General features: G+C 40.2%; 1 protein-coding gene and 1 long non-coding RNA gene across 2 annotated transcripts; both read right to left on the reverse strand.

Annotated features, from left to right (window-relative positions):
* Positions 1 to 8,013: 8,013 nt before the first annotated feature.
* LOC306886205 lies at positions 8,014 to 10,995 on the reverse strand. The gene is made up of 7 exons (XR_013785611.1): positions 10,528 to 10,995; positions 9,468 to 10,186; positions 9,302 to 9,351; positions 9,110 to 9,161; positions 8,852 to 8,902; positions 8,462 to 8,540; positions 8,014 to 8,381 (listed from the first exon to the last, which is right to left on the reverse strand). It is a non-coding gene; the product is annotated as an uncharacterized lncRNA (long non-coding RNA).
* Positions 10,996 to 28,090: 17,095 nt separating this feature from the next.
* Positions 28,091 to 32,696, reverse strand: LOC306886246 (potassium channel subfamily K member 17-like). The gene is made up of 5 exons (XM_079443198.1): positions 32,388 to 32,696; positions 31,672 to 31,786; positions 31,402 to 31,568; positions 31,061 to 31,229; positions 28,091 to 30,414 (listed from the first exon to the last, which is right to left on the reverse strand). The coding sequence occupies exons 1-5, from the start codon at positions 32,619 to 32,621 to the stop codon at positions 30,200 to 30,202; spliced, it is 900 nt and encodes a 299-aa protein (XP_079299324.1). The 5' UTR covers positions 32,622 to 32,696; the 3' UTR covers positions 28,091 to 30,199.
* Positions 32,697 to 72,089: the final 39,393 nt, after the last annotated feature.

Below are 72,089 nucleotides of genomic sequence, written 5' to 3' on the forward strand. Positions count from 1 at the left end.
GAAGTTTGCCAAGGATTACTGAAGATTCTGATGAGTGAGTTGCTGACACTGCGTGTGTATCACCGTGGACTTGAACAAGCCTGATGCGCAGTTTCTTTATAACAAACAAAACGTAGGATACCGGAGATATTTTATTATTTTAGTATTTAGTTTTATTGTGCATGCAGATCAAATTTTTAGTTGTTTAACTTAAATCAAAGAGTTATCAGACTGGTTTATTTTTTCTTTATACTTAGGATATGTAGAACATATCCACGTTTGTGCATCAGTGTCTGTAATGTGTGCTGTAGGTGCGAAACCTTTAGGAATCCTATCGTAGGCTAATCAATATTAGTCAGTCGTATCTGCCATAAAGGATCAGCGAATGAAACTGGGACCACAAAGGCAATAATCAGCAATATGCGTTCACAAAAAATAAATTTTTATTTTAATGTTTCCATATGTGTTGACACAAATGACTTTATTCGAATGTTTCATTGATGCAACATGGAACATAGTTGTTAAAAAATAAACGCGTAGTGACATCATTGCTTGATAATGTTAGGAGCCGATAAATCGGCTTTTTGAACCGGTTCAATGAGCCGAACTGTCCGAAAAGAACTGGTTCGCAGAAATTAATCGGACTTTGCATCACTATCTTGAAGTGGCTGCAGTATTCTGTCACAAAAAACAAGACGATCCAATTGCAGCTTTTATTGAAGAGGCCAAAAACAGTAATCCACATCCGGGCAAAAGCAGAATAACATGGAAAAACAGAGCTCAATATTGCAGCAACAAAAGACACACAGAACACGGTATATATAGAGGAACTAACAAGACTAATCACACACAGCTAGAAACAATGAGATCTGATTGAGAAAGCAAAGGGTGATGGGAAATGAAGTCCAGTACAAAACAAACAATAATCCAGAAGAATGCCCTCTGGTGGCTGTCAAGGCATACCAGCTGCTGGCTGTGACAATATTGTGTTACAATATATGGAATAATAAGTAAGGAATTGCAGCTTTTCATATATTGACAAATTTAATATATTGAAAAATACATTTACTTATATATTGTAATATTAATGTAATATTTTATTCATAATACAATATAATATTCATAATATATAGATGTACTTTTTTTTTTATATATAGGGTACTCTGTGTATAAATACAATTGTAAGGTTCATCCAATTGGTTCAACCATGGAATCCAGTGGTGTAGGCAAAGGTTCACTGTACAAGGTGCAATATAGTGTTGTGCCGATAGACGATAGTATCATCTATCGACGATAGTCAGCCATATGGACGATAGCTAATAAAAATGATGATAATACGGCTTATTTTCTAGTTGTTGTTTTTTTTTAAATTATTATTAGGCAATTATTATTATCAAAGTACAATTCATTGGCCCTTGCATAGTTTCACACTGTCATTGTCGCGTAACCTTCACCCACCAGACACCAGAGGAATATATTAAAAAAATCATACATAAATTTATGTTAATATACAAAATTATGTAATAATAGCGGCATCTATTTTCTTTCCACCAGTCCAGTGGCTTGTCATCACCATCAATTACTTCCTCTTGTAAGTAAGACGTGATTTCAGATTTTGCTCGCTGGTCTACAGGTGTGGATGTGGACATAGACGGCTTTGCTCTGCCAAGAAGACGACCCAGTGTTTTGATCCTCTTAGCCGGCTGTTTCTCACCTGATGACGTACCTGCCGCATCTTTTTCTCCTTCCTCCTCCACTCTGATGGGTACAGGTGGCATATTTTTTTCATTCCAGTATGCCACCATCTCAACCTCAAGCTGTGATTTGATCACATCAAGTTGTGCGGCATCGATGTGGTCGCCCTTATAGCGTGGGTCAAGGAGGGTAGCTTTGCGCATTAGTTGGAGGGTACTGTCGTCATATTTCGAGTCGAGTTTCTCCAAAATCCTCCGTTTAATTCCTGCCGTCATCTCCACATCAGTCTCCTCCTCCTTCAGGATATCCTTTATTAGCTGCAGCATGGGCAGCAGAGATGAGACTGTCACGTAATTTTCAGCTGATAATATATCAGTAAATTCTGCGACAGGCTTCAACCCATCCCTGACAGCCTCTAGTACAGCAATGTCCTGCCAGGTCACGTTTGGGAGTGTTCGACGGCTCTTGTCATCAGCAAAAACCCTTTTGATGGCAGGAAGCTGTTCCAGAATTTTTACTAACATGGCATATGTTGATCCCCAACGCGTTGTACAATCCTACAATAACAACATATTAAATGACAATTATGCATCGATCGTTAATGTTGTGATCATTTATTATAATTAAATAATATTATATTTGATTTACAAGTATTATTATTACATAGCATAGTATTATGTATTATTACATAGTATGGCCGCAACAATATTGGCCCCGTTGTCAGTTGTAATGCATGAAATTTTACTCTGTTCTATGTCCCAGTCTTGCATGGCATCTGACAGCGCCTCAGCCAGTATCTCTGCAGTGTGATTCTCCGGAATAAATGTTGTTTCCAGGCATTTTGCTTCTAGCTTCCAATCCTCTGAAATATAATGGACTGTCACAGACATATAGGGGGTCATGTTTATGCTTGACCACATGTCTGTGGTCAAAGCAACAAAGTTAGCAGCTTTCAGATCTTTAGCAATGATGTCCCTAGTTTCATTGTACAAGTTTGGGATAGCTGTTTCGGTGAAATACTTGCGCCCCGGCAGCTCGTACTGTTTATCAAAGGTTTGGAGCAGGTCTTTAAAGCTTGCTTTCTCGACTGTATGATAGGAGACCATTTCCTTCGCAATGTACTTCAATACAGCTGCAGTGCACTGAGCCCACCTTTCACTGTTTCTTTTGTACTTTGTGCTTTTTGCAAAAGCTCCGATGATTGATGGCTGACTTCGATCTTTGCTAATCGCGCCTTCTCTTGGCGCTAGTTGAGCTGCCTCAGCAGGGTGGTGGCCACGCAAATGTACATACGTGAGTTTGTGGTTTGTGATTCTTTTACCGGCACAACCTTCGAGCAAAGTCTGCAAACTGCCTGTGTGACATCAGCGGGCTCATCTTTTTCATCTGGTGTAAACCCAAAATATTGCCAAATAGGCGATGTGGCATTTTTCTTTCCCACCAACTCCATCCTCCTTGTCAGAATGATAGACTGTCCTCATTTCCCATGTGTCATTCCGCGTGATAATTAATAATTACGTTAATATTTAAATAAAAGTTTAAATAAAAAAAAGTAGACTAATAAGTAAATAAATGATCTTATAAATAAGCAAACAAATACATAAATAATCAAAAAATTGCCCCTCCCCCCGATACTATCGTGTATCGGCGATCTTACAGGCTGACGATAGGACGATATCATACGCATTATCGTGCAACCCTCGTGCAATATTCTTCAGAATGTTCCCATATATTTTTGTTTTATAATGGATGCATAAAATATGAAGAAGGCAAGGAATGCAAAAGGAATCTTTGGTGAAAAGATGTGACAAGCATGTTCTTTATGACAGACCTTGTACAGAAAATGTTCCCTCCTTTGAGAAGACAATGTCCTCTTGCCACATCATCCTTTTAAATAAAAATCTTGTTAAGTGACTTGAGTGATTAAAGTTGAAAAAGAATCTAAACACATCCCTGTTTTTACTGCAAAATATTGGACATTTCCTCAAAACATATGTTAAAAACAGTGTATGTATGTAATTTGTTACCCTCTTTCTTGTGTTTTTCCAAGAAACCAAGTCAAGCCAAACCATAAAGTTTTACTTGACTTGGTTTCTTGGAAAAACACAAGAAAGAGGGTAACAAATTGCCCCATAGGTCAGGTCACTGACATATTGTTCAGGCCCTCCAATTGTGTGTGTTGTGACATTTTCTTCTTGTGGTCTCACCTGTCTAGTCAAACAACAATGTGTCATGCAAAGTTCATTTCCACTGTACAAATGGAAAGGTGTCCAATCATCCACCAATCAGAGGGTCCTTTTCATCATCAAAACAATTTTTCTGAGAAAAAAAGCAACCTCTTCTGTTTTGACAACACTTTGAAAACAGTTTTTCTACTGGCTAAAATACTATTCTTTTGTTATTCTGATGACTCAAAGTGTCAAGATTTTTTATTTTTTTATTTTAAATGCAAAGGCCTAAACTTACACTTACAGAGGTGCATCCTGAGTGTGGAACTGCATTTAATGATTAGAGAATTTAGTATTCATTTGGAAGTCATTTTTATTTTATTTTATAATTGTTTTATCATATTTAACAATGGGAGAACTGTTTATTCCATCAGAACATTGCATTCATTTCATTCCAATGTTGTTGCGGACATATGTTTTCAAATTCTTATTCTGCCTAAGGCATGCTGAATTGTCACTTAGAGTGTCTCTAACTGTGTGATTTTATGTGGAATTCTTCTAGATTATTAATCACTGTTCCTGTGTCATCGCCAGGAAATGGTAGGAGTAAAAGAGAGAGAGAATATGAGAAAGAACAGCAAAGAGCTTGATAAAATGCTCTGCTCGGACTATTAGGTCATTAGGAATCATGGTCTATTATAAATGAATTGTGTATATAACAGATGACTAAATCACCACTAAGAGATGTGTACCATGAGACTGACTTAAAACCCTGCTGTAAAGCCTTTCCCTAACTTTCAATGAAGAGTTATCAGAATGTGTTTGTTTTTCACAGTTTCAGTGGCTGGCTATGCATGTCTATCTTTTATTTACACACATTTCTCATGTTCTCAAGCACACATCACACACTTATTCTACCTTTTATTACAGGTAGAAAGCAAAGAGAGAAATTCCTGACATTGCTAAAAGAAAGAAAGAAAGAATCAAACACACACACACACACACACACACACACACGTTGTGTTTTCATGTTTATGGAGAGATTTCATAAGCATAATGATTTTCTACTGTAAAAAATGGTTTCTGTCGTCTACACCAACCCTACACCTAAACCTACCCCTCACAGGAAACTTTCTGCATTTTTAGATTTTCAAAAAACTTCATTCTGTATTATTTATAAGCTTGTTTCCTCATGGGGACCTAAAAATGTCCCCACCAGGTCCAAATTTACTGGTATTGCTATAACGTGATAAATACCAGGTACACACTTGCATTACTACTGTGTACCTAACCGTACTCCTTTATAATATTAAACCAGGGGAGATAACAAAAAAAAAAACAAAAAAAAAAACACCCTGATTGAGCACTTCTCAGCTGTTGAGACAAAACCTTTTTATTTGAAACTGGATGTTAATCCATTCAAATGTTTAAACTAAATTTATTACATTATGTGTAATAACAACGTCCTTCCAGCAACTATTACAGAAGGACTGAATTTAACAGATATATGTAGCTGTTGTTCATTTAATTCTTACTCAGGACAATATATCCCTTATGTTGTTTCTTAAAGCTCAATTCAGACAGTAATTATTTTTCATGGGGACTATTTTAAACTATTTTCAATATTTACAGGGGTTAGGCGGTGATATTTTATTGCAGTCCGAATTGTCCGAGTTCTTTGACAAAAACCAAGGTTGTGTGGTAATTTAACTGCCGTCTGAATTCACATCTCTGAGCTTACATGAAGAAATTGATTTAAAATTCACAGTTTAAATGCTTTTTGACCACTGCCGAACACCGTAAGGTAACTGTAGCACTTCAATGTAATTTGCATGCATGTTTATTACTGAAATGCTGTAAAGTATACACATGAATAATATTTTATAACTGCTCCACCACAGTGACTGGGAGCAGTTAAGAACAACAAGAAGAAAGAGAAGAAAAGTCAAGTCAAGTCACCTTTATTTACAGTATATAGCGCTTTTAACAATACAGATTTTGCCAAAGCAGCTTTACAGTATCAAAAAGGACACACAAAATAGTGTGTCGGTAATGCAAAAGGACAATAGTAAACACTCAATTTTCAGTTAAAGGCAGTTCAATCATGACAACTCAGAAGATTTTAGCATGGTGCTGCATATGACAATGTTAATGTATTTGGTCTTGGCGGAATAGATCCCCTACGCTGCTGCTGAATTGCTGCTGCTGTTTGTTACTGCTGTAGTTGTAGATTATTGCTGCTGCTGCAAGCAAGTACAGGAATTTGCTACTGCCAATGCAGATGGCGATACAGTGCTGTGAGTATTTAAGACATACTGCTGCTGCACAAATAGCATATAAAATCACCCCCCAACAAAGCTGGATTAAGAAAGCAAAACAAATAAACTAAATATGTATGCTGCTGCTATACAATAATATGCTTAAAATCATCCCTATGAGACAGAAGGAATATAAAAGATAAAACCCCCCAGAACATGCCGATCTATTGCCAAGACATATGTACTGCTGCTGCTCCACAGAACCGTGAGACCGTGTGTTTGTTATCTATGTGAGCCTGGGCCGGCTTTGCCGAATGGCTTAACGCTAGTGAACTATTGCTGTGTGTACCTGATCGGTTGACCAGATAGCTTAAACTAGTGACCTGAGTTAAATGTGTTTCTGGGCTAATGGAGCTCAGATAAATTAACTAGTGGCTTAACAATGTGAACCTGGGTGCTGTACCCTTAGGTTTATTTAACTAATGACCTAAATAACTATGTGTGTCTGAGCCAATAGCTCAAACTTGCCTAAGTAGAAAAACGAACTATGTGTGACATTAACAAACAGGAATCACAACCCAGGCTGATAGGTGAAGTAATCCACAGGAAACCCCTGACTCAGGCTCGTGCGGCCTGAGCAAATTGTTTGAAATTTGTCATTCAAGAGTTCAAATTTTTTAATTTTTCATTAACGTTCATCAACGTTACTGCAATGGAAATACTTAACTTTAACTTATTAATAAGCTAACAAAATATTTGGCGAAAGAATAAATCACTGTACACCCTGTACTTGTGGTGTCATATGCCCAGGACTAATTCTGCCTCAAAAGCAGCTGCTCATTTATTTTGATAATTTAAAATATTTATATTGCATATTAAGAACAATAATGTTTGAGCAATAGGCCTATTTCACAATATGGCGGCCGAGAACGGAAGTAGGGAAGCGGTAGTTCCGGTCGCGCCGCTGCCCGTTACGATCATAGACATAATAGAGATTATGTCTATGGTTACGATCGTTTCATTCATTCATTCATTCATTCATTGCCACAATGGAGTGCGAACTCGTTTTCTCAGTCATTAATCAGTTTACCAACACTAAGAATTGCAGATGTTGTCCGTTTTGTTGGTAGATTGCAGGAAGATGTGAGGCGATCAAAACTGGACAAAGGTTATACATTTTTTTTATGAACAATTTGTTTTTTATTACCAAGGTATGTATTATGTTAGACAGCCATGGTAGCTAATTTCCGAATTATCAATGTTTTTTTATGAATTAATTGGTTTATTATTAATAAAAAAAAAACGTCCTGTTAATAACTGTTTGTGTGTTTGGACACTTCAGTGTCAAACATTATTTTAGGATAAGTAGTAATTAGGGGCAGGTGCTATAGATCGTTAAGAAAGCATGAGAAACCCCATCGGCTTGAGGTAAATACATTCAGGATTTAGCTAATAATTGTTTATAATGCATTAAGTGTCTCACTATCAATAGATCAAGTCTAGCACAGCACCTGCAGTTAGGATTAAGTTTACATAGAATGTGATACTGTATATAGTACTGCATACATACGTGTGTGTGTGTGTATACACACGCACTCACACACACATTATACACAAAAAGTGTTATACTGAGCAAAGTGTACACCCTAAATATGTGTTAAATATATGAAATACAAGTCTTTCACTTTTTTATAGATCACACTTGAAACCAGCACACCACCTCAACTGACTGCATATACATGCTCGTGTGCTGCTGGAAGATGTTTGTGCAACCATCTGGTTGCACTACTCTACCAGACAGCACATTTTAGTGCGCTAGGCACCAAGAATGTTCCAGCTGCCCTTGTATCCACAAGCAAGCAGCAGGCCTGGCATAGGCCCCGCACCCAGGTAAAATGAATAAGAAAACTACTGATAATTAAAAAAGTTTTTATTTGACAACAGATAACAATAAATAAAGCAGTAATAAGTCAGCATTACTAAATAAATATTATATATACATACATATATAAATTTTAAGTGCATAATGTGCAAATCAGACTACAATCCGAAACACTTGCTGGCCGGATCATTAAAGGTGCGCCCCAGACCAAAGCAATGCGTAGAGGAGTTGAACTTGAGCCAGAGGTTCTTCGCCGCTATGCTGAGACTTTCAGTGTTAATGTACTTCCATGCGGTCTCATCATCCACCCTGAAGCTCCACACCTTGGTGCTAGTCCAGATGGCAAGGTGGTTGACCCAAATGAAGACCCTCCCTATGGCCTGGTAGAAGTAAAGTGCCCTGATGTGAAAGACATAGGAGCAGCATCACACACTGAGTTTGTTGGGGGCCAAGCCAAACTAAGGAAATCACACACCTACCGCTGGCAAGTCCAGGGTCAGCTGATGGTCACTGACTTAGCTTGGTGTGATCTGGTGACAAATACCAGGGGTGACTTCACTGTGGAGAGAGTATGGAGAGATGATGATCTTATCAAAGAAATCAAGGCTAAAGCTGATTAATTCTACTTTGGCACATACATTCACGTTTTGCTAGGGAGAAAATAGGCAGGAAGTGCTGCTTAACCAATGATGTTTCTATTATTCACCGTTATATAGTTATTTAGTTTGCAAGAAAAAAAAAAAATTGTCATTCATAGTTCATTTAAGGTTTAACAGCAGTAGACTTTAGGATTTTTTTATAACATTAAATTTAGAGTAAGATTTATGATAAAGATTGAAGAACATTGAAAATATGTGGTTGAAACTTACTTTTCCCAAGTCAATGACAGTCCAGCTCAATGTGTTGAACACGGAAAGATTCTGTTGCAAGAGAGTTAGGTTAAAGGAGAGTTAGTTTGTGTTAAAATTGAATGAAATCATTTTGTTTTTCCAAAAAAACAAACAAAATAAATCTTAATTTCCAACATTTAATGCAGCAAAAAATTATTGACCTTTTTCTGTTTCAAATGACATAAACAATGTAACTTAAAATCCTGTCTGAAATGGGTAACAAAACATCCAACTTACCAGACGATAGACCACAGTGTCACAAAGTAGGCTAGGTTAGGAGAACCTGCTTCTGTTATATGAAACAAAGATAATGTCTGTTATCAAATGTGTGTAGGTGATCTATTAATGCTACTTAATACTTGGCCATAATAAATAAGACTGACAAAAATACAAGATAAACAGAAAATGAAAATTAGAGAAATTACTTACCCTTGCTAGGGATGAGGTTGACTTAAGATTCTTAAGATACATTTTTTTCACTGTTGATGAGATCAGAAAAGTTACTACAGTTACACATTTTATATTTATTTTGTTTAAAGTACAGAAGTACATTAAGGTACTAAACTGCTGAAATTATGTAGTGAAGAGTCTGTACCTGATCTTGTGATGATCGATGTTACTGGCTGGTGAGCAGGAGGAGGTGATGGCCGATGTTACTGGCTGGTGAGCAGGAGGAGGTGATGGCCAATGTTACTGGCTGGTGAGCAGGAGGAGGTGATGGCCAATGCTACTGGCTGGTGAGCAGGAGGAGGTGATGGGCGATGTTACTGGCTGGTGAGCAGGAGGAGGTGATGGCCAATGTTACTGGCTGGTGAGCAGGAGGAGGTGATGGCCAATGTTACTGGCTGGTGAGCAGGAGGAGGTGATGGCCAATGTTACTGGCTGGTGAGCAGGAGGAGGTGATGGGCTGATGTTACTGGCTGGTGAGCAGGAGGAGGTGATGGCCTGATGTTACTGGCTGGTGAGCAGGAGGAGGTGATGGCCTGATGTTACTGGCTGGTGAGCAGGAGGAGGTGATGGCCAATGTTACTGGCTGGTGAGCAGGAGGAGGTGATGGCCTGATGTTACTGGCTGGTGAGCAGGAGGAGGTGATGGCCTGATGTTACTGGCTGGTGAGCAGGAGGAGGTGATGGCCAATGTTACTGGCTGGTGTTATGAGTCAGAAAGTTGTGAGAAGAGAAGACACAGGACACCTGATTTGGCTGCAATGAGCGAAAGACACACACCATCTATCCAGCAAAGCTCGAGAGATGGTAAGGCTTGACACCAGTTCCTCCAACTCCTTTATTTTTTCCAATGCCTCATCAAGAGCACCTAATTAAAATGAAACAACATATATTTTTAATATTATGTCATGACAATTCATTATCAGAGTACATTTGTGATAAAAAAAAACAACAACAACTCTATCTAGTAATTAACCATTACAGGTTTATGCAATTATATTTAATGTAATACGTTTAACATCACTGTAAATTCTTTATTCACCCCAGTATTCTCACATGCCGTTATTATAGAGAACCAATGAGCTAATCCATAGAGAGCAGTATAAACAGGGGCTGACAAGAATAAAAATAACAATTTTAACTAGCAGCACACTGCGTAAATAATTATACAACACATTCACTAACTAGCTAACAACATGCTACACTCACCCCGAGGAGGGCGGCTGTTGTAATCATGCTCCTTCACCGGCGCCGTAGCAACATTCTCCATTTCAGCATTTTCTTCCTCCTGCTCACCAATGACACCTCTTTTTGTCGTCCGTGTCTGGCGTGATTTAACGTCTCCCCAGTCGTTCCACGAAAACCTGGAAGGCACAGCCTGCGAAGATATTTACGCCCGGACTGTGGATGGACGCGGACTTCATCCTCCGTGAAGTGCATAGCACACACGAAAGTCACTGTAAATGCCGCCCTCCCCCGTCTCTTCGTATTGCCCAAATCCAGCAGTTTTTCATATTTTCATCATTGGGAAAACTATGAAACGATAAATACGGTTGTTTATTCTTCGAGTTGAAACACAAAGGTACGCTACAAGATTTACTACTTTTAGTCTCCGCCATTGTTCTGGAAGCGGTTTTACCGGAAAAGAGTTTTCCCTACTTCCGGCTTGCTGACGTCACGTTGTGAAATAGGCCTATAATGATCATAGCTATGATCATTGCTAAATGCATGGCTCGTTCCAAGATGGTCTTGACTAAGACACTACAGTGACTTTATATAAATGCAGTTGCCTGCTTTTATATTAATTGTGTCCAAATTAAAATTTGCAACATAGAAATGCTGTGCATGCTGCTGCTGAGAAATATTTTGATGACTGAATGCCTATGGAAGCTGCCGCTACTGCACAAAGAGTCTGACTGCTGTGAGCTCCATTAATTAGGCATATAAGTAGCTAGGCGAATGCCTATTTTGCTCTAACACGGTGTCTACACCAGACGCGAGCGGCACAACATGACAAAGTAAATAGACCTGTTACGTGCCACAAATTCGGTCTATGAACTTCCATTCACTCACCACAAGAGGTCACTCGCTCATCACATTGACTACACTAACTGTTGCACATCACCCCCGGACTACAATTCCCATCATCCATTGCACTGACGACACACAGCTGATTCCCATCACATGCCTTACTTAGGCCATGGACTTCCTCAATCAGATCACTGAGTATTCTAGCATTTAGCACTCTCCTAGTGTTAGCTGCCTTACCGAGCCATTCTGTGTTTCTGTTTAGTCTCAAGTATTTTTCTGCGTTTATCACTTACCTAGTGATAGCTGCTTTACTGAGTCTAGTTTCCAGTTCTAGTTAGTCTTGTCTTTTCGTGTTGCCTTGTTTCCTGATTCCTGCCTTTTCTTGCCGTTCAGACTCTGTTTGTACCTCATTTGGATTATTGCTCATGTTATTGGACTACCCCTCTTCTCAAGCCCTCTGGATATTGTTCACCGCTCAAAGACCCACGCTTGCCCTAGGATTACTCTTTGTCTTGCCTGTGTTATACCTGTTTGCTGATGTTCTGACCCTGCCTGTATTTTTGACAATGTCTTGGAATAAAGCATGCAAATTGATCCTCACGTCTCGTTCGTCCCGCAACATTACGATAGGTAAAACTCCGCAATGTATGCAGTGTGATACGGCCAACGAAACAAACTTCTGCTACTGCTTTTATTGATAATATTCAGTAACATTTCAATACTGAGTTGAAGTGCATACTGTTGCTGTTAATGATATTGACAATGTTGTAATAGGAATTTACTGTGCGAGCGGTTGCAGTTGTAATATTTAATCAGCGTTTGCGAAAACATAATCTAATGCTGCTGCAGGAAAACGCTTAATGAGAAACTTTGCACATTTGGATTCATATTCTGCTGTTCTGTAGCCAAGGATTTGCAGGTCTTGTCTTTTTCTCCTACAAATGACTTGCAGGCCCCTGTTCGTCATTGTACTAAATTAGTTTTAATCGTTTAACCACCACAGCGTCTTGTCTCCATTGGCAACGCACACGATTCGTGTCGAATGCAAGTGACGTCGCAGGTAGCGGAAAGTGCAAGCGGCGATTGCAAGTGACATTGTAATTTAGTTTCTTGTCTTCACCACCTGGCTACAGTTATAAAATGTTGAGAGATTCAAACAAAAAAATAGTAAATAGAACAAAATAAAAAAATAAAAAAGACTGCAAGTGACGTCACTCGCGGAAGCGCAAGTGTCTGAGAGTGCAAGTCTGCAGCCAGACCCTATTGACAATAATACGTTTATAATGTATGATCGCTCTTTGGTTCATATTTAAGAAACTACTTTTAAAAAGTCGTTATTATTACAGCAAAAATTAGTTTTTGTTCCATTAATACTTTTGTGAGGCTGAATTCAGTGAGGTTGAAAAATAAACAGTGCTTATCATCGGTGCTATAGTTTTGCTGTAAGCTATTCAACAAAAGCTGCATCAAAAAGCAGCGTGCTCACTGGCAGTCCAGGGCCGTTTTTCCCAATAACGATTGATCTTAGTGCTTAAGAGCGTTTTCTGAGTCATTTTATGAACATTCCTTATTGTTACACGTACGTTTCCCAAAAAATGCACTTTAACACAATCGCACGTAGCCGTGCTTTAAATGCTACTTAGGAGTCGCTATCCGTTGGTCAAGTGCTGAAATGTCAATTTATAGAATGGCTCGTATTTGAAGTAAATGCTAGTTTATTGAAATGTTAACCTAATGCTGCGTTCCAGACAGCTCGGATAATATAATATAATATAATATAATATAATTTACATTTAGTCATTTAACAGACACTTTAATCCTAAACGATTTACAAATGAGGACAATAGAAGAAATCAAAACCAACAAAAGAGCTTAACATGCAAGTGATATGACAAGTCTAGGTTAGCCTAACGCAGTACACATAGCAAGGTTTTATTTTATTTATTTTTTAAAGAAAACGAGTAAATAGAATATAGAAAAAAGTAACCTAGTGTTTTTTTTATTTATTATTATTGTTTTTTTTATTTATTTATAAGAAACAAGTAGATAGATTATAAAAAAGAAAGCCAGTGTTAGTTTTTCAAGAAAAGCTAGCAGTTAGAGAATAAATATGCAATTGATAGAGGGTCTAGTGTGTGTGTGTATGTGTGTGTGTGTGTGTGTGTGTGAGTTTGTGTGTGTTTTTGTTTGTTTGTTTGTTTGCTTTTTATAAAAAGAAGACAGATAGATCAAATGGAATTAGAATAGAGTGCTAGAGTATATAATATAATATAAGTATAATAAGTATATAAGTGATAAGTAAAATATTAATCTACTATATATAATAATATTATATAATATATTATATACATATAGTACATTAATATTATATTTGTAGATTAATATTATTCTATATAGTAGCCTATATAATACGTTATTTCCGGGTCCAATACATGGCTGGTTTTCGTCATTGATAGATTTTTTATTTTTAGTTTATCCCTATTTTTCCCAGTCTTTGAAGCGTATTTCCTACATTATTTCTTTTATTCGTTTTTTTTCAGTCATTTAATTTATAAATGACTGAAAATGATTAAAGCTATTTTTAATTATTTCATTTATAAATTCATTTAAAAAAAAAAAAAGAGTAATAAAGTGCAATAAAGTACTGTCAAAAGTTTTAATTATAATCACATTGCACTTGAATAAACTTAAAGGTGTAATCTGCCGACTGTCCTGCAGGTGACCTCATAACTCTTCTTACGATGCACATAGGGATTTAGGATTACTCCAGAGCATTTTCAAGTACTACTTAAGTTACGATGCTTTTGAGATACAGTCCGCAAATCTAAGATGATTCGTGCAATCGTTTTTAAGATCAATTTAAGATTACGATGCTTTTGGGAAACGCAGCCCAGTTCATTATGAAATACAATGAAAAAAAAAAAAAAGTAAATATATGTAATACAATATTGTGGCAATACGAAAACCCCTATTTTCTGTTTTAAACTTTCACATAGCACCTTTAGGTTATAATATCATTAAAAATTTTATGATTTCCAGATTTAGATTTTCAAAGATTTATTATAAAAACTGATAATTTTCCCCCAAAATGCAATAAATCCATGTTTTTTTTTAAAGAGCAACAAATCCATTGAATTAATATAAAAGTTATTTTTCGTATTGAAACTGTTGAAAATACACAACAAAGTTGATCCACATATGACAGCCTCTGAACTTGGTCATTAGCCTACTAATCTTATCCTACAGGCACTGGACTAAAAATAAGTAGGCTACATTCAATCAGTCGCTCCCTAAATGAATTCAACGAGTCATCTTGTTAATGCTATAAATTAATTACAACAATAAAAGAAAATCATGAACAAAAACATGAACAACAATATCACATAGACCACTGAAATTCCAAAATGACATTTCCCTTACATTCAACTTCCAAAAGTGCATTCATCTTTGCCATATTACATTCATTTGACTATACGCTGTGTTAACAAAAACATTAATGGCATTAATAAAAACACTTACACTGACAAGCTACGCAGTATCGCATTCCTAATCGAATGCGATTCATCTGCGATTATGAACTTGATATTGCATAGCTTCTCAGATGGCTACGGCTGTGTATTAAATGCCGCTCCACCTGAAAGTACGTGAAGGAGATTTACTGCTGATTACAGAACCTGACAAGATGCGCACGACAATCACATGCAATTTATCGGATGCAACACGCAATGGAAAAGGAAAGTTGGATTATCAAATTAATCCATCCATAGCCGAGTGATGGATAGCCATGATTTCAGCAACAGTTCAAATCCCGGATTGTTTTTTTATTTTTTTTATTAATACAAATAATATATAAAATGATTAATGCAGATGTGTGCATTCTGCAGTTTGCTGGTTTATGTTACCATTTTATTTCCTTTTTTCCAGATAAAGCATGTCCATTTTACATTGAGCAAGTGTGACTGAATTCAGTCCAGCTGGAGGAGGTTGGGGTTCGGGGGTAGTTAGCTTCATCATGGGGGGTTGACATAAATGTGTGAATCACTTGCTCGTTCATATGGAGTGTGTCTGATGAGCGTTTCAATCTTGCAGGCAAAGTGTCTGTTTTAGGATAAATGCCTCGTTTGGTTTGGCTTTTGCATGCAATGGCATACAGAGTATTGTATACAATATAATATGCAGTGTTGCTTGTTTTGTTTTGTTTTTTTCTCAGGAGATGTGGCGCCTCTGCGAGAGAGACACGCGTCTGACAGAGAGACAAAAACTTTTGTTCTTAATTTATATGCTACATTGTACTATTTTCACTTTTGCACTGTTTTAGTTGTACGCAGCAACGCTGCAGTCGTTTTGGCAATACAAATGTAAAAATATTGCAGCTATAAGAAACTGTCATGAGGCTTCATGTAGGCCTAATCATTTTTAGTTTCATTACTGGGCAATTCCAGCGTTATGGACTGACATTCGCAGTCAAAACCTGAAATATAAATTCTCACAGAAGGTGTATTAAAGGCTCCTGCAAGAGGGACTTTTAATTTGAAACTTTAGTTGTCGTAGTATTACGGAAGAGGTCAGCGTAGTTCATTGAGTTGCCGTTGTTTGCTGTGTTCGTGTGATCTGTCCGAGCCACTGGCTGAAAGCTAATTTGTTCGTGGTGATTGCTGCAGATTTAACATCAAGGTGTTAGTCACTGACCGCAAAGTGAGCCGATTTTATTTATATTTGTGTTAACAGTGATCGGAACAGTGTTATATGCATCTGTATCAGACAAACCTGCCCAGACATGTCCTGTAACAATCGTTCTGTATTATTCAGCCTGGTAATGTTACTTAACGTGTGATTATTCTTTAATTATCTGTATGTAAATCAGTGTTATGTGTTACAGTGTTTCTTAAAGATGTTTGAATGACGCAATGTTGTTCTGTTGAGCTGTTAAATTACCGAATGAGTGATGAGCGTTATGTTTATTTAAATGCTCATATGCGCCACCATTCTATCCATATATGGGAGCTGTATGTTAAGTGACAAATTATCACTCATGGCTTGTAGTTCTCTGTGAAAGACCTTCTTTCCCTTCATTTAACCGTATGTTTCGTAGAGAAATATCACTGATGTGAATTGGGAATACTTTGGCTTCATTATGTAACAGTGAATGTTTACTGTTGTTTATATAATTTAGTTTATTAATTTTCTTTATTGTACGTAGATTTGCAGATTATCTTCACCTTTTATTGTACATCTGTGGCCCTACCTGGTGGGAAGTCGTGGCCTAATGGTTAGAGAGTCAGACTTGTAATCCGAAGGTTGCGGGTTCGAGTCTATGGCCGGCAGGAATTGTAGGTGGGGGGAGTGAATGTCCAGCGCTCTCTCCACCCTCAATACCACGACTGAGGTGCCCTTGAGCAAGGCACCGAACCCCCAACTGCTCCCCGGGTGCCGCAGCATAAATGGCTGCCCACTGCTCCGGGTGTGTGTTCACGGTGTGTGTGTGTTCACTGCTGTGTGTGTGCACTATGGATGGGTTAAATGCAGAGCACAAATTCCGAGTATGGGTCACCATACTTGGCTGAATGTCACTTCACTTCACTTTTTTTTACCTTTCTCTGCCAATACACCATCTAAAGATGATCACCTGTCTCCTCATTATTGGTGCTCTGACCGGCACCCAGGGGGGTTTACTCATCAACTACCCAATCAGAACCTAACTCTCTCCAACAACGTGGTCCTTCGAGCCAGATGAGTATTCCCTTCTGACATAATGGATCCTGATGAGGAGTTGGTTCGAGGGGCTCGCCTAAACGCCATACTCGTCCTCCTGCTTACCTACAGCAGTATGAAGTACAGTATACCCGAGCGAGATCTGTTGCTGAGTGTGATGTCCCTCACTCTTGGGAGGCACCTGTCCTCCGAACTCCTCCCCCATCCTTCCAGCCATACACCACTCCCCCCTGGTGGTGACCTGGTCTGTTCTAATGGCTCACGGATCATGTCCTCAGGTTATCAGCCTTCACAGCATGCTGAATGCCATCAGCCATCATTCCCCTCACCTCAAGTAGCTGGTTTCATTACCTCTGCACACGACAGCGAGCTACAGCACCTGCGTCATGAACATGCACAACTAATGCAGACTCATCAGGCTTTCCAGGCAGACCTGAAGGAGCTGAGAGAAGTCCGTGCTGAAGTCAGAGAATGGCTCAGTTCCTTCGAGCTGACTTTAGTCAAGCCAGAGGCCAGAATCTCTCACCAGCCCAGCGTTGCAGTTATCCAATCCTCCTGTGAGGCGGTATGAATCCACACCTTTAGCGGATGATGGAAAATTTGCTCAACTTCCTACACCGCCATGGCCTCAGCCTGACCTTGACTTGAGGAACCAGGTGGGTGACCTTGCACTGTCGGACATGCGTGCCACTATCTACCAACCTGTGGTGTCAGAGACTAGAAAGTATTCCTTTGTGTTCCCGGCTAGTGAAACACGCCCTCCTCCGCCTTATGCTCCTGACACTTGTGGGCTCCTCCCACCTCCTACCCCTAAAAAGCTTCGAGAATTACTCACATCTGCGGCCATCCCCTTACCTACCAACAGCACGACCGTACCTGTTTCTCCACGATTCAGTTCGGTATCGGCTCATTCGAATCCTACAGTCTTTGCACCGAAGGCAGAGCCCGGCCTACGTCCTGTAGCACCTTATTCTGGATCTTAAAATGTATACAGGGGACCTTCTCCTTCTATTCCTAAATTCAGCCGGCCTGATCCTGGTGAGTTTGCTCATCTCCGGATAGCTCTGAAGAACCTGCTTCCTCCCGACGGTACTGAACTTTTAAAATATCAGATCTTAGTGGATCACCTTAAGTTTGAGGAGGCTAGAATGATAGCGGATGCTTACCTGAACTCACCTACCCCATTCACTGATACGATGGCAGCGCTTCATGATAAATTTGGCCAACAGAATCAGCTAGCCTTAAGGAAGATTGTCAGTGTCCTTGAGAGCCCTGACATAAAATGAGGTGATATCCCAGGCATTGCCGTGAGGTAGGAGGATCCTAGGCATGTGTGAACTGCAGCTGGCGTGCCCCGGCCACCCCATCGAACAGGCTCGGTTGGGGTTATGAGATGGGGCTGATCAGAGCCGGTGAGAAGTAAAGTGAGAGGTGGTTCTATGTCGATAATTGCCTGCAGAGGCCGCCTACTGCAGATGAGGCTCTTGATTGATCGACTACGGAATATCCTTTCTGGAGCTGGATTCGACATTCTCCAGTGGGCCTGCTATGATCCTACTGTGCTAAGTCATCTACCATCCGATGCCCGAGCTGCGAGTGTGGAGCTGTGGTTGACATGAGAAATCAGACGTCCCTTAATCGACGCTAGATCTGAGCTGGAACTGGCAGACAGACACTTTGTCCTACAAACACCGACCTGTGATTTACAGATCACACAACACCTTTAAACAGATGAGAATTGACAAAATAACTGAGGATAACTAAGGGTTTAAAGTCAAGTCAAGCCACCTTTATTTATATAGTGCTTTTAACAATACAGATTGTGTAAAAGCAACTTTCCAATATCAAATATGTATATAAATACATAGGGGGATGATTACCAGAAGAGAAACAGGTGCATGGAACTAATTAGAAATCAAGGAGACGAAATAGAGCAAAACAGAACATATAAACTCAACCAAAGAACATAATCAAACAATCCAAACAAATAATGTATTTATTATAATTTTTTTCTTTTTTCAAATCAGATCTCAACAGTAACAATGATCAGACCTGTGTTCCTGTCTTGTGTTGTGTTTTGTTCCCCATGTGCTCCCGTGACGCAGTTTCTCCCTCCATGTCCTTATTTGGTCCTTCCTGTTTCCTGTTCCAATTTAGTTCCATTTGTTTCAGCTGTGTTTGAGTAATTAGCTAGTTTACTCCCCAGTACTTAAGCCCTGTGATTCCAGCATCCGGTGTTAAATGTCATATTGTGTCTCCTGCGTTCTCCATGTTTCCTGGTTTTGATTTCCATTAAAGACTGTGTGAATTGTATCTCCAGAGTCTCCTCATCTCCTCGTTCCCGTGCTCCTTGTGAATATCGTGACAGAGCACTGGACCGAAAAAGTAAGTGGCGCCCCTTCTCCCCATTTGTGTTTTCCTCTCTTTTTTTAAGTCTTTTTGTCTTCCACTGTTTTTCCTCTTGCAGCATGGAATTCGCCTCTCGCTTCTCCGACCTAGCTAGCAGAGATATGCCATTGGCTCCTGTCTGCCGTTCTGCTGAGAGGTTTGCGATTTGTAGCTTTGCTTTTCTGCTGAATTTTACTATATATCTCTGTTGTTTAAAGTTATAAAATATAACTTAATTCCCTCCATATTTCTGATATTATCTATCAAACTAATCTGACTAATTTGATAATTTGCTTTTAAGCTAAAACCGTGTGTGCAACGCGTGTGCCATGTGTTCGCATTCGTTAGCCGGTTAGCTTGTCACTCCGTTTCATCTCTCTCTCGCTCCGTTTGAACTCACGAGTTCATCAAACAACAGTGGTAAGTAAATTACTCCCCTATCACAGTGAGTAATGGCTTCTCCTTCTCTTGTGATTTGCACTTCATGTCACATGTACAGTTTATCTCTCTCTGTTGGCAACGAGGGATTGCCATGTGATAAATGCAGGGATCTAGTTAGGCTGATAGAAGATTTTAGATCTAGAGACACGCATCCAAACTTTAGTTGAGGACAGTAAGAATGTGAGGGCTGTAGATACTGCTTTGGATGCGACTAGCTCAGGGAGTCCTGTACATTGTTTAGTTCCGGTAGAGCCCGTGCAGCAGGGCAACTGGGTGACAGCCTAGTCGCAGGCCAAAACATCATTCTTCTGTTCCGATCAAAACATCAAACCGGTTCTCCCCACTCAGTGACGCACCCATTGAGAAACCTGATGAAAGTGCTCTAGTTATTGGCGATTCTTCTATTGTACGGAACGTGAAAATGGCGACACCAGCCACCATAATCCATTGTTACATCAAATTGAGCCAGAGCACCTGACATCTTGGCAAATTTAAAAATGCTGGCTAATGCTAAACATAACTTCAGTAAGATTGTTATTCACGTCAGCGCTAAAGATGTTCGACTTCGCCAGTTGGAGATCACTAAAAATAACGTTAAAGAGGTGTGTGTGACCCTGGAAGTACGATGTCAGACACTGTAATATGCTCTGGTTCGCTCCCTGCTTACCGGGGTGACGAGATTCATAGCAGACTGCTGTCACTCAATGGCTGGATGTCTAAGTGGTGCCCGCAGAATAACATAGGTTTCATAGACAATTGGACAAGTTTTTGGGGCAGACCTGACTTGTTGAAAAGAGATGGTTTTCATCCCTCCTGGGGTGGTGCCACTCTTCTCTCTAGAAATATGGCACATAGTCTTAGAGTTCGTACTTGACTAACTGGGGCCCAGGTCAGGAAGCAGACAGACTGGCTAAACCGACCGTCTGCTAGCCGCTTCACGTCACAGAAGTCAGTTAATTTTCTGCACATAGAGACTCCTTCACCTAGATATGTTTAGCACATTTGCCGTTGCTAGGAAACGCTTTTTGTTTACTGTGTTGAGAGTTGCTGAAGTCGCGTTTGGTCTCGTACTGTATCGCGTATCTTGTCCGTGTGTGCACTTGGTTGGCCATTTTTAGTTGATTAACAGGAAAGTGGGTTCAAGCGCCAGCAGAAGGCAGTGTAATGAAATAGTCTTTAAGGGAAGCAGTCTGTCAGCCGAAGTTTAAAATCAGCTCGTAAGTGTATTTACTTGTCTCAGTGTTTAGCGCATTTGCCGCTGCTAGGAAACGCTTTTTGTTTACTGTGTTGAAAGTTGCTGAAATCGCGTTTGGTCTCGTACTGTATCGCGTATCCATTTTTAGTTGATTAACAGGAAAGTGGGTCCAGCTGAATTGAAATGGTGATTTGTTGGATTGGTATAAAAAAGGTTATTATACCGCGTCAGCGGTCGCTGGCAGTCGTCGTGTGAAGCCCTCTTAGTGTGAAGACCGAAGAGTGTAAAGACCATCAACTCTACCGTGCGACTCCACTGGGCAGGGACACCGGCAAGGGATAGAAGATACTTTTTATTTTAGTTTTTCCATTTATTTGTATGGATGGATGTTATATGCATGTCAATTTTATTTAATTTCTTTATTTTCTTAAATATGTAGGTATTAGTATTGCAGATAAAGTCTTAACTGTTGGCTTTTTTTTTTTTTTTTTTTTTATATCCATGTCGATAATGAAAAAGATGCATTAGGATCAGCATTCATAGACATTCTGAACTCTATTGGGGTTCATGTTTCAACAACACGTTTCTGGACCTACTCATTGTCGAAATCATACTCTAGATTTAATACTGTCACATGGAATTGATGTTAATGGTGTTGAAATTCTACAGCAAAGCGATGACATCTCAGATCATTATCTAGTCTTGTGTAAACTCCATGTAACAAGGAGTAGAATTTACAATTTTAGCTATAAGTATGGTAGAACCATCACTTCTACCACAAAAGACTGCTTTGTAGATAATCTTCCTGATTTATCTAAATTCCTCAGCATATCCAACAGAGCAGAAAAACTTGATGTAACAGAAACTATGGACTCTCTCTTTTCTAGCACTTTAGATCCAGTTGCTCCTCTACGCTTAAGGAAGATCAAAGAAAACAGTCCAACACCGTGGTATAATGAGCACACTCGCACCCTAAAGAGAGCAGCCTGGAAAATGGAGCGCAGCTGGACGAAAACTAAACTAGAGGTATTCCGTCTAAACTACTAAAAGAGCTGCTTCCAGCAGTCATAGATCCTCTTTTGGCTATTATTAATTCATCATTGTCATTAGGATATGTCCCCAAAACCTTCAAATTGGCTGTAATTAAGCCTCTCATTAAACCATGATCCCAAAGATCTAGTTAATTACAGACCGATCTCAAATCTACCTTTTCTGTCAAAGATACTAGAAAAGGTAGTATCCTCACAATTATATTCCTTAGAGAAAAATGGTATGTGTGAGGAATTCCAGTCAGGATTTAGACCGTATCATATTACTGAGACTGCTCTCATTAGAGTTACAAAGGACCTGCTTCTATCATCTGGTCGTGGTTGTATCTCTTTATTAATGCTACTGGATCTTATCGATGCATTCGACACTATCGGCCACAACATTCTTTTGAATAGACTAGAACACTTTGTTGGCATCAGTGGAAGTGCCTTAGCATGGTTCAAATCGTTCTTATCAGACCGCCATCAATTTCTAGCAGGGAATGAAGAGGCATCATATCGATTACAAGTGCAGTATGGAGTACCTCAAGGCTCAGTACTAGGGCCATTACTTTTCACGCTTTACATGTTACCCTTGGGAGATATTTTCAGAAGACATGGTGTTAGCTTTCACTGTTGTGCTGATGATACTCTGCTCTATATTTCTTCGCGGCACGGTGAAACACCAAATTGAGAAACTAACGGAATGCGTAGTCGATATAATAAACTGGATGACGAGTAACTTCTTACTGCTAAATTCTGAAAAAAGAGGTGTTAATTATCGGACCTAAAAACCCCACATGTAATAACCTAGAACACTATCTAACACTTGACGGCTGCTCTGTCATTTCTTCTTCATCAGTTAGGATCCTACGTGTGCTGTTTGATGGCAATCTTTAATTTGAAAGCCATGTTTCTAGCATCTGTAAAACTGTTTTTTCCATCTCAAAAACATATCTAAATTGTGACCTATGCTCTCAACGTCAAATGCAGAAATGCTAATTCATGCGTTCATGACCTCAAGGTTAGACTATTGTAATGCTTTATTGGGTGGTTGTTCTGCACGATTGATCAACAAACTACAGCTGGTCCAAAATGCGGCAGCTAGAGTTCTTACTAGAACCAGGAAGTATGACCATATTAGCCCGGTTGTGTCAACACTGCGTTGGCTCCCTATCAAACAATGTATAGATTTTAAAATCTTAACTACTTATAAAGCCCTGAATGGCTTGGCTCCTCAGTAGGAGCTCTTATCACTTAATTTCCAGTGATATCGTCGACTTGATTGCAAAGACACTATTTGAACTGAGCTGGACGATGACATCACTGAATTCAATAATAAAATGCCTTTAACTGAAAATCTTTTTTTAATCTTTTCATTTTACATTATTGACACGATTTTCTTTTTTTTTATTTATTTTTTTTATTTTTATATATTTTGCAGTTGCTTTGACGCAATTTACATTGTTAAAAGTGCTATATAAATAAAGGTGACTTGACATTATAGTGCTTCATGTCCGCTGCATTCTCAAAACTCTGGCCATTTGATAATACCTATAATATCAAAATCAACTGCAGGTGGCAGATCCTTTTCCTATTTGGCACCCAAACTCTGGAACAATCTACCAAACACTGTCCGGGAAGCAGACACTCTCTGTCAGTTTAAATCTAGATTAAAGACACATTTCTTTAACCTGGTTTACACACAACACACTAATACACTTCTATTATTCAAATCCGTTAAAGGATTGTTAGGCTGCATTAATTAGATCAACCGGGAACACTCCCCATAACACTCGTTACATCATAAGAAGAATGGCATCTACATTAATATTTGTGTCACGAACTCAGCCTCTGTGGCTCCCTCTGATCACCACCAGAGGGAACCCTCACCTGAGTATTATCATTTGGACTTCATTTCCCATCACACCCCGTACCTGAGACTGATTACCTGCACAGGTGTTCGCCATTGACTGGTCTATTTAATCTGCTCCACCCTTGCTCTCATTGCAAAGTCTTGTTCTTGCCATGCAGACATTTCTGAGCGTTCATCCCTTGTTTGATTTCCTGTTGCCGACCTGGACTGTTTACCCGTTTATGAAAGAAGTCTGCCTGCCTAATCTGACTCTGCCTGCCTTGCTGATCTGTTTTGTTGGCTGTCTGCCGCCTGCCCAGATCTCTAGCCCGAACTCTGTTTATGATTCTGCTCTGCCTACGTGGTACCTGACGCCTGTGATTGACTTATGCTTTTATGACCATTCTTGTGTGATAAAGCTGCACATGGATCTTAAAGACACTGCCTCCTTGTTACAATTTGTCTTTCTTTCTTATTCTGTTTCTCTGTCCGTGTCCGGATCAGATGGTGGATCGGTGCTGGGAGATGATGTCTCCCTGATCGTCGGCGGAGGCTAGGACACCTGGATGAGCCCCGGGGTCATATCCCCAGTGATGACCTCGACTTAACCTGTTAACCTTCGCCCCCATTGTGGGCCTCACACACACATATATAAAAAATGTAGAAGAAAAAAGTTTTTTTTATGGATAAAGCAGATCGCTAAATTACGCCCCGCTCAGATGACAGCTGTGTCATAGCCTGCGTCACGCTTTCAGGAGGGAGCGCCAAATTCAAATCTATATTCCGCTTTTCTGAGACTTTTTTTTTTTTTTTTTTTTTTCTCATTCTGTTTGTAAAACCGTATGCTATAGCACCGTGTTTTTTTTACCACCAAGACGCTGTTTTTGAGCATAATTTATTCCATAACGGACGCGAACGATAACTCTCCCGAAGAAATGAAACGTAAACAGAGGAATATTCATCCTTATTACAACGTTATTGTTTCGCTGGACTAAAAGTGCTCGCTGGATGTTCTGTGGACCCTTACATCTCTAACTAAACTGTAATAATGAGCCACAAACGCGTCCACTGCTGAAATCCCAATGAATCTGGTACGTACGGCTTTCTTATTCTGCCTGTTTTGATGTGTACTGCTTACACAAATGTAGCAAATACATTCATTATAAGCTTTCCATCGGAAAACAGCGATCTGTTGTCGATGCTTGAGGCTTAGACCTTCAGAATGATATATAGTTTGTCAAGATTAATGATATTCTTTCACGTTAAATTCATTCATAAACATTAAACTAGTGGGGAAAAAAACGCTTCAGTGCGCTGTCGCTCTGGTAAACGTTAACCGGTTAAATGCAATAAAAATAAAAGAAAATGACAAAATATAAAATACCAAACTACATAATACTATTATTGTTAGAAATTACAACAATATAAAATAGAAATATAATACATTTAAAAGTTTAATTAAAACAATAAATAATTAAATAAACAATCTCCTGGCCAGAGGAGAACTGGCCCCCCCAACTGAGCCTGGTTTCTCCCAAGGTTTTTTTTTTTTTTTTTTTTTTTTCTCCATTCTATCACAGAGTGAGTTTTGGTTCCTTGCCGCTGTCGCCTCTGGCTTGCTCAGTTGGGGACACTTAATTTCTAGTGATTTATCGTCAATTTGTTTTCGCAGATACTAAACTGAGCTAGACAATGACATCTCTGAATTCAGTAATGAAATGCCTTGTATAGAAATAAGATTAAACACTCAATCAGTCATTATTGACACTCTATCCTCCAATTTGATACTGTTAAGTGCTTTGACACAATCTGTATTGTTAAAAGCTCTATATAAATAAAGGTGACTTGACTTGTGGAGTATGCCTGGGAGTTCTGCGGGCTGGCCAAGATGACAGCGTTGGATGACGTCCCATCAATTCTCTGTTCTGGATCGGGGCCAATTACCATTGCCCCATGGACCTCCCAGACACCACTGGACTGTGTTGGAGGGAAGGTATCTTCCGGTGCCTGGCCCGATCCAGGACCAGCCCGCCGGCCGTTTCCCGGGCAAGCCCGCCAGCTGCGCCGTTGTCAAGCCCTAAGCCAACAGCAGCTATATCCCTCACCACGAACCAAAAGAGGATCCTGAGGAGGTAAAGGCTGTTGGCTCCAGGCCCAGAGTTCGCTCCAGTGTCGGCTCTAGCCCCTGAACCGAGTCGAGAGAGGACTCTAGACCCCAAGTTTAACCCTGAGTGGGCACCAGTTCCTGAGTTAAGCCCAGAGAGGGCTCCGGTCCCCGGATCCAGCCCAGACAGGGCTCCTGCCCCCATACCAAGCCCAGAGAGGGTTCCTGCTCCGACGCCTGGCCCATGGAGGGCCTCTAAACCTGAGATTTCCTCCAAGTATTTTTTTTTTCTTGGGGGGCTATATGGCTCTGGCCGGAGAGGCCGGGCCGTTAGCCAAGACGACGGAGGCTGCTCTGCCATGGCTCCCTAGTCTGCCTGCTCTGCCATGGCCCCCCGGACTACCTGCTCCGCCATGGCTCCCCGGTCTGTCTGCTTCACCTTGGGTCCTGCCCTAGAGCGCCCACATTGGTAATGTCAGACCTGTGTTCCTGTCTTGTTGTGTTTTGCTCCCCGTGACCCAGTTTCTCCCTCCATGTCCTTATTTGGTCCTTCCTATTTCTTGTTCCCATTTAGTTCCATTTGTTTCAGCTGTGTTTGAGTAATTATCTAGTTTACTCCCCAGTACTAAGCCCTGTGTTTCCTTGTCTCCGGTGTTAAACTTCATATCGTGTTTCTCCATGTTCCCTGGTATTGATGTTCATTAAAGACTGTGTGAATTGTATCTCCTCATTCCCATGCTCCTTGTGAAAGTCGTAACCCATACGAATTAAGGAGTTTACTTTAAATAGTTTTATTATTAGAGGGTCATCTTTCTGGCCCTAGAAGAGGGGAATGATCAACTAATAATCAGATAACAAGAAGGACAAGGTCAAAACATTAGACAGGGAAGCACATGGAACTTAGAAATAAATATAATAGAAGCTATGTGCTGATACCTAACAAGAGCACATGACCAATGAAACAAGATCATCAGCCATATGCTCACAACAAAAGATCAAACATGGGCCCTGGCACTTAACCAAAACCAAGAAAGGCTAAGTGCCAGGATCCAGACACCATGCCCCACAGGCACGGCAAACCACGTTAATGTTCAAGCAAATGTAGTTTTCATTCACAAATTAAATTACTGAGATTAAATGTATGACCTCTGACACAAAAATGCTGATTTCATGATTGCTAAAGTAAGTTTTCAGTGGAAAATTCCTTTACACATTTGCCTGCCACTGTGTGACTGTAAATGGAAATCCTAGTCACTGGGTTTGCATGAATGAAATCTTCCAGCCCCAAAGCTGACATAGCTTGGGCTATTGACACTGCAATCAATCTTTGAATAAATAGTGAACCCCTGCTTTTGACCCATTCCAACTGAAAGCTGGTTTAAAGTTGTTATTGTAAATAATAAAAAAAGATATATTAATCTAAATATTATAGCAACAACATGCAATACATGGGTAAATGCTTTTTTTTTTTTTTTTTTGGTGCAACACCGTTCATTTCCTCTGACCATCATGTTTTGATGGTATTAGTTTTTTTTTATAGCGCATGGTCTCAATGTGTCCCCTTGTGGTGTGTGCTCAATGGGTAATTTAATTTACAATATGCCACTATGGTGACAAATTGAATTGGAAATTGGTTTGCAGTGAAGGTTCTTGATGCGCTGAATATTGATAGAGTAAATTTTAAAGAATGAAAGCAAAAAAGAGTTTTCAATTTAAAGGTCCCCACCATGGACCAAAATAGGGAGCTATAGTAAATAGGGGCAATAGGGATGGTGCAATTGATTTTTATTTGCACAATACACAATATTGTTTCAAAGCAGCTTTACAGTTTGATTATTATGATCTGCATTATTACCTTGATATAAAATTACTCTCATGCTGCAAGAGTTTGGTCATCCTGATAGTTAGTTTTTATTATTATTATTATCAGGGAGCTGCTAGAAAGATTTTCTATAATTTATTAGTCCTTTAGTGAGTAAACGGGTGACTATGGCAAGAAATAAAATAAAATAAATCTTAGATGAAACATTTATTTGAAAATAATGAAAAAATTGCAAATGTAAGTGTCACACATTGTACATTTTAAGATGTGTTCCCTTTACTTCCAAAAACTGTACATTCAACAGTATTTTACTGTAAAATTACATGAAATGTTCCATTAGATATGTTAGTTTTTTCACCTTATACAGTAAGGGAAAATCCTGAAAATCCAATTAACAGGTTTTTGCCATACCATTTTTACAGTCTTTTACCACTAAAAGTACCGTTTTTTGTTGTTATTGCTGTTGTTGTTTTTTACAGTGTAGGGATTGCATGATCACATGTATACCTTGAATACAATATAAGTTGCTTTGGCTAAAAGTGCCTGCAAAATGCACTAATATAAATGATAGAACATGTGTTGATATTAAATTTGCATAAGTGAAACAGAATCTTGATGAAGACTAATTCAATAAAATATGAATGAAAATGAAAATGAAATATTAAAAATTGTGACTTCAACACATTTACAACAACAAATTGGTTAACAGAAAACACTGAATAAGTGGAGCAATTGAACTTTAAATGTAACCCCCCCCCCCCCCCCCCCCAAAAAAAAAAAAAACACTGTCTTCAGTGAACCGAGTCATCATCTCTGACTATAAATTCATGACTGCACACTCATTGGTGTTTCCATAATGTCAGTTGTACATGTCGGTTATAAAATAATCATTCAATGTCAATGTATTCAATGAATTATAGAAGGTTAAAGGTGGTACACTTTTCCTGTAACCCACCAGCACATTTTGTCTAGCACATTCAGCCAAAGTAACGTCTATACATATTACAAGAAAATGTTATTCTTAGCATTATAATCTGTTACCTGCAGTATCAAATAAAACAGGTCCTGTCACAACAATATTTGTTTACATTTATAGAACAACCTAGAAATAATAGAAATTCATAAAATCATAATGTCAAAGGGCTTATACCTTCCTTGATGAGGGAGTTCTCCTTTGAGGTTTGGCCACAATCACCAGTGTCAAACTGCATCAGCAGAACTTATTTCATAATTTGAAGAAACAGTGTTCCTTTAATTCAAAACCATTTATTGTATATGACAATGTACAGTGCAATCAAGCCTTATTGGCCCAATTTACCTGGATTCACACTACATACTTGGAACTCCTGCAATCCGTAATATATCCTTGTATGTTACACAGCAGACATTCTTTCAGTGTGATGCTCAACACACAACTGCAGTTGCTGTAGACATAGGATGTATGAACAGTACTTGGTTAGAGTGTGTATTGTCAGTTGGCCCTAAATAGAGTCTTGCACGCAGATTTAATGTTAGCATTTGGGGTTAACCATATCAATAGGTTGCTTGATTGTTTTCTTTCAGGAATCAGGATCTGTATTATGTGGTATAATGATGTAACGTTGTCGATATTTATCAGTTTATTTTAGATTTACATATTACAAGTATATTAAGTATCAAAACTTAAATGTTTTGCTTGAAAAGTATTTGACAGCTAATGCATGCCTATGTTGGTGCAGCAAAAACTATTGTGGCATTTGTACAAACCTTTACTTACCACAAAACAAAAATTAACTATAGAAAATCCCTTTAAAAAGATAGACCTCCCCTTAAAGTCACTGTATAACTCACACACGAACAAAAATACCATCAAAATGATTATGAACTGGTGTTTTAGTTTGATATCACTGAAATATATTGATTCAGAGAGATCTGAGAAATATGTAATATTACCAATGTATGCAATAACGGTGTTATATAATAAATAAACTAATTCTTTCACTGTTGTGAGTTTAACAGGCCTGGTGTTTTGTGGTGTGACAGCAATTAATTTTAAGTGAACTAAGCGAGATTTTGAAGCTAAACACTGCCAGTCAGACAAGTGATTCTCAAATGTCATTATTGTCAAATCAAAACAATCAAAACATTTAGCTCAGTTTTTAGAAGAAACTATTATTTGAATTTTATCGATAAAATTTTAAGGAAACTTTAACCATTGAGTATTTAACTTAATAATTAACCATATATTGTTTAATGATGAGTAGATACAGCATTATTCATACACCAGACACCCTCCTGTTTTTCGTACCACTGTTAAATTCATTTTTCATGTTTCATCCCCTTTCAGTCCTTTTTCTGGCTGTTCTTTGGACTCCTCCACTTGTGTTTGTGCATTCTGCCTTCCTCTCAAGTAAGCATTCAGACTCTCCAGTAAATCAATGGAGTAATTGATCAGAAGAGCGAGCCAAGCCAGGCCAAAGAAAATCCAGGCTGCCATCAGACAACTGTACCACTCTGGGTAGGTTATTGCTGGGTTGTGATCTGGCAGGAAAAACAGTGATGTAAAGATATTGTTATCAGGGTTGGGATGATGTAATTTGAATCAAAATTAGATTTGAAAATTGATGTAATGCAATGTCAAGATGATAAATTTACAAAATTCGAGTTTATAGAAATGCAACACAGTCGCAATAGAGGAATTTGATTGATCCAACATAAGTTTTGCATAAAAACAAATCATGACTACAACATTTTTGACTCAGTGTGCCTATTTACTGTATGCCTATTACAACATGCCATATATCATTTATTTAAATATATTATTAAATGCTATGCATGTAACATTAATTTCTTTGAATCTATTTCTACTGGCTTTAAACCATTTTAAAATTTGAATTACAATTCTGCATCTTATTTGCTACCTCAATTCAGTATTCAAATTCAGGATAATTCAAAATCAATTTTGAATGACACCCAACCCAAGCGGTGATGTCACTTCCTGACTAGAATAATTAGATATAAGAATAATTACAAAATGTGAAGAACTTTCAGAGGATTAACAGTAAAACAAAGCTAAATAGCCCATATTTAATAACCAGGGTGTGAACATATAAGCATCATAATAAAGGTACATGCTAAAAGTTGAAGTATAAATAGTTTGTTCATTTTTGTAGGTGTAGTCTCCTACCTGCAACATAATCTCCGAATCCAATAGTGCTGAGTGTTATGAAGCAGTAATAAATGGCTTCAGCGTAACTCCATCCCTCATACTCTTTAAAAAGCAGCATAGGAACCATAAAGTACAGAAATGCTGAGCTCACAAAAGATATACTGTGAACGGATATTCGTACACATTTCTGTAGGAAGGAACAGAATCATGGGTACAGTGTGTTTACACATAAAGGTCAACCATATTAATTTCTAGTATTATTGCTTATCACATTTATTTATTGATTCATTCATTCATTCATTCAATCTTTCATTCATCATCTTTATTGCTGACTGTAAAAAAAAAAGTTAAATGCTCACCCCTCTATCAATTTTTTTCTCCAGAAAATTGCAAAAATTCATTTCAATGGCCAGCATGTATTTTCCAACTCTATTTAAGATCACTACATTCAGGGGAATGCCAAAAAGTGCAAACAACACACAGAAGATTTGACCAGCTGTCGTCAGTGGAATTGTATTCCCATAGCCTGTAAAAAGATGAAAAATCTATATAATCTCTACCCATCTGTATAGATGCCACACAATAAACTGGACTGTCAAATTCAGTGTGTTAAGTGTTTCATCCCTCACCAATAGTTGTGACCACAGTTGCCGCAAACACAGATGAGCTGGTAAATTTCCAGAAACCATCTGCGGTGTCATTGCTGTCTGGACTCAAGCCACTCAGGGAAGCAGCTTTTATCATCTTTAAAACGGTAAGGACAAGCAATAAGTACTTATTTGTCATATATGAAATCACAATAAAAACAGTGAGTAGAGGTGAATGACATTGAACAGTTGTGTTCTGTTAACAAAATTCTGTTAAAAATTATAACAAATCTATCACAGTCAAGTATTATTATTATTATTATTATTATCTACTTAAGCAGAACACATTCTTTTTCACAAAAAGGCCATTTCACTTAAAAACAATCTAAATAATTATGTAAGCAATTTCAACAATAGACCAACAAAGAGAATTCTTTGTAAAAGAGATTCCCAAAAAGGAAATCCAATTATAAATTATTGATCTTGTTTAACAACTTCAAACTGGTTTAGGTTTCTTGATTGGTGGTCTTGATTATTTTCTGCACAAATTTTCATGTTAAATACTTTTTTTTTTTAACCAAAAGCAGTTCATTTGAATGAAAATGGCTTCATAAATATGCACTGAAATGATTAAATAGATAGATGTACAAATACGTAAAAATAAATAAATAAAAAATCCAAACATTCCCTCACTAACCCTACCTAACACTGATACTGTTGTTAATGAGGAATAAATAAATTTGTGCAACAAATCATACCTGTGCTAGTTCTCGGAGCCCATTCTGACCCACACATGGGTACTTCTCAAGTAGTTTTATTCTTTTCTCTTTCAGGAGATCAATCTGTTGCAACACATACCATCCTTCTAGTTTCCAGAAGATCAGCCCTCCAACAAGGACATAGGCTACATAAACAATTCCAAGGATCAGCATAGAAGGGAACCGAGACATGCTGAGAAACTGGCATAACTTTCCAGAAAACATGGGAAGCATGGTTCCTTTGGTCGCCTGGCTCACTTGTCTGCCGATGCAGCTGCAGGATGGTGCTACTGGGTGTGGATTTACTCTGTTTTTGTGACAGGCAAATCACTCCCTTGTGTAATAAATGCCAGAATGAGACCTTATGACCTGGCATGCAAATGTTGATTGAAGGAGAGCAGGAGCCACAGTGAGTGAGGAGTTAAAAAGGGGGGTTGAAGTGGTTAGAAGCTACAGTCAGTACTCTCTGCCAGTGGTTTCATGTTCTTGTACAAAAACTTATCTTTTACATTTAAAGTTTTTATTTATTTATTATTTTTGAACACAAATCAATTAGTTTAAAGACTATAAGCACACACCAAAAAGAGGAAATTCATCTGATTGTCTATACGTCTCGTCATCGGTTCATCACAGTAATATGTTTACTTTAGGCAGGGATGGGCAGTATTTCAAATACAAAATACATTAGATATTTTTCAAAGGTATTTAAATACAAAATAGTAAAAAATATCTGTATTTTGTATTTAAATACATTTAATCGTAGTATTTTTGTATTTTCAAAATACATAAAATACTTTTTGCCAATCAACCTCTTTATTAGACTGCTTGTTTCCTGTATCAACTAGTTTAGACATGCCACTTTCATGCATGTGAGCTGCAGCTGTATGACTACATCTAGAATTGGGTAATGACATTTTCTGGATTCCTACAAGGAAATAAGGAATAATACTGCCTTCGTGTGCTATCAAAATCTCCTATTTCTAATTTCAGAAGTCCTGATTACAAGCATGTTGCATTCAAGGAATCATGGAGAACACCAGGTTTCCTTGGAAAATCTTATTAAAGACAAAATCATAGATATTTAAGATATTTAATTTTGAATAAAATGTAGCATCCCATTTGTTGACAACTATATCATCATTCACAGTGCTATCTTTACAGGTAGCTTGTTGATGATTCTGGATTTTCAGTCAAATGCATGCTGTTTTGCCATGCATAAACCATACAAAATGCTTGAAATGGTTATTGCATGACTTTAACATTAACAATAAGGTGATCTTGCTTTTGTGGGAAAATAAGCATACCTGTCCCAGCAGGTAAAAAAGAGCACTAGCAAGGGGAACATAGCATTATCACTAGTCAGTCTTGTTGATCGGATTTTGGTTTTATCAACTAGCTAGTCAAATGTGTTCATGTCAGTCTTTTGTCCCTGCGTCTTGTGTTTCCCTCCCTCTTGTGCCCATAATTGGTTAGTTTCCTGTTCCTGTCCTTGTTGTGTTAATTTGTATCCAGCTGTGTTTTATTATCTCGTTTTCCCCTTGCATTTAAGCCCTGTGTTTCCCCGAGTCTAGCGTCTGCTGTTAATCGTCATGTTTTATGTCCTCCTCTGTTGCATTCCATGGTGATTGTGAAATTAAAGAGATTCTATTTGAAAAATCTCTGTGCTTCCTCGATCCTTGCTCCAAGCTAAACGTGACACAACAGCAGACCAAACAAGATGACAGCGGCTGAAGACAAGCTTTGGTGTCTGTGGCAGGGTGGTCGGGAGTTGGAAAGGTATGTTGAAGAGTTTCTTGAGCTCACCAAGCAGGTGAGGAGGATCGACGCCACGCTTGGTGTCTATTTTTGGCTGGATGATGATGTTATCAGCCGCGATCTTCCCATGTCCAGTTTTTCCCTGATCGAGTTGATTTAATCATGTCCTCTATGTAATGGTGTAAGGTCCACGAATTTGGTCCAAGGATGGTATCCAATCGTGGGTGAAGGTTTCCTGCGTGTTCTGTCTTTTCAGCGTGCAAAGCTATTAAATCTAGATTAAGTTCAAATCTGACTCCATTTTATGAACTAATCTGACTCCATTTTATTATGACCTCGAATTTAGATTGAAAGCAAATTGGTTGTTTGTCTGTCTCTAATTATTCTTCTGACATTTGATTATTCTAGTTAATTCTTTACTTTATATTTACTCGTTAATTCGGAATCTATGTCACTCAGGGTGTATCACGCAGGTCGTTGTACGTGTACCCCACAATCACAAACTCTCCAGTCTGATCATTAGTCAGAGGTTATGATTAACTATTTAATAGGTTGGCCATGCTTACCATTATTTAAATAGTGGTTCTGTTTAGCCCCCTACAGTCACCCATGTAACAACTTAGTTAAAGCGCAAACAATAATCAGAGGTTACGCTAGTACTATGAAATGTTAGTATTTCTATAGTATTTTATCTAGCCCCCAATAGATTAATGTAACTGTATAACAACTTAACTAAAGTCAAGAAGTTAGTCAGAAATCTATAATCTCACCTGATGTGCCCCATGCTCCATCTAACCTGAGATTTAGTATGTACTAACCCTGGACGCAGATTTGCGGTAACATGCGCCTTCACTTAATCTACTTGAGAAAATAATTTCAGAGTAAGTCAGAATAAGTTAAAATGTAACAATTTATTATCAGTCAGGTAAATATGTATTATGTCAATTACATAGCCAATTCAAAGGTACAGTGGTGTGAAAAAGTGTGGGCCCTCTTCCTGTGTTTTTTTTTTTTTTGCATGTTTGTCACACTTTAATGTTTCAGATCATCAAACTAATTTAAATATTGATCAAAGATAACACAAGTAAACATAACATGCAGTTTTTGAATTAAGTTTATTATTATGAAGGGAAAACAAAATCCAAAGCCATGTGGCTCTGTGTGAAAAAGCGCTTTCCCCCGAAACCTAATAACTGGTTGGGCCACCCTTTGCAGCAACAACTGCAATCAAGCGTTTGCGATAACTTGCAATGAGTCTGTTACAGCACTGTGGAGGAATTTTGGCCCATTCATCTAGGCAGAATTGTTGTAATTCAGCATTTTTAAGGTCATACCACAGCATCTCAATAGGATTCAGGTCAGGACTTTGACTAGGCAGGTAAAAAGGCAGGTCTTCATTTTGTTTTTCTTCAGCCGTTCAGAGGAGGATTTGCTGGTGTTTTGGATCATTGTCCTGCTGCAGAACACAAGTTCGCATCAGCTTGAGATCACGAACAGTTGGCCGGACATTGTCCTTCAGGATTTTTTTGGTAGACAGCTGAATTCATGGTTCCATTTATCACAGCAAGTCTTCCAGGTCCTGAAGCAGCAAAACAGCCCCAGACCATCACACTACCACCACCATATTTTACTGTTGGTATGATGCTCTTTTTCTGAAATGCTGTGTTACTTTTATGCCAGATGTAATGGGACACACACCTTCCAAAAAGTTCAACTTTTGTCTCATCAGTCCACAGAGTATTTTCCCAAAAGTCTTGGAGATCATCAAGATGTTTTCTGGCAAAACTGAGACGAGCCTTTGTTATTTTTGCTCCGCAGCGGTTTTCATCTTTGAACTCTGCCATGCAGGCCATTTTTGCCCAGTCTCTTAATTGAACACTGACCTTAACTGAGGAAAGTGAGGCCTGCAGTTCTTTAGATGTTGTTGTTGTGTGGTCTTTTGTGACCTCTTGGATGAGTCATCGCTGCGCTCTTGGGCTAATTCTGTCGGCCGGCCACTCCTGGGAAGGTTCACCACTGTTCCATGTTTTCACCATTTGTGGATAATGGCTCTCACTGTGGTTCGCTGGAGTCCCAAAGCTTTAGAAATGGCTTTATAACCTTTTTCACACAGGGCCATGTGGGTTTGCATTTTGTTTTCCCTTCATAAAAAAAAAAAACCTGCATTTAAAAACTGCATGTTGTGCTTACTTGTGTTATCTTTGATTAATATTTAAAGTGTGACAAACATGCTAAATAAATAAATAAAAATCAGGAAGGGGGCCAACACTTTTTCACACCACTGTATCAAATTATATCAATACAAAACATCAAATTCTCAAAGATAAATCTAAGAGTAACATGCATACCTGACTTGAGAAAAATACATAGTACGAAGAGTGCGAACACAGATCCCCGATCCTTTTGCAACATTTCCTTAAGTACTTCAGACCAAGACTAACATCCCCGAGATGGAGACAGGCGCTAAAAATTGGAATTTGTATTGATCAACATGACTGTGAATATAACTTGCATTAATGTAGAACATTACATTCTGTTGACCATTTTGAATGAATGATGCATTTATCTAGCGCTTTATTGTGTATTGCTGTACACCCAAAGCGCTTTAGAATCATGGGGGGGGGGGTCTCTCCTCAACCACCACCAGTGTGCAGCATCCACCACCCATCTCTTCCCAGCACCGTCTCTGTCCTAAGCCCAGAAGCGCCGCCGCGGCTCCCTCAAGCCCGCAGCCGTCCGCAGATCTCCCAAGCCTGTCGTCCGTGGAGAAGTCAAGAAGCCCGCCGGCTCACTTCAGCCCAGAGCAGGCCCCAGTGTCAGCCCCTCGAACGCTATGCTGTGCCCGCTCCTTCAGAGCGCCAGCCAGAACCAGCCTCTGCTTCCCCCAAGGATTTCTTTTGGGGGGGTAGTATGGCTCCAGCCTTAGATGCGCCTTCTGGGAGGGGGAAGTAATTGTCAGTCTTTTGTCCCTGCGTCTTGTTTCCTTCCCTCTTGTGCCCATAACTGGTTAATTTCCTGTCCTTGTTGCGTTTTATTAATTATCTCGTTTTCTCCTTGCATTTAAGCCATGTGTTTCCCAGAATCTAGCGTCCGCTGTTAATCGTCATGTCTTATGTCCTCATGTGTTCCTCTGGAATCCCTGGTGATTGTGAAATTAAAGAGATTATATTTGAAGAATCTCCATGCTTCCTCGTTCTTTGCTCCAAGCTAATCGTGACAGTTAATTAAACTTTAATCATTACTGCTTGCTATTGCGATATGACTATATATTTCGGCAAAGATATAAAGTGTAAATTGAACTTTTTCGATATCATAGTTTATGCAAATATATCCGAGCTTTTAGTGGGCAGGAGCAATTGATACGTCATAGCGATAAAGAAACCTGTATAAATGAGTAATGAGCTGCTTTCTGTGTGTGTGTGTGTACCCCAAGACAAAGATGACTATAATGATAGATATACATTTTAATAAAAAAAAAAAGTTCTGTGTATATATAAAGGGAAAGTGGGGTGAGTTGTGCCACTTTTTACTCAAAGTGACTTTAAAGTGAGGTGATGACCGTAATGCCTTCAACTTAATGTACATATATTTCAGGATGTGGTGCATCCCTGAGAACAATAACTTTGGATCTGAAATAAATTGTTTCAGAAATATAGCTTTTGGGGAAAAAGTGGTCTTGTGGCACAACTTGGCCCTGGTGCGGGGTAAGTTGTGCCTTTTGGGGAGAATACGTTGGGGTAAACAGTGCCAGTGATTTCTGAAGTAAAACGGAACATTTTAATGTTATGAACTGTAATGCTATATGAAAGCAAGACAAATTCAATGCAAAATTACTTGTTTAAGGTTTATTTAGATATTGTCACCCTATTAAACCGTTGGAATAAGTCATTTTGTAGTTTTTGGGAAAACCCCAAAAATGTAAATGCACAATATATGATATTTGTGAATCATTTCAGGCAAAAAGGCTTTGGCAATAGATGCCTGTTGACATGCATAGAATGCTGTCTGTTAATTATGTAACATAAGAATAAAGTGACTAGGCTAATTTCTAAACATCCTATTGTGACTTAGGCCACTTAAAAACTGAATAAAACTTCTCTTTAATAACAGTGCAAACTCAAATGAAATCAGTGTTGGCTAAATTAAACAAATGGCAGGTAAGTCAAACACTGAGGCATGCCCATCTCCTCACTTCTCCAAATTATCCCCTGTGGGTATGTGCTATGGTGCTGCGTATAACGTATAATAATAATAATAATAATAATAACGTATAACATTATCTAGAGAAACACATGTTAGTGATAAATCCCCTGTGATGTTTGTACTGGCTACTGTATGCAGGGCACCATACAGACTTTTTTAAAGAATTAGCTGATTTTCTATCTGAAGTAGTACTGGCTGCATTTTTGGCGATTTTAATATTCATGTCGATAATGAAAAAGATGCATTATGATCAGCATTCATAGACATTCTGAACTCTATTGACAACACGTTTCAAGACCTACTCCTTGTCGAAATCATACTCTAGATTTAATACTGTCACATGCAATTGATGTTAGTGGTGTTGAAATTCTGCAGCAAAGCGACGATATCTCAGATCATTATCTAGTCTGGTGTAAACTCCATATAGTTAAACTGTAAATTCTACCACTTGTTACAAGTATGGTAGAACCATCACTTCTACCACAAAAGACTGCTTTGTAAGTAATCTTCCTGATTTATCTCAATTCCACAGCATATCCAGTAGCTCAGAACAACTTGATGATGTAACAAACTACGGACTCTCTCTTTTCTAGCACTTTAGAAACAGTTGCTCCTTTACACTTAAAGGAGGATCAAAGAAAACAGTCTGACTCCATGGTATAATGAGCACACTCGCACCCTAAAGAGAGAAGCCTGGAAAATGGAGCGCAGCTGGAGGAAAACAAAACTAGAGGTATTTCGTATAGCTTGGCGGGAAAGTACCCTGTCCTACAGAAAGCATTAAACTGCTAGATCTGATTACTTTTCATCTCAAACATAACCCCCGGTATTTATTCAATATAGTGGCTAAATTAATGAAAAATAAAGCATCAACAGGTGTTGGCATTCCCCAAGAGCACAGCAGTAATGACTTTATGAAATACTTTACTTCCAAGACCGATACTATCAGAGATAAAATTGTAATCATGCAGCCGTCAGCTACAGTATCGCATCAGATAGTGCACTATAGATCCCCTGAGGAACAATTCCATTCATTCTCTACTATAGGAGAGGAAGAATTGTATAAACTTGTTAAATCATCTAAACCAACATGTATGTTAGACACTATTCCATCTAAACTACTAAAAGAGCTGTTTCCAGAAGTCATAGATCCTCTTTTGGCTATTATTAATTCGTCATTGTCATTAGGATATGTCCCCAAAACCTTCAAATTGGCTGTAATTAAGCCTCTTATTAAAAAAAAACACAACTTGACCCCAAAGATCTAATTAATTACCGATCTCAAATCTCCCTTTTCTGTCAAAGATAATAGAAAAGGTAGTATCCTCACAATTATATTCTTTCTTAGAGAAAAATGGTATCTGTGAGGAATTCCAGTCAGGATTTAGACCGTATCATAGTACTGAGACTGCTCTCATTAGAGTTACAAATGACCTGCGTCTATCATCTGTTCGTGGTTGTATCTCTTTATTAGTGCTACTGGACCTTAGCCCTGCGTTCGATACTATCGACCACAACATTCTTTTGAATAGACTAGAACACTTTGTTTGCATCAGTGGAAGTGCCTTAGCATGGTTCAAATCGTACTTATCTGACCGCCATCATTTCGTAGCAGTGAATGAAGAGGTATCATATCAATCACAAGTGCAGTACGGAGTACCTCAAGGCTCCGTACTAGGGCCGTTACTGTTCACGCTTTACATGTTACCCTTGGGAGATATTATCAGGAGACATGGTGTTAGCTTTCACTGATATGCTGATGATACTCAGCTCTATATATCTTTCGCGGCCCGGTGAAACACCAAATTGAGAAACTAACGGAATGCATAGTCGATATAAAAAAAAAACTGGATGACGAGTAATTTCTTACTGCTAAATTCTGAAAAAACAGAAGTGTTATTTATCTGACCTAAAAACCCCACATGTAATAACCTAGAACACTATCTAACACTTGACGGCTGCTTTGTCGATTCTTCGTCATCAGTTAGGAACCTAGGTGTGCTGTTTGATAGCTATGTTTCTAGCATCTGTAAAACTGTTTTTCCATCTCAAAAACGTATCTAAATTGCGACTTATGCTCTCAACGTCAAATGCAGAAATGCTAATTCATGCGTTCATGACCTCAAGGTTAGACTATTGTAATGCTTTATTGGGTGGTTGTTCTGCACGCTTGATCAACAAATTACAGCTGGTCCAAAATGCAGCAGCTAGAGTTCTTACTAGAACCAGGAAGTATGACCATATTAGCCCAGTTCTGTCAACACTGCACTGGCTCCCTATCAAACATCGTATAGATTTTAAAATCTTGTTAACTACTTATAAAGCCCTGAATGGCTTAGCTCCTCAGTACCTGAGCGAGCTCTTATCACATTATAGTCCTCCACGTCCGCTGCGTTCTCAAACTCTGGCCATTTGATAATACCTAGAATATCAAAATCGACTGCCGGCGGCAGATCCTTTTCCTATTTGGCATCCAAACTCTGGAACAATCTACCTAACGCTGTTCGGGAGGCAGACACACGCTGTCAGTTTAAATCTAGATTAAAGACACATTTCTTTAACCTGGTTTACACAACACACTAATACGCTTCTACTGTATTATTCAAACCCATTAAAGGATTCTGAGGCTGCATTAATTAGATCAACCGGAACCGGGAACACTCCCCATAACACACAATGTACTCGTTACATCGTAAGAAGAATGGAATCTACGCTAATATTTGTCTGTTTCTTTCATATTCTGTTTTTCAGTCCGTGTCCGGATCAGATGGTGAATCGGCGCCGGGAGATGTCTCCCTGATCGTCGGAGGAGGCCGGGACACCTGGATGAGCCCCGGGGACATATCCCCAGTGAAGACCTAGACTTAAATGCAATACAAATTAAAAGAAAAGAAAATAACAAAAAATATAATAAAATACCGTAATAATATTGTTAGAAATTGCAACAATATAAAATAGAAATAAATACATTTAAAATTTTAATTAAAACAATAAGTAAACAATAAATTAACAATTATTTCCTGGCCAGAGGAGAACTGGCCCGCCAAATGAGCCTGGTTTCTCCCAAAGTTGTTTTTTTCCTCCATTCTGTCACAGAGGGAGTTTTGGCTCCTTGCCGCTGTCACCTTTGGCTTGCTTAGTTGGGGACACTTAATTTCTAGTGATTATCGTCTATTTGATTTAGCAGATACTATTTAAACTAAACTGATCTAGACAATGACATCTCTGCACACAATAATGAAATGCCTTAACTGAAAATTGAGTGTTTAATCTTATTTTTATACATTACTGACACTCTATCCTCCAATTTGATACTGTTAAGTGCTTTGACACAATCTGTATTGTTAAAAGCGCTATATAAATAAAGGTGACTATGTAGGTGGTCTGGATCTGGCCTACTAAACATCCCACTTGTCAATGCTGCAGGGGAATATAAACTTCTGCTCCCTTCTGGCTGTACCACCAAGTTTTTGGGGTCTGGGTAGTTTCTTGAGCACATCACCTCTAGGGATGACTCCTTCATAATTTTCTTTAAATGTAAAGATGGGCTTTCCATCCACAGACTTCTTACAACTTTGCCTTAGAAACTTTGCACTGATGTCTGCACACTCAACCTGTCTATAACCCTCAACCTTCTCCACCAATCTAACGTAGTTATAGGATTTGGTTTTACCAGCAAAGCTCACAATGACAAAGTCACCAGCAGACAGATCCTTGTCACTATCATCATTCTGGACATCTTAACTCTCATAATCAGTGGTGTCGTTAAGTGGAATGGAGATGTCACTCTCTTCTGAGCTACTGTAGACAGTCACTTTCCTTTTGGGTTTGGTTGGTTTGGACCCTTTCAGAGCCCCTCTCTTCTTATTTTCATTCATTTTCTGTTTTTCAGCCCTTTTATTTTCTCTGTGTGTGTTCTCCAGGTCATCTTCTGCTTCATCGTCAGTGGTGTCATCAAGTGGAAGGCCCAAGGTTCTTTCTTCTGAGCTACTGTGCACAACCTTTGATTTTGGTTTGATTTGAGCCTTTCAGATCTCATTTCTTCTGCCTTTTCATTCTTTTTCTTTTCCTTTTCAGCCTTTTTATCTTGTTTTTCTTTGTGTGCCTTCTCCAGCTCCATCTTCTCAGGTGTGTCGGTCACGATTCTTGTTTTTACTTTCTTTCTCATCATTCTGGGCCTTCTTGCTGTGGCTTTTGGCAAGGGAAGTATGACATTTGGAGACACAACTCCCATGGGCACCAGAACCAGTTTCATCACTTGATGAGTGCTCAGGATTTGGTTCCAGAAGAGTGGCAGGTGGCTCCCCTGGGTCTGGACCTGCTTCAAGACCTGTGGCATGGGTTTGCTCCTCATGTGATGGTCCAGGTGGGTCAGCAGAAGCACTGGTGGAGGGCTCTTCTGGGTTTGGCCTGTCTGTTACCATTGATGGGGCATAATCTTCATCTGGGAAGATATCCCTGTTGTATGGGTATATGCCTGTAGCTCTGAAACCTAATGTGATGTTTGTGGGGGTCATTGCAGACAAACGCTTGCTTCAAAAGTTCTGTGACCTCGTAAATCGATACGGTTCCACCAGGACGTGTGCGCTTTACCGCACAGGCCACAGTGACGAGCTCTCCTCTTTCAGCTGATGTAACTGAACCCACTTGTTTCTTCCCTTTCTCTGTGACAATCTGCTTGGCTGTCTGCACTGTAGTCACACCAGTTTCGTCCATGTTGTACATCATGTGTGGAGGGAAGTTATACCTGGAATGAGATTATGGAGGTGTTTATGTGTGTAAATGTCAATTCTGCTACTCCGGGCAGAAGACCCTATAGAGATGTGCCTCTTTCCTTCCCTGGCTGCCGTGTGTGTGTGTGTGAGAGAATGTGATCCGATGATTGATTGATTACCTGTCCATCACTTTTAAAGAGGTTATCAAAGAACTCCCCCACGTTGTGTCTATTAAAGGCAGTAGCTCTTCCAAGAGAGGTTGCTTCAGGAGTGTGGCATGACAAGTGGTGGCGTGCTTTAAAGACTGTGAACCAATCAGGTCCTAGAAAAGGTTAATAGTTTATTAGCATAAAGGGTATCTCTTTATTTATCCCTTATTGAACCATTTCAGTTTACATTCAGATTTTACATAAGGTACAACTATATGCTCTAAATAAGTACCCAATTTTGCTTCTCTGTAGGATGTGCATGGTGATAACTGATAATGAGCATGTCCTGGGAAAATAATTATCAATGTTCCCTATAACTTTTCCTTAATAAACGCACACTTAACCTAACCTGCTTTTTTCTCTCTGATCCAGCTGGCAGGGATATCAATGCCATTTCTTTGTGCATGCTCAAAAGCCAGCTCACAGCATTTCATGGCACTTATGCCGTGAAACATTGCTGCTAATGCCTTTATATGGTCTGCCAGCTCTGTCTCCATGTTTTCTTTGAAGACTTGGTTGGCAAGTCCTGTTCTCTTATACCTTGTCTTTGTTACTACTCCTATCTTTTTCTTCTCCATGAATCTTTTCAAGGTCATCCTGCAGATCTTCATCTCACTTGCCACCTGACGTATGGTCTTTCCCTGTTGCACCTCTTTCACTGCTCTGTCCAACTCCACAAGAGGAGTTGAAGCCCTGTCTGTCTTCTGTTTATAGGTGCGTGGCATGATGGGTTTTGGTCTAAAATTAAGAATGTCACATAGTTTAAGTGCTAAAATGTAAGAGTACAATTACAAATTAATATGTTGAAAATAATCATAAGTGAGGGTGAGTTGTGCCACTGGCACAACTTAACCCAGGCCCTTTGGCACAATCACCCCAGACCCACAAGTTTGAAAAACTAGAGTGATCTAGCAGTTAAAAGCTAACATCATGCTAACTGTATAGACTCATTGTGTAGCTTGCTAAAGCACTAAAACGTGTGAAATGTTTTCAAACTTGTCTATAATTGTTCAGACACTACAACGAAAAAACCTTGATCATAGAAATTTTACTTTGAAAGGAAAAAAACTGTTTTTTGAGCTAAAATGTGCTTGCCTCTCATGCCATGTGTCTCTTCTTTGGAGGATGAGTAAAATGGATGGCTTTTCAAAATTGTGGTCACATGACCGATATCTTCTATGGTTTTCCAGAAACAAGGGGTGGAAGATAAAAAGGTGCTACTGTAACTATCCTCTTCAAGCTCAGACACTTCTACCTTCCTTCCCAAAGATTCATCCTCCACCACACTCAAGGAAAGGACTGAAGGTGACCTCTGACAAGAGTTGGATATGACAGAAAGCTGATCAGACAGGGGATTCTCCACATTCACTGGTAGGAAATTTACGAAAATCAACAGGTTTCGATGAAGCACTTTTTCCTGACCAGTAGATGGATTACGGATCCTGTAAGTGTGAGTGACTGGTTTACGATCCACAACAGTATAATAAACTGTCAACTCCCACCTGTCAGCTTTTTTTTGTTTTTTTTCTTTTTGCCCCTTTTTGTTTTGTTCGCCAGGAGCACTTGATCACCTATTTCGATGACCAATCCTTTCACTCTTCGGTTGTACAACTCTGCATGTCTTTTTTGCTCTTTTGTAGCATGCTCTTGTGCGATCAGGGATGCTTCTTTCAAATCTTTGACCAGAGTGGTCACAAACGTATCACAGCTTGTTACAGCAGGATCATTCAAAACTGAACGAAAAAGAATATCAATGGGCAGACTAGGCACACGGCCAAACACAGATAAAAGGGAGCATAACCTGTCATTTCATTGATAGTGCAGTTGTACAGAAATGAAAGCGCCTGTAACAGTCTAGGCCAATCTCTTTTCACATCTGGGGACAAAACTCAGATCATATTTCCAAGGGTTCAGTTAAAGCGTTCTACACTCCCGTTACCAATTGGGTGGTACGGCGTTGTGCGTGATTTTGTTCACCCCAGAAACCCTTAGGAGCTCACGAATCAACTTGCTTTCAAAACATTGTCCTTGGTCACTATGAATCCGTTCTGGAAGGCCATAGACACAAAAGAACCTATCCCGTAGGACCCTGGCAACTTGTTTGGCGGACTGGTCTCTACACACAAAAGCTTGTGCCAGTTTTGTGAAATGATCAGTCACTACCAAGACGTCAACAGACTTGTTTCTGGAATCTTCTGCTGACCAGAAGTCTATGCAGACAAGCTCTAATGGTCTACTTGTTGAAATGTTTTCCAAAGGGGCTCTCCCAGAAGGATCAGTAGTTTTGCTCACAGTACAGCGGTAACATCTATGCGCACAGTCTTTTACGTTTTGATCCATGTTCAGCCAAAAGAAACGCTGCCTTGCAAGGCTAATAGTCCGAGACTGAGAATCATGTTTACCAGAGACTCTGGGACAACAAACTGATGACGTTTAATTTTTGATAGTTGGTCACGTGACACTCTGTACAACACACCATTTCTGACAACTAGTTTCTCCCAGTGCTTCAGATATCGAATGACAACCATTGATTCCTTTGTCCTTTCTCTTCTTGAGGGTCTACGTTGGCGTTTGACATAATACAAAACAGGTGCCTATCGCTGAATTGTTTTCCGTATATGCCGGCAGCGTGTCCTGTCCTCCAGACATCACTTGAGGTAGGTGATCGATGAGAGACAAGATTCCACTTGGCATGCGAATCCAATGTGGTAGAGACCTCCACACTCGGGATCATCATTGATTTGCTAATTTGTTGGATGTTGTGTTTATATGACTGACTTCTATCCGAATCACTTGAAAGTCTGAAGGCATCCCGCACTGAATCTGTTGACATTCCTTTGGAATCAGCTAGAAGTGCTCCATATGGCTCTTTGAGCAGTCTCTGCGTGACATCAGTTTTGACAAAAGGAACCTGGCTTAGGGCATCCGCAATGGTGTTTTGGGGACCAGGCACATACTTGATGTTAAAGTTGTAGCTCGCCAGCTTAGCCACCCAGCGTTGTTCGCAGCAATCAAGTTTGGGTTTTGTTAGTAGTATATGGGCCAAGGGATTATTGTCAGTCAAGACAGTGAATTCATGGCCTTTGAGCCAATGACTGAACTTATCACACATTGACCATTTCAAGGCCAAAAACTCCAAACAATGTGCTGGATAATTTTGCTGCGACCAAGAAAGGGACTTGCTGGCGAAGGCTACAGGCCTGGCTTTTGTCTCCCCCTCTGGGACCTGTGAGAGCACAGCTCCAATACCATCTAAGGATGCATCCGTTGCCAGTACAAAAGGGTGATTAAAATCTGCATGGGCAAGGACAACGCTCTCGACCAATAATCTTTTCAACCTCTCGACAGCCTGGTCCTGCACTTCTGTCCAGTCACTGGGCTTCAGCTTTCTATTCTAATATTCTATTTAATACAGTGGCTAAATTTAATAAAAAATATAACATCAGCAGGTGCAGACATTACCCAGCAGCAGAGTAGTAATGACTTTATGAACTACTTTACTTCAAAGCTCGAAACCATTAGAGATACAATTGCAATTAGTTTAGAACTAAGATGGCGGCGCGATCAGACGCAGCGGCTGCTCCGGGTCCCAAAGACGGTGCTTTTATGTCTTTTTAATGTCGTCTGTTCATCTCCAAATAGTGTCAGTTTACCGCTAACTCGCAAGGAAATCACCCCAGAACTCCTCTATGATCGCCAAAGTCTTTTGGATATCAGCAACGCATACGAACATCAACTCTCGCCGGCGGCCACTGAGAAGCTACGAGGCCTTTGTTTACTGCTGGAGCCGAACCTCGAGACTGCGGCCTCGCCTACTGACGCTACCCCCACAAGGCAGCGTCGCAAGCGGTGTGAGAGAGGACTGAAGCGCGGAGGTTATACGAGCTAGGCTAAGACCTAACCCCACAAGACCGGCTCTTCCAACACTCATGCTCTCAAACGTTCGCTCTCTGGAAAACAAACTGGACTTAATTCAACTCAGTCGGTCTACACCGCATGAGACAAGGGATTGTTGAGTGTTTGTTTTCACTGAAACATGGCTAAACGACAACATCCCGGACTCCGCCATTCAGCTGCACGGGCTAACCAACTTCCAAGCGGATAGAGATTCATCACTGTCTGGTAAGACCCGCGGAGGTGGCTTGTGTGTGTATATCAACAAAGACTGGTGTAACAATGCTGTGGTATTACCAAAACACTGTTCATCGCTGGTGGAGTTTGTGAAGTGTCGACCGTTCTATCTGCCGCGGGAGTTCACGTCATTGTTACATTTTACTTTTACATTTAGTCATTTGGCAGACGCTTTTTATCCAAGCGGCGTTCCGTATAGGGGTGGGAAGATTATTCCACCAGCCAGGAATGGTGAACGAAAATGTTCTGGAGAGTGATTTTGAGCCTCTCTGTGAAGGTACCACAAGGCATCGCTCACTAGCAGATCTCAAACTTCTGGAGGGGATGTAGGTTCGTAATAGTGAGTGGAAGTAGGAGGGTGCAGAGCCTGTGGTAGTTCTGTACGTAAGCATCAGTGACTCGAACTGGATGTGAGCTGCCACTGGTAGCCAGTGCAAGGAGATGAAGAGAGGTGTAACATGCGCTCTTTTGGGCTCATTGAAGATCAGTTGTGCCGCTGCATTCTGAATCATTTGTAGAGGTTTGATTGCGTTTGATGGCAGACCAGCCAGAAGAGCATTGCAGTAGTCCAGTCTAGAAACAACAAGGGCCTGGACAAGAAGTTGCGCAGCATGCTCTGTCAGAAAGGGCCTGATCTTTCTGATGTTGTGTAGTGCAAACCTGCAGGAACGAGCAGTCTTTGCAATGTGCTCTTTGAAGGTCAGCTGGTCATCAAAGATTACACCAAGATTTCTGACCGAAGTTGATGGGGTAATCATTGAGCCGAACTGAATCGTGAAGTCATGCCGTAGAGTCGGAGTGGCAGGGAAGACCAGAAGTTCCGTCTTTGCCAGGTTGAGCTGTAGGTGATGTTCTTTCATCCATGCCGAGATGTCCGCCAGGCAGCCTGAGATCCGTGCAGCTACCGTTGGGTCATCTGGTTGAAAAGAGAGATAGAGCTGTGTGTCATCGGCGTAGCAGTGATAGGAGAAGCCATGTGCATGTATGATGGGACCCAGCGATGTAGTGTATGTGGAGAAGAGGAGGGGTCCAAGAACCGATCCCTGAGGAACTCCAGTGACCAGTTGATGTGGTTTGGATACCTCCCCTCCCCAGGTCACCCTGAAGGATCTACCGGTGAGATGGGATTCAAGCCAGCGAAGTGGAATCCCAGTGATGCCCAGTGATGAGAGTGTAGACAGGAGAATCTGATGATTGACAGTGTCAAAAGCAGCAGAGAGATCCAGCAGAATGAGGACTGACGATTTGGAATCAGCCTTTGCAGTTCGCAGGGCTTCAGTGACTGAGAGTAGCGCAGTCTCTGTTGAATGGCCACTCCTGAAACCTGACTGTTTAGCATCCAGCTTGTTGTACTGTGAAAGAAACCGCGAGAGCTGGTTGAAGACAACTCATTCGAGTGTTTTCCCTATGAATGGAAGGAGAGAGACAAGTCTGTAGTTATCTAAAAGAGAAGCATTTAATGTAGGTTTTTTGATCAGTGGGGTTAACCGAGCCTGCTTGAATGCTGTGGGGAAGATGCCTGTGAGGAGAGATGTGTTGATAATGTGTGTGAGTGCCGGTAAGAGTGTGGGAGAGATTGTTTGGAGAAGGTGTGAGGGGAGCGGGTTGAGAGGACATGTTGTAGGATGGCTGGAGAGGAGAAGTTTGGATACTTCTGCCTTGGTGAGGGGACAGAAGGAGAAGATGGGAGCTAGAGCGGTGGATGTGGTTGATTGGAGGTCCTGTGGAGTTGAGAACTGGTTGCTGATTGTTCTAGTTTTGTCTGTGAAAAAAGAGGCAAAGTCATCAGCGGTTATCAAAGTGGTGGGAGGTGGAGGAGGGGGACAGAGGAGAGAATTAAATGTTCTGAAGAGATTACGCATGTCTGGAGCGCTGGTGATCTTGTTGTGGAAATGTGAGGATTTGGCAGTGTGGACTTCAGTAGAGAAAGATGAAAGCAAAGACTGATACCTACTCTGGTCCGACGGATCGTTTGATTTGCGCCATTTTCTGTCTGCCGCTCTGAGTTTGGTCCGATTCTCTCGAAGAACATCGGATAACCAGGGGTTATAAGGAGCAGCCCGTGCTGGCCTAGAGGAGAGAGGACAGATGTAGTCTAGACAAGAGGTTAAGGTAGAGCATAAAGTGTCAGTGGCTGCATTTACATCTAGAGATGAGAAATGGGTAGACGAGGGAAGAGAGGAGGATACTGCAGAGGAAAGAAGGGAGGGGGAAAGGGAGCGTAGGTTGCGTCTGAAAGTAACCGGTAAGGGAGATGGTGGCACCTGGGTAGCAACATGTAAAATAAATGTAATGAAGAAATGGTCAGAGATATGGAGTGGTTGTACCAGAATGTTATCTGTAGAACAATTGCGTGTGTAAATTAAGTCGAGTTGGTTACCTGATCTGTGCGTGCTAGTAGTGGTGAGGCGTTTGAGGTCAAATGAAGCTAGGAGTGACTGGAAGTCTGTAGCATAAGGCCTGTCTAGGTGAATGTTGAAATCGCTGAAGACTAAGAGTGGAGTGCCATCGTCCATGAAAGACGATAGCAGTCCGTCCAGCTCGTCTAGGAAGGTTGGTGGTATTTGGCCCGGCGGACGATAGATTACCACAATCTGGAGTCTTATAGGAGCTGTCACAGTAACAGCATGCGATTCAAATGAGTTGAGATTGCCTAGGGGAGAGTGGGTAGCGTATTTCCAATTGTTAGAAATGAGCAAACCAGTGCCCCCACCCCGGCCAACTTGCCTAGGGGTGTGAGCGAAAGAGAAATTGTGAGAGAGAGCAGCTGGGGTTGCCGTGTCTTCTGGACGGATCCAGGTCTCAGTCAAGCCCAGGATGCTGAGTGTGGAATGTAAGGAAAATGCAGAAATGAAGTCGGCTTTGTTGACAGCTGACTGGCAATTCCAAAGACCTACAGAGAAAGAAAGGGGTGCAGTGGAAGATGTAGAGAGAGTGCGCAGTTTAGCAGGGTTACGTGACCTTCTGCGTGTATTTTTAGAGCGAGGTAGAGAGAGAACCGGAATGGTTTGGAAACACATGATAGAGGATAGGAAGGCGTGAGGGAAGATATAAAGGATACTTAAATGTGCGCTCGGTGTCGTTGCTCGGTCAAAGTCGCGCAGGAAAGTCGTCTGTCTTTACACTCGTTGGTCTTCACACGAGGAGGCTGAACGCTTCCCGCTCTGACATCAAATAAATAGTCTAAGAAACTAGAGTGAAAACAGCTGTTGCCAGCTTCTGATCAGCCCAGCCAATAAGGTAGGACTGCTAATAGCTCAAGACGAAACTAACACTTTGCACAATCACACAGGCTCGTTCTCAGCTGAGGCGCAAATTATTCTAATTTCCAGTAAGTGCAATTAACAGAAAACAACGAAAATGCAGAGTAGAAATGGGTAGGAAACGAACTATTCCTTCCTAGTAGCAAGTAAATTATTTAAACAACAGAACTGCAACCAAGTTATTCAAAACACTTACGCGAGCTGTCGTCCGTCTCTTCTGGTGACTAATTGGCTTTCCCGGTGTTATTGTTGCGGTCTCCATACCCCCGTGTGCAAATGCTAAGGACGCGCTTCGTGAACTGTACAGCGCCATCAGTGAGCAACAATCAAAAAACCCGACGGCTTTTTCATCATAGCCGGTGACTTCAACCACGCAAACTTAAAGACAGTTTTGCCAAAGTTCTACCAACATGTGAACTTTGCAACAAGGGGAAACAACACACTGGATTTTGTTTACACAACAGTAAAAACTCTTACAAGTCTGTACCCCGCCCCCACCTCGGGTACTCGGACCACATCACTGTTATGCTAATCCCAGCATATAGACCCCTTCTCAAACTCGCCAAACCGGTTCAAAAGCAGATCACAGTATGGCCAGACAATGCCACCTCAGCACTGCAGGACTGCTTCCAGGACACAGACTGGAACATGTTTAAAGAGGCAGCCACCTACAACAACCACACAGACCTGCATGAGTATACTGAAACTGTGACTGCTTACATCACAAATTGCACTGATGATATGACAGTCACCAAGACCATCACCACATGTGCAAACCAGAAGCCATGGATGACAGCAGAGGTTCGTGGGCTGCTAAAGACCAGAGATGAAGCATTCAGATCAGGAGATAAAGCAGCCCTCAAAACAGCAAGATCCAGTCTGTCCTGTGGCATCAAATGCAAAACGGTCATATGCTCAAAAAAATCAACAACCACTTCACAGACAGCAGAGACGCATGGAGCCTGTGGCAAGCCATTCAGACCATCACTGACTACAAGCCCCCGCCACAGGCCTGTGATGAGGACCCATCCCTCCCCGATGCACTCAACCACTTTTCACGGTTTGAAATGCAGAATGACACCTGCACAAAAACTGCCCACACCTCCCAACGACCAGGCGCTCTGTCTGTCTCCAGCCGACGTAAGGAAGACCCTATCTAGGATTAACCCACGCAAGGCTGCGGGTCCTGACAACATACCTGGCCGTGTTCTGAGAGACTGTGCTGCACAGCTGACAGATGTCCTAACAGATATCTTCAACACCTCGCTGAGCCAGGCAGTCGTCCCCACAGGTCTCAAATACACAACAATCATACCGGTACCAAAGAAATCACCTGTCTCAATGACTACCGTCCCATAGCACCGACTCCAATCTTGATGAAGTGCTTTGAGAGGCTAGTCATGCACATCAAAACCAGCCTCCCCAACACACTCGAACCGCTCCAGTTTGCATACCGTCCAAACCGCTCTACGAACGATACAATTTCCTCCACCCTCCACCTGGCTCTTACCCACCTAGAAAATAAAGACTCCTATGTTAGAATGCTGTTCATTGACTTCAGCTCGGCATTCAACACAATCCCACAACAGCTCAAAAAACTAAACCTGCTGGGCCTTAACAATTCCCTGTGTAATTGGATCCTGGACTTTCTAACCGGAAGACCTCAGTCAGTCCGTGTCGGCCACAACACCTCGAGCTCTACCACACTGAGCACAGGGGCCCCACAAGGCTGTGTGCTCAGCCCGCTGCTTTTCACACTGCTGACCCACGACTGCACTGCCAAGTTCAGCTCCAACCACATCATCAAGTTTGCTGATGACACAACAGTGGTAGGTCTCATCAGCAACAACGATGAAACGCACTACAGAGAGGAAGTGGCACAGCTGGCTGAATGGTGTGGCACCAACAATCTGTCCCTCAATGTGGAGAAGACAAAGGAGGTTGTGATGGACTTCAGAAGAAACTCCGTTGACCACCCCCCAACTGACCATCAACAAGCTCGACTGTGGAGAGTCAGCAGCACTAAATTCCTGGGGGTGCACATCACAGAGGATCTCACTTGGACCACCAACACCATGTCACTCTTCAAAAAGGTACAACAGCACCTACACTTTCTCCGCCGGCTGAAAAGTGCAAGTCTCCCTCCACCCATCCTCACCTCATTCTACAGAGGCACCATTGAGAGTGTGCTGACCAGCTGCATCACTGTCTGGTACGGGAACTGCAGTGCTGCTGACCGTAAGACCCTCCAGCGGACAGTGAACACAGCTGCAAAGATCATCGGTGCCCCTCTCCCCTCCATCCTGGACATTTTCCTTACACGATGCTCCAGCAATACTCCACAGTCTCTTCCAGCTCCTACCATCAGGAAGACGGTACCGGAGCATCAGAGCCTGCTCCGCCAGACTGCTCAACAGCGTTTTCCCCCAAGCTGTGAGAGCCCTGAACTCAAATAACCCCGCCCCTCTCTGAAACCCAATGCAAACCCCTACCTCCTGAAACATGGACTACCCCCCCCCAACCTTACCAAACCAAAGAAAAAAACTGTATGGAACTTTTTTTGGTGCAATTCGAAGTGTGCTACTCACAGGTGAGTGGGCCTGTACAAACCACCTGTAGTAACACTCTCCTCTATGTGCACTAGACACTTTACACACACTGCTGCGTGTACACAATCCCACAAAAGACTCAGCAATATATGTATGTTTACATGCTCATGCACTACAAATCATCCTGCACTGTTCCCCAACCAACTGCTTGACTCAAAATGTCTCTTTGCACATGTACAGTATTTGTGAAGCATTCGTATAGTTTGTATTTTTTATCTTCTATTTTTTTAGTTTGTATAGGGTAAATAATTATATTAGTATACTTATAGTTAAATCTGTCAGTAAATTCCTCGTTGTATGTCTCTGTATTTATGTAGCACCGTGGTCCTGCGAGGCACGACATTTTATTCCACTGTATGTCCCCACATGTAGCGGAATGACAATAAAGCTCAACTTGACTTGATTTAACAATGCTGCTGTCAGCCACAGTATTGCATCAGATGTGCACTATAGATCCCCTGAGGAACAATTCCACTCATTCTCTTCTATTGGAAAGGAAGAATTGTGTAAACTTATTAAATCTAAACCAACAACCTGTATTTTAGACCCTGTTCCATCTAAGCTCCTAAAAGAAGTGTTTCTAGAAGTAACAGACCCTCTTCTGAATATTATTAACTCAATGTCATTAGGATATGTCCCAAAAACCTTCAAACTGGCTGTCATTAAGCCTCTCATTAAAAAAAACACAACTTGACCCCAAAGAATTAATTAATTACAGACCAATCTCGAATCTCCCTTTTCTGTCAAAGATATTAGAAAAGGTAGTATCATCACAACTATGTTCCTTAGATATGTTCTATGTTCCTAGAGAAAAATTATATACGTGAGGATTTCCAGTCAGGTTTTAGACCATATCATAGTACTGAGACTGCTCTCATTAGAGTTACAAATGGCCTGCTTTTATTATCTGATCATGGTTGAATCTGTCTATTAGTACTACTGGATCTTAGCACAGTGTTTGACACGTTCGACCACAACATTCTTTTAAATAGACTAGAAAATGATGTTGGCATTAGAGGAAGTGCACTGGCATGGTTCAAATCGTACTTGTCTGACCGCCATCAGTTTGTGGCAGTAAATGAAGAGGCATCATACCAATTACAAGTGCAGTATGGAGTACCTCAAGGCTCAGTACTTGGCCCCTTACTTTTCACGCTTTACATGTTACCCTTGGGAGATATCATTATATGTCTAACAGCTTTCACTGTTATGCTAATGATACCCAGCTCTATATTTCTTCGCGACCTGATGAAACTTACCAATTTGCAAAATGGAATGTATAGTTGATATCAAAAACTGGGTGACTAGCAATTTCTTACTGCTAAATTCTGAAAAAACAGAGGTGTTGATTGGACCAAAAAAATTTGCATTTAATAACCTAGATCACTGCCTAATATTTGATGGCTGCTTTGTAAATTCTTCGTCATCAGTTAGGAAACTAGGCGTACTTTTTGATAGCAAACTTTCCTTCAAAAAACGTGTTTCTAGCATTTGTAAAACTGCATTTTTCTATCTTAAAAATATATCTAAATTACGACCATGTCAAATGTCAAATGCAGAAACATGCATTCATGACCTCGAGGCTAGATTATTGTAATGCTTTATTGGGTGGTTGCTCTGCACGTTTAATAAACTCCAGCTGGTTTTGTCAACACTGCACTGGCTCCCTATTAAACATTGTATACATTTGTAAGATCTTGCTAATTACCTATAAAGCCCTGAATGGTTTGGCACCTCAGTATTTGAGTGAGCTCTTTATAGTCCTTCACATCCGCTGCGATCTCAAAACTCTGGCCATTTGATAATACCTAGAATATCAAAATCAACTGCGGGCGGGAGATACTTTTCCTATTTAGCGCCCAAACTCTGGAACAATCTACCTAACACTGTTCGGGAAGCAGACACTCTGTCAGTTTAAATCTAGATTAAAGACCCATCTCTTTAACCTGGCTTACACATAATACACACTATCGCATTTCTATAATTCAAATCCGTTAAAGGATTGTTAGGCTGCATTAATTAGGTCAACCAGAACCGGGAACACTTCCCAAAACACCCGATGTACTTGTTACATTGTTAGAAGAACGGCATCTATGCTAATATTAGTCCGTTTCTTTCTTATTCCAAGGTCACCGTAGCCACCCAGATCCTGTCACGGTGCACACAGCAGGGAGGAACAAGGAACACGCATACGAGGATGTAAACTCAAATAACATATTTTACTGAAGACAACACTGCAAGGAAAGGCTTACAGAGACAGGAACACCGGGGAGTAACGAGTAGACCAGACAAAATGGCACTACACAGACAGGACTATAAATACACAGGTAAATTAACAGACACGGCTGGACAAGGATAAACTACTAATTACATCAGACAAGGACAGGAAACAAACCAAATATGGGCACAAGAGGCAGGAACACATGACACACACACAACAGTTCCCTTACAGATCCAGACTGTATCCATATCACATGGTGGATCAGCACCTAGAGATGACCTCTACAGCCAGGACATCTAGATGAGCCCCAGAGACTGATCACCAGTGAAGACCCTGTCTCCAAGACCGCCATCGGGACAAGACCACAGGAACCAGATGAGTCCTTTGCACAATCTGATTCTGCTTTAGCCTATATTTAAACTGCTGATTTTGTCTGGCCAGAGGAGAATGACACTATTTCGACAAACTATTTCCCCCGTCTAAATACTGTAAAGCTGACATATTCGCATTGTTAAAAGCGCTATACAAATAATATTGACTTGACTATTCTGGTGAACATGACCCTGCTTCCCCAGATTTTTTTGCTCTTGCCTTCTGGCCCTTCAGAAGACTAAAAAGAGGCTTCGCTACAGCTGAATAGTTTGAAATGATTTGCTGGTAGTAATTCACCATTCCCTGGAATGATCTTATTTTCTTCTGAGAAGGAGTAACTCCATCTAGCTCCATCAAATCCGAACTGCTCATCCTAGAGATGCTGCAACTTTGCTTGAAACACCTGTCTGATCAATTATATGCCAAAGGAACTTCACCGATTTTCTCATAAGGTGACATTTTTTTGGAGCCAGCTTAAGATTGTAAGTGCGGAGCCTGCCAAACACCATTTCCAAATGATCAAGTGCGGTTTTCTCATCTGGACCGAAGGCAATCAAGTCATCCAGATAACACAGGAGACTGAGAATTTTTGTCACCGAATATGCTGTTCATCATACGCATGAAGCTGCCAAGACTGTTGCAGAGGCCCTGAGGTAAACGATTGTACTCAAAAAGACCCATGGGCGTTATAAAAGCGGTAAACTTGCGGTCGTCTTCATGCAGCGGCATGTTATAGAATTCGGACGTCAGATTCATTGTGCTGAATAAAGCGTGTCCGCCCAGTGCTGCTAAACAATCTGCCTGATGCGGAAGAGGATGTCCGTGTTCTCCTGTTCAACCAGCGGAAGTCTGTACATACACGCAAGTTCCCATTCTTCTTCCCAGAGGTGGGTAGTAACGAGTTACATTTACTTCATTACATTTACTTGAGTACATTTTTTGGGTAACTAATACTTTTAGAGTATATTTAAAAATGGGTTCTTTTACTCTTACTCAAGTACATTTTTAGTGAAAAAAACTGTACTTTTACTTAGTTACTGTGGGCGACGCTCCTCTCGTTACTTTATCTTAATGCAATACAAGTTAAAAATCTTTCAGTTTATTCCAAACGCGCCGTCTACTTTTCTCTGGACAATGAGTGATGCCCATTCGTGAATGATTAATTCTTTTGAGTCAATTCTGTTCGAAGACTTGATCAAACCAGTTGGCAAACAAGTGAATCGGTTCGCGAATCAGTTTGAATGATTCGTTCAGTTCACTGCGGCACGCGCGGAGTTGTCTGAAGCGGTTCTCACTCAGAGTTGTAACAAAGTTTAAGAACATCAAGAGCGTTGAAGACATGGCTTTGGATCTACAGTCAATTGAAAGCAAATCTGCAAAGGCTATGGTTTGCTAGCTATGAAGATCTTTATTAGATGAACACCGCGTGTGCTGTCGGTTCCACAGGTATAGAGTCGATTACAGTAGATGATACCACTATGACATTACCAGTTTGTTGTTCGTACCTTACACATTAAATACTATTTGTTTACATTTTGCAGAATAGACAGCATTGTGAGAAGTCATGTGAGAAGTTTTCACTCTTCTCCGTGTCAGAGGTTATGTACATATATACATTTATAATACATAATTAATATACTATAAAATATAATTTAATTTAATTCAGTGACGCAAATCAGAAATTGTATCAGCTGTTACTCCAGTTTTCAGAGTCATATGATCCTTCAGAAATCATTCAAATATACTGATTTATTACCAGTGTTGTTGAAAAAACAGAATATGCTGGTTGGGTATGTTTTGAAGCTGGGATGCTAGTTTATGCTGGTCCTTTGCTGGTTTAAGATGGCCCTTAGCTGGCCATGTGGTGGTCGGACCAGCACATGACCAGCTTAAACCAGCTAAGGACCAGCATAAACCAGCAAAAGACCATCTTAAATCATCTTAAACCAGCATCCCATGCTTCAAAACATACCTAACCAGCATATGCTATTTTTTTCAACAGGAAACAGTTTTGCTGCTTAATTATTTTTTGGAACCTGGATTATTTTATGAATAGAATACTAAAAAAGAACAGCATTGATGATAAATCAGGCTGATTAAAAATTCTGATCTGCATCACTGAAATAAATGACATAAAAAAAAAAAACAAAGTATTTTGAACGTGTGTGTGTGTGTAAATTTTATCTAAATACAGTGGTGTGAAAGTGTTGGCCCCCTTCCTGATTTTGCTTTTATTTTTTTGCATGTTTGTCAAACTTTAATGTTTCAGATCATCAAACAAATTTAAATATTAATCAAAGATAACAAGTAAACACAACATTCAGTTTTTGAATGAGGTTTTTTATTATGAAGGAAAACAAAATCCAAACCCACATGGCCCTGTGTGAAAAAGTGCTTGCCCCCTAAACCTAATAACTGGTTGGGCCATCCTTTGCAGCAACAACTGCAATCAAGCGTTTGTGATAACTTGCAAATGAGTCTGTTACAGCGCTGTGGAGGAATTTTGGACAACTCATCTTGGCAGAATTGTTGTATTTCAGCCACATTGGAGGGTTTTCGAGCATGAACCGCCTTTTTAAGGTCATGCCACAGCATCTCAATAGGATTCAGGTCAGTACTTTGACTAGGCCACTCCAAAGTCTTCATTTTGTTTTTCTTCAGCCATTCAGAGGTGGATTTGCTGGTGTGTTTTGGATCATTGCCCTGCTGCAGAACCCAAGTTCGCATCAGCTTGAGATCACGAACAGATGGCCGGACATTGTCCTTCAGGGATTTTTGGTAGACAGCTGAATTCATGGTTCCATTTAACACAGCAAGTCTTTCAGGTCCTGAAGCAGCAAAACAGTCCCAGACCATCAAACTACCACCACCATATTTTACTGTTGGTATGATGTTCTTTTTCTGAAATGCTGTTACTTTTACGCCAGATGTAATGGGGCACACACCTTCCAAAAAGTTCAACTTTTGTTTCGTCAGTCCACAGAGTATTTTCCCAAAAGTCTTGGGGATCATCAAGATGTTTTCTGGCAAAACTGAGACGAGCCTTTGTTCTTTTTGCTCAGCAGTGGTTTTCATCTTGGAACTCTGCCATGCAGGCCATTTTTGCCCAGTCTCTTTCTGTGAGGCCTGCAGTTCTTTAGATGTTGTTGTGGGGTCTTTTGTGATCTCTTGGATAAGTCGTCGCTGCGCTCCTTGGGGTAATTTTGGTCGGCCGACCACTCCTGGGAAGGTTCACCACTGTTCCATGTTTTCTCCATTTGTGGATAATGGCTCTCACTGTGGTTCGCTGTAGTCCCAAAGCTTTAGAAATGGCTTTATAACCTTTTCCAGACTGATAGATCTCAATTTACTTTCTTTCTCATTTGTTCCTGAATTTCTTTGGATCTCAACATGATGTGTAGCTTTTGAGGATCTTTTGGTCTACTTCACTTTGTCAGGCAGGTCCTATTTAAGTGATTTCTTGATTGTGAACAGGTATGATATGATCCAAAGTAACTAACTACTTGAGTAGTTTTTTTTTATTCAATACCTTTTTTACTCTTACTCAAGTAACTATTCAGACTATTACTTTTAATTTTACTTGAGTACAGTTTTTGGGTACTCTACCCACCTCTGCTTCTTCCAGACCGAAACGAGAGAAGCATACTCACTGGTAGATCGCCTAATTATCTCCTCCATTTCGGTCAGTGCCTGCCGCAGATTTTTAATACTGACTGGGTGCTACTCATCTGAATGGAAGCCTGAATGGTCTGGTGTCTGAGAGGTGTATCCTGTGTACGAAGCCCTTAGCTTGCCCACAATCAAGATGGCTACGTGAAAAGACATCTTTGTAACTCAGAATCAGGTTTACCAACCGCTGCTTACATGCATCTGAGATGTCACATGAGTCGGTGTCAAGACTGTCCAGACCAACTGACTTAAGTCACTCGCTCACATCAGTTGCTTCATCAGACATACTTGCGGAGCAGTTTACCAGCGGAGGACTGACAGTATTAGTGTGATCGAAACATCAAGTGCAATGCATGGATAGAGGTCTGCAATTTTTGCATTCCTTCTCAATAGCACAGGCCTGCCTGATGTGTTAAGTTTCAAGGGGACCCATCCATCTCCCCACAGAGACGTGATTAGTCTAGCCACCATGACACCTCTGGGAGCAGAGTGAGAAGATGTAGGCTCAGTCATGACTGCACTCCCTGGAGATACAATAGCAGATTTGGGCAACTTCCCCCATACCAAGTACTCACAGCCTGCCTCGAGAAGGACAGCAGAGTTGCATCTCACTGTCCCGATCTTCTCCGGAATCTCCTCACCTCTCCAACGGTTCAATCCCGCAAGCATTGACAAGAAGCTTTCACACTCAGGGTATGCAGATGTTGGTTTAGACACTGCTTGCCAAAATCCATCACTCAATTTGAGGTATCCTAGAATGTGTTTAATAACATTAGTCCCAAGTATCAGCTCATCATGTTGTCCGGGCACTACAAGGGTAGGTACTTTCATCTTTATACCATACACTTCCATGGTAAGATTGAATGATGATCTTGTTTTCACACGTAGCCCTCCACAGCCTACTAGGGTGACATCAGCAACAAACTCATCACATTCATGCACTGCACCGGCTGATCTCAGTGTAATCTCAGCAGATTAATTTATAGTGCAGGCCATTGAACCTCTGTCCAACATTGTATTCAGCGTAACCACCTCACCAATCTTCACTGGTGTGTAAAAGAGGCTGTCACGTCCACCCACAACATGTATGTTCTGATAAATGACTTCTAAATTATCAGAGTTTGCCTTGGCTGAAAGGTAAGTATTCTGAGACTCACAATCATCAACAGCTTGGTAGTTATAATGGTGATGACCCTCCCTCCAAATACGGGTCTGTTAGTTTCCCTCATGTTGTGACTGGGCAGAGGAATGTTTAGGACATTCCTTTTGTGTCCTAGCGAGAAGCAACCAAAGCACAGTTTGTCTATCATGCAGTGTGTCACCGTGGTATGCTTGCTGTCATTACAGACTCGACAGGCACTTCTGACAAAATTGCACCGCTGTCACGTCTGGGGCTGGAAACTTCATGAAATTGCACCCTGTCCATGAGCTGCTCCATCATCTCCATCATACGAGTAAGCAACTGACTCTCAGCCTGTTGTGTGTAATGAGACATTACTGGGGCTGGAGATGAGCAGGAGGAGGGCTGATGCTGTGCCTGACTGGGCGCTGATGTAGGCTCTGGCTGGCAGCATGCTTGAGCATCTGGTAAAGAGCCAAATAATTGGATCTGAACAGCAGGCGACCCAGTCTTGGAGCAATCATATATGTCATGTCCACTGCTAAACACTGCAGTTGTATGGCCCCATAAATTCACACCAGTATTTCCCAGAATCCTGAATTCCCTCTGGTAATCATAAATTCTGTTCTGTATTTCTTTCGCACTCCATTCTTGAATAGGCTTGCATCTGAATACGTTTGCTAAACTTGGGTCAGGACAGAATTTGATAAACATTCGTGTTACCTCCTCTCCGACGTCATCCAAACGTTTGCCTTGCCTTTGCAGTCCCTCAGTAGTCCAGTAGATTCAAGATTCAAGATTTTTATTTGTCTCACACACAATTATACAGGGTATAACCAGCAGTGAAATGTAGGTCAGGTCCGCGCCAAGGACAGTGCAATTATAAAGTATACAAATATTAAGAAAAAGAAAAGTAGAAAAAATAAGAGAATAAAATAAAATAAAATAATAAAAGATGATAAATATAAATGTACAGGTCAGTATGTTGTTGACTTAAATAGTAATAAGAGGAATGTGCAAAAAGAGTTTGCAAAAAGTTGTCCAGGGTATTTAAATAGCAGCAATATGAGGTAGAGAAAAATTATGAATTGCTATTGATATGGTGATATTTACATGGAGTCAAGTGATGTTAGGACACAGAGTTAGAGTTTAGGAGCCTGATCGCCTGGGGGAAGAAGCTCCTCCTAAGTCTCTCAGTTTTTGCCATCAGACTACGGAAGCGCTTACCAGATGGAAGCAAAGTGAATAGTCGGTTACCAGGGTGATTTGAGTCCTTGATTATTTTGACAGCTCTATTTTTGCAGCGTTTGAGGTAGATGTCCTGCAGAGAGGGGAGAGCAGACCCTGAGATGCGCTCAGCTAAGCGCACAACTCTTTGTAGTGCTTTGCAGTCCTGATTGGAGCTGTTTCCATACCACACTGAGATGCACGGAGTTAATACACTTTCTATGGTCCCTGAATAGAAAGTTTTCAGGATTGCTGGTGAGACCCTGAATTTCCTCAGCTGTCGCAGATGGTACAGTCTTTGCCTGGCTTTCTTAACCTGTGTTTGGATGCGTGTAGTCCAAGTCAGGTTCTCGGAGAGGTTTACACCGAGGTACTTGAAGCTACTCACCCTCTCCACAGGGGTCCCACTGATCATAAGAGGAGTGTAGGGCTGCTGCTGTCTCTTCCTAAAGTCCATGATCAGCTCTTTAGTTTTGCTCCCATTCAGAGAGAGACAGTTGTCCTGGCACCAAGATGTGAGTCTCTCTACCTCATCCAAGTATGCGGTCTCATCGTTGTTGGAGATGAGGCCCAGAACCACAGTATCATCAGCGAATTTGATAATAGATGTGGAGCTGTGAGAGGACACAGTCATGCGTGTAGAGAGAGTAGAGCAGGGGACTCAGGATACAGCCCTGTGGGGCTCCTACGTTCAGAGTGATGGAGTTTGAGGTGAACTGGCCAACTTTCCCCACTTGAGGTCTGCCGGTGAGGAAGTCTTGAATCCAGTCACAGAGTGAGGAGTTTAGGCCGAGGTCTGTGAGCTTAGAAGTCAGCTTGATGGGGACTATAGTGTTGAAAGCTGAGCTATAGTCAATGAGTCTTACATAATTCCCATTGTTGCTGTCCAAGTGTGTGAGGGAAGGGTGGAGGACGTGAGAGATGGCATCGTCAGTGGATCTGTTTGGGCGATAGGCAAACTGAAGAGGGTCCAAAGTATCAGGCATGGAGGAGCAGATGTGGCTCTTTACAAGTCTCTCAAAAACCTTCATCACTATAGATGTGAGGGCAACTGGGCGATAGTCATTCAGGCAAGAGGGTTTATTGTTCTTTGGCACAGGGATAATGACAGATTTTTTAAATGCAGTGGGAACCACGGAGGTAGCAAGGGACTCATTAAAGATGGAAGTGAACAAACCAGCGAGCTGATCGGCGCAGGACCTCAGAACACGGACGGTTATCCCATCAGGTCCGGCTGCTTTCCTGACATTCATTTCTTTAGCGCCCTCCGAATTTCCACAGAAAGTAGTCCACAGAATTTTCTTTAGCTCTGGGGAGAGTGGCATAAAAATCTGCAAGTGACAAGCAAGAGGGCACTTCACTGAAATACTGCATGAGGATACCATAAATTAACTCAGTTAATGTAAGGTTCTGTCTGACGTTAAGCATAGCATCACTGCGCAGGCTAACTTTGCTTTTCCAGCAAGTCTACTCATTATCTCCTCAGCTTAATCTTGGACAGGGCACATCTGTTTTCATAAGCAAGCTTTTGTGCTGTCTACCCACTCTTCAATGCCATACTTATCAGAGCCATCGCCTCTAAATATGTCATGCTCTGACTTCATGTGCATGGTTACTTGTGGTGCCATCAACTGTATGTGTACACTGTTCTGTGCGTGCAGGTGTCTGAGTGTAACTGGGTGAGTTGGTTTGACATTCAGAATTTACATTGACTAAGCCAGCAAACATTAATTTCGCAACTATTGACTGACCAATCTGCAAACCTAACTGGCGAACCATGTCCTTGAGGTGGTCAAAAGCAACCCTATCAACGCCAGGTCGACGTGTATGGACCCTCAACAGGAACCCACCCAACAGGAGTACCACCCAGGGTCTGACTTAACCCAATACCCCTACCGTTGTCAGCATGTAACTGTGGTTGTTCAACCCCCCCGGCTGACCTGATCACTAAACATACCACCCTCTGAACCATCATTTAACCATGTACCCCTTCCTCTAGGGAAACCCATGTTACTGTAACATGTTACATCCAGATCACCGTCACACTCGTGTTTTTCAGCCATTATGCAATCAAAAAAAATGTGCATGAAAAATAGTAAAAGAACAGGAAGAACAAATACAAGATCAATTATGAGGTATTTCACTATTCAAAAATTAAATCTTGAACACGACGATAGTCAAAAAAAAAAACCTATGTTCCATATGTCCATATGTAGGCTGTATGCGAAAGATTAAATGTACAGTCCCAGTCACGATGTGTAAGTATGCATACTGTCCTCATCCGGAGTATCGAAGACTTGATCTACTGACAAACTTGAACCGCACACAGCAACCACGGTCGATCTGCGTCGAGATGATCGAAGGATCCAAGGAGTCACGGCACTAGTGTAACGGATGTGAAAGGACACACTTACACATGGGATTTCTTCAGCTTTGATTTATCTTTTAGATAGACAAACTGGTACAAATCAAGTTGGATAAGGAAGATAATATACTGCAGATATACATATGTTTAGAAAAATAGAAATGACTTTCACTTGACTCGTATTACAATTAACTGTCAAAAATGTTAAGACAGACACAATAACCACATGAAATGCACTCGTTCCCGCTCATGAATGCACAAGGAAATGCAATACATTTATAATGACCTCAACAACCATGTTAAAGTGCCAAATACATTATATACTCATGTTCAAATATGTCAGCGGTTCTCAATTTCAGCCCCCCCGCGCTCTGCATATTTTGCAGGAATTGAGGACTGGAATTGAGAACCGCTGAAATGTGTCAATTCAATTGCGTCGAAAATATTCACATAAAACATATTATTTCCACAATTCATTTGTTAATGAGTTAGAGCGTGACAAATCGTATACCCACAGCAGCAACACTCAAATCTGCAGCTGTACGGAAATAGAAGAGGGACAAAATACTGCATCTGCAATATCATTAACAGCCATGGGGGGAGCCTTCGAACACAAATACAACTAAATCCTTATTTTATGAAATTCACACATCTTTACTCTTTAAATTAAATGTTCTTTTTAACCCTGTTACACTGTCATAATGATAACAATAGCGCATACAAAAATAGTAAATTAACTATTCCATGCTCCGGTGTGATTAGAGATCACACAAGCGGGCCAGGGCATGGTTAAACGAACCGCACTGGACACGGTACAGAGCAGTCACACTTGTGAAATGAACTGAACCTTGGGGGTCAATCGCTCTCAAGCATGGATCAGATCTCCTAGTGTGAGTACATCCTAAATCTAAGTGAATAGTATAGCACACCACAATTATAACCATAACAGCACAAAAAATGATGAATGATAAAAACACTGACATTTCTGCTTTAAAGAGCTTGTGCATTTAAAGTGACCGATGACACAACTGCATTGTATACTTCGAATACACTAATATAGTTACCTTTTATAATTATCTTGGTGTAAACAGACCTTAATAGTGTTAATTCACAGAATGGCCAATTTCAAATGTATTTTGTGTATTTTCAAAATACAAAATACTGTATTTGTATTTAAATATATTTTTACAGACAGCATTTTGTGTTTTTATTTTAAATACATTTTGATGTATTTGTGCCCATCTCTGACTTTAGGCATGTCTGATCTACAGCCTTGCCAGTCACAAACACGAGAACACATATATGTCCATATATGAAACCTCAATATTTACTATTATCAAATCTCTGAACCACTGCACTTGAGTTCAGTTATGTAGGTATGAATATATAAAGAAATAGATATAGTTTGAGTTATGGTCATTTGTATGTTTATTTGAATATGGTTTAGGTAAAAAAAAAAACATACAAGTTAAAATAAACGTAACAAGATATGTGCACAAAATAGATGTATGTTAGGATAAACATTTGTGATTTGTGTTTTAATAGATCACAATTAATCAAAATATACCATTAACAACCCCCCCCCCCCCCCCCCCAAAAAAAAACTCTCTCAAACCATATTAATAAATAATCCCAATCAATAAATAATAAAATAATGGCACAGTTTTATAGTTTTTATTATTATTTTTTTTTTGTCTCCAAATAATGAAGAGTCAAGAGATGGCTGGCTTCTCACTGTTCATCTCCAGTAAAATTGCTGCTAATATGAATGCCATTTCAAAGATATTTGAGATATTTCTTGTATATACTGAAATATTTTATTATTTATTATCAATTAACATTTCCTAATATATTCAATATGAAGCTTGTTAATAAAATAGTTTTATTCATTTGTCTAAAACTTGGAAATGACTGGCCATGATTTTACATTATAATGTCTTAAACTTTAAATGATAAATGTCTAAAACATTAGATTAAAGCAACATTATAAATGACCATGTTATTGTACATGATACATATGGTCTTATAATAAGTATACATGTGATCTTCACTGTACTGATTGCATGAATAAAGAAAGGCCACTTTATGCCTGTTCAATCTCATGAAAGAAAGTGCTGCTCCCTTATGCAAATTACTGCTCAGAACCTCATTGCTCAAACAAATCTATTCATAGTCATGCAAAATAGTGCATCATAAAGCAAAAATGACCAGATCTCAGTCTTAAGATTTTTGAGCTGAGAAATGTCAACTTATAGAATAAGAATTAACATTTATCCACTGCTATGTAAGTTATAAAAAAATAAATAAAAAAAAACTCCCTTTGCATTCTCCCAAAAGAGGCTCTTAGCAGAAAAAACAATTTACGCAAGGCAAGGCAAGTTTATTATATCGCACATTTCATACACAATGGTAATTCAAAGTGCTTTACATAAAAGAAAGTAAAATAATCATCACACAAAGATCACACAAGCGGGCCAGGGCATGGTTAAACGAACCGCACTGGACACGGTACAGAGCAGTCACACTTGTGAAATGAACTGGACTTTGGGGGTCAATCGCTCTCAAGCATGGATCAGATCCCCTAGTGTGAGTACATCCTAAATCTAAGTGAATAGAAGATAGCACACCACAATTATAACCATAACAGCACAAAAAAATGATGAATGATAAAAACACTGACATTTCTGCTTTAAAGAGCTTGTGCATTTAAAGTGACCGATGACACAACTGCATTGTATACTTCGAATACACTAATATAGCTACCTTTATAATTATCTTGGTGTAAACAGACCTTAATAGTGTTAATTCATTGGATGGCCAATTTCAAATGTATTTTGTGTATTTTCAAAATACAAAATACTGTATTTGTATTTTAAATACATTTTTACAGACAGCATTTTGTTTTTATTTTAAATACATTTTGATGTATTTGTGCCCATCACAACAATAAAAACAAGGAATTGAAAAACTTTTAAAATGATTAAACAATTAGTTAATTAAAACCGTTAATAATAGAAAATTGATTATACATAAAATACAGTGCAATCAGTTCAGACGTAGCACAGTGCTCATTCTGTAAATGCAGCTAAACAGATGAGTTTTGAGTCTAGATTTAAATGTGGCTGATGTTTTAGCACATCTGATCTGTCTGGAAGCTGGTTCCAACTGTGGGCGGCATAATAGCTAAAAGCGGACTTCCCTTGTTTTGTGTGAACCCTTGGTATTTCTAACTGACTCAATCCTAATCATCTGAGTGGTCTCTTAGGTTTATATTCAGTGAGCATATCTGCAATGTATCTAGGTCCTAGGCCATTGAGTGATTTATAAACGAGTAAAAGTACCTTAAAATCAATCCTAAATTAAACTAAAAGCCAGTGTAAGTACCTGTGGACTGGTGTGATATGCTTAGATTTTCTGGTTCTTGTCAGAATCCTGGCAGCAGCGTTCTGGATGAGCTGCAGCTGTCTAATGGTCTTCTTGGGAAACCATTACAATAGTCCACCCTGCTGGTGATAAAGGCATGAACAGGTTTCTCCAAATCTTGACTGGAAACAAAACATCTAATTCTTGCAATGTTTTTGAGATGATAGTATGCTGATTTAGTTACTGCTTTGACATGACTACTGAAACTAAGGTCTGTCTCCAGAATCACCCCAAGATTTCTGACTTGATTTTTAGTTGTTTGACCCCTAGAGTCAAGGTATGCATTAACCTAGTGAACTTCATCTTTGATTCCAAATGCAATGACTTCAGTTTTCTCCTTGTTTTACTGAAGAAAGTTCCAACTGTTCCATCCACCTGTTAATTTCATCAATGCATTGGCAGAGGGAGTCAAAGTCAATGGGGCTGAAGTCATTTAGTGATAAGGCTAGGTAAACCTGGGCATCATCTGCATAGCTGTGATAGGCAATTTGGTTCTTTCTCATTGTTTGACTTAGTGGGACCATATACAGACTGAACAAGAGCAGTGCAAGGATTGAGCCTTGTGGGACTCTGCATGTCATAGACGTCCACTTAGACTTATGCTCTCTTATACTCGCATAATAACATCTCCCTTCTAATTATGACCTGAACCATTTGAGTACCATCCCACAAAGCCCGACCCAGTTTTCCAATCTCTCTAGAAATGTTATGATCGACAGTGTCAAACGCAGCATTGACACATAGTATTACCAGCACTGATATTTTGCCAGAATCAGAATTTAAGCAAATATCATTTATTATCTTTTTAAGCGCTGTCTCTGTGCTGTGATGCGGTTGGAATGAACATTTTCCAGGTATCCATTTAAGTTTAAGTAGTAATTCAGCTGATTAAAAACAATGTTTTCAATAATCTTGCCTATAAAAGGAAGATTTGATTTTGGTCTATAGTTGCTTAATATGGTGTTATCAAGTTTGCTCTTTTTCAGGAGGGGCTTAACAATTGCAGTTTTCAGAGATTTTTAAAAGTCCCAGAAAGAAGTGAGGCATTCACCACTTCTAAGAGATCTGCTTCTAAACAGTTAAACACACTTTTGAAGAAAATATGTGGGAAGTGTGTCAAGGTAGCAGGTTTACGATTTAAGGTGCTATACTATTTCTTCCAAAATTTTGCTATCAATTGCTTCAAAAACAGACATAGTAACTTAATTTTGGAATTGCGGTCGAATCTGTCTGACCTCTGCATAACTTGAGGATGGGCCAATCGCCTTTCTGATATTATTGATCTTCTCAGAAAAAGAAGCAAATTCATTGCATTTGCTGACAGAGAGCATTTCACTGGGAATCTGACTTGGGGGGGTTTGTTAGTCTCTCAACAGTAGCAAAAAGAGTGTGAGTTAAGTTACTGTTTATAAGGTTTGAGAAGAAGGTCCGTATAGCTGTGGCTAGTTCCACATTGAATGCATGAAGGTTGTCTTTATAGATGCTATAGTGAATTTCATGTTTCGTATAGCCTTCATAACTAGCACACTAGTGTTCTCATTAATTCATCTCTTTCTGACAGAGACAGATCTAGATTCAGTGGTAGCAGAGATCAATTATATCAAAGAAAATACAGAAGTGATCAGATAGTACTACCGTCACAAATCCGGTTTATGAACTTCCGTTCACTCACCACCAGAGGTCACCCGCTCACCACATGGACTCTTGCACTACACCACTGTTGCATTTCCCCCCTGGACTACAGTTCCCATCATCCATTGCACTGATGATACACACACACACACACACACACACAGCTGAAAGCACTGATTACACTGCTGATTCCTATCACGCGCCTTACTTAAGCCACGGACTTCCTCATTCAGATCACTGAGTATTCTAAGCACATATCACTACTCTACTTTATGGAGTAGTCATACTCCATAAAGCCTGTTTTGGATTGTGTTTTCCCCTGCCTGGATTATTGTGTACCTGGATTATCTCTCTTTGCCTTGCCCTGTTGGATAGTGTTCGCCGATCGAAGACCCATGCTTGTCCTAGGATTACTCTTTGTCTTGCCTCAACTGTGACTGTTTGCTGTGTATCGACCCATGCTTGTTTCATGACAACGCTTTTTAATAAAGCTCTGCAGATGGATCCGCACGCCTCATGCTTCTGTCACTCCATTACAGCTACATCCTTAATGACAATGGATGAAATGTTTAGACCCCTACTGATGAGTAAATCTAGAGTGTGTCCACGATTGTGTGTGGGTCCATGCACATGCTGAATCAGGTCAAAAGTGTTTAAAACAATTATAATTTATTTTGTAGTATTGATTTCTGCATTATATGTGAATATTAAAATCCCCTGCAATAGCAAAACAGTCAAACTCTTGAGGAAATAATTGATAAAAGTTCTGTGAACTCTTCAACAAAGGCTGGAGAGTATTTTGGAGGCCTGTAAATAATCATAAATAGAATGCGTGGAGCACCTTTCAGCACAATACCTAAATATTCAAAAGACAAGTACTGACCAAAAGACACTTGCAAGTTGTTGATGAAGTTCACTCCTTTTATTGTTTGAATGTAGGCAGCTGTGTCTTCCCATCTCCGGAATGTAAGCTGCTGGCAGTGGGAGGCAAAGACTCTTCTTTTTTTGTAGAATTATTCCAGCCCGAAAAGTTTTTACTTTTAGTGTTTCTGCCAAAAATGTTTTGTTTGAGCACTGTGCTGATTTGCTGAAGTTGAAATCTGAGAAAAGAACATAAACAGGGAGCAAAGCGTGGATCATTAAGCAAGAGCGTCCGAACAGTAGCGAAGCCAGAAGCAATTTACCATTGATTGAAAAGAGAATCTTCTTACACCTCACAAATCTACAGGCATTTAATGTGAATGACTCAAAGACTTGTGTAGATCAACAGGTAATAAAACATTTGTAAACAGCGCAAAAAGATTTGACAGCTTAATAAGGGACCATAGAACATAAAACAATAAGAAACAGTAACATTATTTTACAGTAGAACTTGTATGTATATGAGCTAAAATTAAAATCTCTATCTTACTCACTTTTGCTACTGAGTTTTGAAGTCCGCAAAAACGTCACTACATAGGCTAATCATGACCGATCATTGTTTACATTATTGGTCATAGCTGTCACTACAGAAAACTCATGCACATGCCTATATTAATAGTCCTACTTTTTATTATATGTTGCTAGTTGTAATGCTTAAATGGCTTGTTGTAATGCTTAAATATAACAATTAATTTGAAATAACCCAATAAAATCATTAAATAATTCTTACTGTTTGGGATTTAAGACCGGTCTGGGGCTGTACTGTATTAAAGCTTTAATCATGCTAAAACCGTATTTTAAAAGCTAACAGAAGCAGTAGCATTTACAAATAACAGCGTGTATGAGACAACAATAAATAAACATACCATTAAAGTCGGCATGAAACGGAAGTTGCGATTTGTCTTTTCTTCTCTACTGTGACGTATATCCGAGTGAAAGGGCATCTGAAATGAGAGGGCGAGACTTGATTTTGTCCTTCGAGAATTGATTGGATCGTTGAAAGTTGGGGTGTTGTTACTAACAAAATGGAGGCAGATCTGAAATGCCAGTTTGCAGTTAGTGGTGGGGGATTTCTTGCCACTGCCTTCACCGCCGACACCCAAGCATGAATAAATGATTTATTTATTAGGGATGACGACGGCGATCAATGGCACAAAACATGCCTAAACAGCGCGCACGCGAGCGAGAGAGAGAGAGAGAGCGAGACTGCCTGAATTATTGAGCGCGTATAAGTTAAGTCAAATTCATGAAAAAAATTAGTTTGCGATGTCCTAAGAGTAATGTTGTCGTAATATCCTAATATCTTTTCAGTGTTTAAGGGTAACGTACACCCTCATGACTGGTGTCAGTGCTATAAAGTGAAGCATCAGCTTCAGCTTTTCCCCTGTCGTTTATCCCAGCGTTTACCCCTCACATCACTAGCTGCGCCCTTGCACCATTACTCGTGACCAGAAGAGAAGATGCGTCATTTTGAGGGGGAGGGGAGGTTAACATTTTTTTATTAAAGATTACGAGGCCACATGAATTTTTAAAAAATAATGAAGTGCACGGATAAATTATTTAGAATAAACACTACAGTATTCCATTAAAAAACAAGAATGGTCACTTTTGATTTCATGCCGACTTTAAGAGCCGTACTTGCACAGGTTCTACGCAATCCTCTTAATTAATATCCTCTGTGTCTCAATCTGGCTCAAATTTATAAGAAATATAGACGACGGCATTGTTTACAATACAACCGGGGCACATGCCACTGAGGTGAGGGGTGGGACGTTTAGATGCGTACTAGAGGCAGTTTAGCTAATCACAACACACTGGGGCACCTAACCAATTGTGTATTTCTGAGGGAGGGGCTTCATAAAAGCAG

The sequence above is a fragment of the Barbus barbus genome, assembly GCF_936440315.1.
Source record: "Barbus barbus genome assembly, chromosome: 20".
Taxonomy (NCBI): domain Eukaryota; kingdom Metazoa; phylum Chordata; class Actinopteri; order Cypriniformes; family Cyprinidae; genus Barbus; species Barbus barbus.

Bases quoted from the DNA above. Each gene is read 5' to 3' on its own strand.
- LOC306886246 (XM_079443198.1), bottom strand. From the start codon at position 32,621: ATGCTTCCCATGTTTTCTGGAAAGTTATGCCAGTTTCTCAGCATGTCT. The intron at 31,230-31,401 runs GTGAGCATTTAA...TCCTTCCTACAG, and splicing joins AGAAAAAAATTGATAGAGGG to AAATGTGTACGAATATCCGT. The intron at 30,415-31,060 runs GTAGGAGACTAC...TTTTCCTGCCAG, and splicing joins ATTCGGAGATTATGTTGCAG to ATCACAACCCAGCAATAACC.